Raw genomic sequence first — 70672 nt, 5'->3', positions numbered from 1 at the left:
GAATGTCAAAGGTACATCCAGTCTGCTCCAACCACAGCTGAGCGCCCTCGACGCTGCCAAAAGAAACTACCAAGACCCGCACTGACCGAGCCTCCAGCAGAGCCTGCGGGATGATACAATGTTAATTACTGATAAACACTGTTTACACATTTAAACAGTTTTAAACCAGTTTTGGATGCAAGATTAAGTGAAGACAGCCACTATGGAAAAACATCTTAGAATCTTTTGTAGACAGAATGAAGCCTCAAAGAGGTAAAAGGGGTATTTCAGCACAATGTTATGGGCTGTCTTGCTAAGAAAAAATAGAAGTTTGTGGCTTCATTGGGATCTCAGTGCTCACAGCAAAGATTTCATCCTTGTAAACTAAGTGCTTATAAAAAAGATGCAGTAATAAAAAGACGTAAAATATTATGAGCGAACTTGGGTCGTGGGTGTTTTTCCTTCCCACTGTCGCCATGTGCTTGCTCACAGGGCGGGGGCGGGGGTAATCAGAGTAATCCTCTGATTACTGGGGTTTTCTCTGTATTATTATTTTAGGGTCTCTACCTGACAATAAAAAAGACCTTGAGCTGACTGTTGTTTTTCTGTGATTTTTTAACCCCGATACACCTTAAACCCACTATTAACATCACAAACTGGCCTTCATGAATTTAAACCTTAATCTTGGCTTTCTCTGTTCTGATCCTAACAATTAATTTGTGGATTACTAAATGACTAAATTAGTAATTCAATTTCCAATTCTGTCTTCATAAAAAAGTAACAGTGTGTTTTTGTTTTTTGTGTGCCTGGGGTTTTTCAGTGTTGGAGTTCATTCAGTATGGCGATGGTTTTTTCTAGTGGAATAAGAATAAAGGTACGCTGACCTGATTGGCCTTCAGCTCGGTCACGTGGTCTCGTCACGGCAGTCATCCAAAATGTCTGAGGAGAACCAGCAGCAGGTTCTGACCCTGACCCAGGTACTGACTGAGAGTCACACTCCTTTAAATACAACACAAGACAATGAACAAACACATCTCTGGTTTTCATGGAACAAAAAACCCTACATGGTCTTCCCAGGTTGGTCAGTTAAAAAACAACACACATCACCTCAAACCAGCTGATGCTCTGAACTGGTTTTTGCTGGTGCACCACATTCAGGCCTGGTTTGCAAACTTACCTTCCACTTCTTCCATCGGTGAATAGAGTTTCTGGGCTCAGACTGTCGGCCGTCTTTCCTCCAGACAGCTGCACATCTGTTGTCTGCAGATCTTTGTCCACACTCTCCAGGAAAGAGTCCCACTCTTTCTGCAAGCACAAACACACGCAAAGAAATAGACAGTTTAAAGTGTTCAAAAGGAACTGGTCATGGGTTTAGTTTAAACTCATTTCAACCAGATAAGCTTAATTTTAAGTTTGTGTAGCTCAAAAATAAATAAATAAGGATAACATAACAATAAGAAGAAATTTGCAAGTTGCACTTGTACACACCTCCAGCTGCTGAAGCTCCTGCACCTGCTCTCTCACTGCTGCATGGCTGGAAAAACACACAAGTTTGGTGATAGAGCTTCAGTCAGCACCACTGTCGTTCATCCAAGATCTATCAGTCAGCATCATAACAGCACTGAGTGCAGCTGAGCTAATACTGCGTGTTTTATACATGATGCTCTAAGGAGTTACAATTCAGTGCAAAAGTCTTAAATCCCTCCTAATTTTTTCATATTTTGCTAGGAAAATGTCAAACGGGTGCATCAGTCTATTGAAATATAAGCAAATGTATGAGCAAAAACAGAGTTTTTACAATTTTAATTAGCTTGAAAGTCGATCTGTGATATGATCATCTTTTTTCTTCACACAGCCTGAATTCTCTTAGGCAGCGTTCTTGGAATTTCTTTAAGCTGTGTTATTTTGGGCATTTTTCAGATTCCTATAAAGATGTAACAAAGTGCCTAAAAACACTATTTATTTATTTATTTTACTAAGTTCTCTACTGTGTGTAGACACAACAATGGTTCATCTGTTATGTACCCTTTTATGATTGAAAGTTAAATTGCTTAAACATACTTCTGAAACTGGTCAGATGCAACAACTGGACTAAAAATGAGAGAAAATGAAGAAGAAAATGTCTAAAGAAAAAACATTACAGGAGAGTCTGGCTGCTTTAACCTCCTAAGACCTGAACTCTTCCACGGCATGCATTTTTAATTTCTCTTTGATATTTGGGCTGATTGGGGCCCGATGAATGTAAAAACAAAGAATTACCAGATTTTTTTTTTTACCTGACTTTTTGTTTCTAAGAAAAATGAGAGCCACATATGAGGACATTCGTTAAAAATTTCGATAGAACAGTAGCAATGTAATGTCCTTATAAGTGGATATCAGGCCCTTGTAGAGCAAAATTTTAGTCTAAATAACCCAAAATGTGATGTCCACATATGTGGACGCCAGGTCCTGGGACAAGGGTCCCAATCCAGTCCACGAGGGCTGGTGTCCCTGCAGGTTTTAGATCTCACCCTGGATCAACACACCTGAATCACATGATTAGTTCATTACCAGGCCTCTGGAGAACTTCAAGACATGTTGAGAAGGTAATTTATCCATTTAAATCAGCTGTGATGGATCAAGGACACATCTAAAGGGCGATCGTGGCTCAAGAGTTGGGAGTTCGTCTTGTAATCGGAAGGTTGCCGGTTCGAGCCCCGGCTTGGACAGTCTCGGTCGTTGTGTCCTTGGGCAAGACACTTCACCCGTAGCCTACTGGTGGTGGTCAGAGGGCCCGGTGGCGCCAGTGTCCGGCAGCCTCGCCTCTGTCAGTGCGCCCCAGGGTGGCTGTGGCCACAATGTGGCTTGCCATCACCAGTGTGTGAATGGGTGGATGACTGGATATGTAAAGCGCTTTGGGGTCCTTAGGGACTAGTAAAGCGCTATATAAATACAGGCCATTTTACCATTTACTAAAACCTGCAGGGACACCGGCCCTCGTGGACTGGGATTGGGGACCCCTGTCCTAGGAGGTTACAGCAGAATATAAACATGAGGGGTTGCTCAAGACTGTAGATTGCAGAATACAGCAGTTTCCCAAAGGGCCAGACTTTTCAGCATTAACAAAAATGAAGCAACATACACTTACTGACACGTCTTGGGTCTGCAGATGGATTTATCTTAAAGTAAATAAGAGCTATTCTTTTCTCCAGCTGTTTTTATTCGAGATCACTTGTAGGTGATTAATGTTACATGATGTAAATGTTGTAAACTAGTAAAGCAATAACTTCAGCTTGGTATGTGGCTAAATGCTGTTAAAGATTTATTTGGCAACCATAGCTGTGAAGAGCCTTTCGTCATTTGCGGTTTGTGAAGTAATAGCTGACTTAATAATAAAAAAGAGAAGTCTTAAAAATTTGGGGATGTTTTTGGCAAAGTTTTCAGTTACAAGTGGGACAAAAGAAGAGTTTCATCATCTGTGTTTTCTCTCAGTTGTTCCACAGTGTATTGGGATTATCACGGTCTCCCTCATACGTTTGCCTCAATAAACATCATTTCATTAAATGTATTTAATATGGCATAATGGTGTCATTGAATTCAAATGCTAGAAGGAATAAGGATAGAAAAATCCTATATCACCCACACAAAATATAAATGGCATTTTATTTCAGCTTGCTATTTAAACATACTTACTGATAAGACTTCTGCCAAACAGCCTCCGCTTCACATTTCTTTTTAACTTCAATGCTGCTCAACAGATTGAACGGTTATTATTTTTCTCATAAGGACACAGAGAAATGTGCTTCTTTAAGCGTCTACGGCCAAATCCTACCTGCTGTAGAATCTAGCTCCAGCTGTGATCAGGCCGAATAAAGTGGTGATTTTATGTGGGACAAAATTCTCCAAAGAGTCTGCATGAGAACAAAGGGCCACAGTTACAGGGTCAAGCTGTTTGTGCAATGTCATTGTGTTGGCAATAGGCATGACGGGGATTACATTACACCACCTTCATGCCAGCAGGCCCCTTTAATCCAGTAACAAGGCTCCAGAAGCCAAGTTATAAAATATTCAATAGGAAACCCAGACTTCATTCAAATTTCTTGCATTTTTATACTCTTAAGGTTAGGGACTGTTATAAAGCAGTTAGTCAACGAAGATAAAGCATCAGCTTATTATAAAAACATCTTTTCTCCAATTCGGGAGACAAACATAGACATAATTATTGTTCTGTTTTTGTTTTTTTGTGTGTGGTTTTACTTCTTTGTAAAACAGCCATAACACACACACAGGGTTATTACCCAGTAATAACGTTTCCATTAAAAAAAAAAGTTAAATGATAATTTGCATATTTTATATGCCGAATTACAAAAGAGGCAGAACAAAACTTTAACAAAGCATAAACATACATTTCTAGGAAGTTTTTAGATATTCTGGTAGCAACACACATTAAAGTGTGAAAAGTTTTCAACAGGGTTTGCAACTAGGATCAGCCCTACCTGCTGCCTCCTCCTTGGCGTTCTGCAGGAGAACTTTGCCCATGTTCACCAGCAGAGTGAGACCATCTGTTAAGATCTCCTCTGACACGGCCACATCCTCAGCCATGATCACCACATCAGCCCACGGCCACTCTGACAACTAATCTGTAGTCACCTGTAGTGCAGCGATGCTATGCAAACTACATCTTCCATGTGACAAAATCACGTGGTCTGACTCTGAAAACCTTTATGCAGCACCTAGTGGTGAGCAGGGAGACTTGCAAGAGAAAGTAATTTCTGAAAGAAGCTTTTCTACTCAGCTGTGCAACAAAACTAAACATTAACTGCAGATGAATTTGAGCTGCTCTTCAGTTCTATACACAAACATACTTAATCACTGGCTCATTTGTAGTTCTTACAAACATCTTCCTTCTTATCAGCCAGTCAATCAGCCACATTAAGCTCCAACAGTCAGTGGAGGTGTATTCAGTTGGGCACTTTCAGCATCAATTATGAATGCTGTCTGTGCTGGGCATACAGTAAAGAGTGTTTACTGTCAGACCTTTGAGGTTCTGATATTTGCAGCTGACAGTCGGTGATAGTGATGAAATCCTTAGATGACACTGGCTTAGTTAATAAGCAGCTTTTTAGGGGGCAACATGGCAAAGGGTAAACAGTAATCTTACTCGTTTAGATGGTTCAAATGTGACTGAAGGTAAACAGACATAATGGACCTAACATGCTCGATAGACTTGGCTTGTCGACCAGGATTGTGGACATGATCAGAGATTTTGACAATGATGAGGGTGTGAAATGACTCTTAATGCACAACACTGCAGGAGCCTCAGTGCAAAAACAGAGTTTTGCATTCATTAAATCTGAATGCAAATCTCTCAGGCTTGGTTTCCCAGACATGGATTTAGCCTTTTTTCCATTGGAGAACTTCCCTGAATGTTTCTTTTATCCTGCGTCTAGGCTTAATCCGTGTCTACGAAACTGAGCCTACAAAGCATGACCTGTCCACCCTATATGGAAGCCCACATACGCTACCAAAAACAAATTTAAGTGAATGAAATTGAACTGCAGTAAAGAAAATACTTCTTAGTCCAGATAATACAATAATGACATACTTTTCTCAAGGGAAAGTGGAGTGATTTCTACATTTTAACTGTATTTGTTTAAATAATTGTAATAACAGTAAACTTAAACCTAGCAGATCAGATATTTTACAGTCGTAATTCAAAATCAGCGAGAGAAAGAACGGAAGGTTAGGGTGATCAAAGAGAGAGATAGAAATGCGCTAACAAGTCAGAGTATGCTGAGAAGGTGGGAGAGTCCTGTGAAGAGCTGATAAATGTAGAAAATGAGCATGCGAACATAAGAGAAGGTGAAGAAGAGTATTTTCAAGGTAGAGTGGGTGGATGTCAGAGCTGATTTGTGAAGGATGGACAGCACCAAGAATTAAAACCATGACGGTAGGTATGATGTATTTGGAGACAGTGACGCTGACAAAAAGTCACAAAGTGGAGCCAGAGGAGGCCGAGATGCAGATGTTAAGATTTTCACTGGGAGTGCCCAGAATGCACAGGATTAGACAGGAGTACATCAGAGGGACGGCTCAGGTTGAGCAGTTTGAAGACAAAGTTGTGAGATGTGAATGTTCAATAGTTTGGACACGTGCAGAGGAGGGATGGTGAATATACTGGACAAAGGATTTTGTAGATGGAGCTGCCAGGCAGGAGGTAAAGAGGAAAACCAGATCTGCTGTGGTGACCACTAGAGCGATCAGCCAAAGGAAGACGCACACTTCTTTATTGACTTCACTTTCATTTGGTACATGTAATTTAAATATATATATACGTTGTAAGGACAGAACTGACGGTCTGCCACACCAAAACATGAATGCATTTTTCTTTCTTCTTGACTAAATTATTGTTTGTGAACTTCTTGTGAGGAAAACAAAAATCACCACAAACTGTTAAAACTGTCAAACACTTTTATTAACTGCTGAACATTCATTTCATAAAAAAGTCCCTCCTTCAAGTCTGAAGACATTAGATAAGTTGTGCACTCCTCACTCTAAAGCCCATTGCAGAAATAAATGACTGGGACACCCAGCACAGAAAAGAAAATAACAACCAGTTAGCATAACCATCGATAAGAAAAAACCCCAAAGGACCTGACGTTTTGGTGAAGTGAGAAAACCAATTAAACACTGGAGAGACTGCTTTGTTCTGGACATTCAAAAAACAGAACTACTGCAGTATTGATATGACTATTAATGGTGTGTCTTTAAGCATCAAAGGCCACAGAATATGATAGATTAGTCCAGGTGAGTCACACCTTCTCATTTTGTTCATCACTGTGCTTAGATTTTCTTTTCTAAAAGAATTTTATTTCCATAGGTTACTGCATGTTTACATTTTACCTAAGTGAAAATAAATCCTGCAGGATTCACCCAGATTTTCTGAAACAAACAAACCAACAAACAAAAAAAAGACCACACCATCAGTCTTATTATTTAAACTGAAGTACATTCCAATTCAGACCAGATTTTCTCCAGATATCAAAAACTCAAACAAGAACTTGTTACATATGTAATAAAAAAGGGGGTTAAAATAATCAAAGACAATATTTTAATCTTTAAGACATGTCCCTTATCTCCCAAAGATATTGCTCTCAGGTGTGATGAGGAAGCAAACTGAATCTATGAGCTAATATCCGATGTAAGAGAGGCAGCTGATGCAAGTTCGAGGGAAGACAGGAAGGAAATAAATGCGGTGTGCTTTTCTCCATCCATAATGAATCTTTAAAGGCACAACAGTCACAGATGTTAGAGGACGATCATCTGAAGTTCTGGTCAGGTAAGTCAGATTACATTCATAAACTTTAAAATTTAAATGTAGTGTTTAAGAGCTAATGATTTAAACTATAAAGAAGTGTCTTCTCATTAAGTCAGTCTGATTTCTTTGTGGTTTTAATTACGGTGAAATTGTTTTATGTTAGCCATTTAGAGCTACATGTGCTTAACATATTTATTCGATCACCAGAATGCAAAAGCTCTCTAATCAAGAGCTTAATCAATACCTTTAATGCAAAATAATATAAATAATTATCATTATCCATCAATTTGTAAATGTAGGTTTACAAAAACAAGCAATAAAATAGTAAAGCAATTATTTTTTGATTATAACGCCAAATTGCAATCATTTACCATTGTTGCTCCATGGAAGAAAAATGTTTTAGTGGTTGAATGTTATGCTTGATTGGGCCAGGTTAAACTTTGTGTATTTAATTTTTTGTTTTAAACAAGTTCTGGGGAGATTTCTAAGAGTTTTTTTGTTTTTAATGACAGATGGTCTAATACATTTGTAATGAAAAAAAATCCCCCAAAATGATTGAACTTATAAAAGATCAGAGAAAAAGTCAAGAAACTTTTTGACTTTTTGTAATTTTTGTAGATTCAAAACTGATAACGACAAGATACCTGCAGATTTGGTGAATGTTTGATATTTTACTCAAAAAGCACCAAATGGCTCTGAAAGCTCTCTAAAATCTCTGACTGCTGTTATTCATCATTAAAAAAATAAAAAAATAAAATAATTCATATTTGCTCAAGTGCTGACAAACAATAGCCCTGAAAAATTTGTTCCATATTTTTAAAACCCCCCAGACTCATTCTCTGCTGAAAGGTTGGATTCTGTGTGCGTACACAGCAGTGGTTTAACAGAAAATGTTTAAAGTGCCAATTACAATCTTTAATGTTAAATAAAACCAGAAAGTGCCATTTCACATTCTTGGTAACCTAAAGTAAGAGATTTCGGCATGACTCTGTAAAGAAAGCTTGTTCATACCGACCGATGGACAGATGGCGTTGGTTGTGCTTTGGGTGTCTGAGGCACGAGGCCTATAAAGCAGAGAAAGAGCAAAAGGTGGACAGAATCTCTTCTGCATCCCAAACAAACTGAAACATCCTGCTTTCACCATCCAGTATCGTTTCCACAAACACAGAGTGTTGATCTAAGGAATTAACATCGGCCAGTAATAACAAAAGCACCTAAATTTATCCTTAGAGTTCTGTGAGTTAAAGTTATGCTACAAGAAGTAGAAAAGAAAAATGTTGAATTGCCTGACAACAGAGGTTGAAGAACTTAAAACAGGTGGCACAGAGGTGACTTAGCACGTCAACCTAAGATTTCTGAAAACCCTTCAAACCATGTTTCTTAAGTAGAAGCTGATTTTTTACATGGATTTAAGGAGAAACAACAGGCAACAAAGATTTGGATAAAACAGTAAGATCAACGTTTGGTAAATTAAAACAGAGGTCACCTCTTTAAAGAGTAAAGCAATCCCATGAATTTGCATTAAAAGCCTTTCATTTCCTTCAAGGTTCAAAAAGAGCTCACACTACTACTTTGCCAAAACCCTTATTACATTTTAAATAATTAATTCCTAATTAATTGTGCCGAGATGTTTTTGCCGATCTCAGTCCAGTGTTGACTGGGATGTAGAAGATGACGGTCCCTTAGGCTCTACCCAGTGCAGGAGCTTTATTATTAAGACTTTCCTAAACAGACCTCTCTGTAGTGCACAAGTCGTGTTAAGACTTTTTTGGACAATGTGAAGATGAGTCTGTGTTGAGGACCTCAATCATTGTTCTGGTTGTCGGGAAGGACTCTGCTACAGATGGAAGACTCTGGTACCAACTTGGTAAACTAGAGAGGAAGAGAAAATGTCAGATAATGTGCCTCTGAAGCAGACAAATAACACACCAGAGAAATTATTACTCTTTGTACCTCTTGAGATTCATCCAGCTCTTTGCTGTTTTACTGAAGCTATCTGGACTGGGTGTGGTCATGGCTTCAAAATCTACCAGCTGAAAAGATATATATATATATATATTTAAATCAAGCAAAAACAAACAAACAACCCCCCCAAACTCCCACACAACCACAACCAGCTTAAAGGATAGGTACAGTAGTTGAAGCGAAGGCCACATTTCCATAAATAAAGACACGTGTAAATAAACCTGAGCACCATGCTTTCCAAGACACACTTGAAGTTAAACAAGCCACAGTTCCTGCTCTTTCTTTGCAGTGCAGATTTACAAAAAAAGAAAGCTTTTCTAAAAATTGACAGATAACTTTATAGAAGTTAAACGCTGTGTAGCAAAAATGAGAAGCCCGCTTTCTTTCCAATGTGGTCAGACTAAATCATGAAGGGTTTTGGAAAATTCCTTAAGAAGCAACAATATGAAGAAAAACACAGCAGGGCTGCCAACTGTTCATACCATCTGCGAGACACCTGCTTTCACTCTCGACTTGAACACGAACAAGGAACGCGAACAATCCTCTCTTACATGCAGTAAACGGCAGGAGACAGAGATCAGCGATACCAGGATGTATCATAGACGAAAGACCACATCTGATTTTAGACAAGGACTGACCCCTGGCCCACTTTCAATTCAGCGGATACATCCCAGCACTTGTAATCTCTAATTATTAAAGTAAGTACCAAAAAAGCACTGCAAAGTTGAAGAAAACTATGACCTGAAGTTTAATTAAACATGTTTATTAGTTAACATATGAGAAGCAGGTGAAGGCAGCAGACACTGATGTCATCACTAATCAGGCAAAAAGAACTAAACGGATTTAAACCGATTATCCTGGACTGTTATCAAATATGTCATCAAGGGAGGTTGGTGCAGAGCTAATGATTTTTCCTTCTTATGAGGAAAAAGTTTTCCAGTCTGATTATATGTTATTTTGAAGACTGAACTTTTGCTCTGCTGCCACTCTGGACCACTGAAACCATCTGGACTTTGGCTGAAGTGATGATGGTCCAAAATTGTACAGAAGATGAAGTGACTACAAATCACCAAAAAAATGTAATCTCTGAATGTTGCACCACTCCTGCAAGAGGAAATCGTGAAGTCTGCAGTCCTTCTGCACCAGGTAAATCAGCACCTACATGTACATAGTGCTCATTTAAACACGACTTGAGACCTAGAAACACATTCTAGACCGTATAAGCAATGTAATCTTACATAACATATGGTAGAGTAAGCACCAGTGTAAATGACAATGGACAGCTTTCAAATTTTTGTTACCCATTTTTAAAAAATTACATTTAAAATGTTTAATTATCTGCTAAAAAAAATTGCATTTGGTCCTATGCATTACTTCCATATATAACAAATGCCATAGAGATTAGTGTTAAGTCAATAAAAACTTGCTATATATTCTTCTACTGAAGTAAGATTCACATTAATTTACCTTTCCTTTCGGGATCCTACCAATGACCTCTTTCCCACTGGCCATCAGTGCCCCCATCACCACTGAGTAAGCCACCACACTGAGGAGAAAGTGATGCTTCATTAGCTGAATACTTCCTCTGACATGTTTCAAGAGTTTCAAGTTTCAAGACCACAGACTAAAATAACATTAATATTATTATCCTGCATTTATCTTTCAGTCTTACTAGGCCATTGTTTCTGGGAGTTTTTTCCAAACTAAGATGACAGCTACAAAGAAACTCTCTCTCCCATTTATCATTCAAATGTAGAAATGCTTCATATTGCACCTGTGGGCTGTTTTGACTTTGAAATTACCTGGATCCTCTGGAAAGAGGCATGAGGTTGCAGAAGTAATAAACCAAGGAGAGGATCAGGTTACACACTGCATCTGCATCCTGAAAGAACAAAGATCATCACAGAATCAGCTGTTCAGTTGTGAACAAAGGCTTAATGTAGTCGTGACCTCTGCTGCTCTGTGTGCTGTCTTCAGTTACGGTTTATCTTAACGGGGTGGAAGCAGAGAAGGCTGCAGACATAATAAAACAGAACAAAGAGCGAAAGCCAGGAGGGATGTTCACATTGTTCCAGGTCTCTGTTACAGAGGAGTGAGAACATCCTGTTTAGTTCTTGTTTGTTAGTTGTTTAGTCAGGACCACTGTTGTGCTGTCTGTATAAATTAGCAGACAAGTCACGGTAGGCTGCCGGCACAGATTTTTTAATCAAGACAAACTGCTTGAATGGTTTGTTCTGTTTATTCCAGCAGTTTGACAGAAAACCATCAACAGAAATGAATGGCAGCAAATAAACTCAGCTAAATCCAACAGTGACAGAGAATTAATCGGTTCTACTCATAGTTTGCTTGTCTAGACAAGTAAAATATGTGATTCCAGTAGAGAGGGCCAGAGTGGGAATAAGAGGGGAGAGGAAGACGCTGAGGAAAAAACAGACATGAGGCTTATGTTTTGTTTTGCTTTTGAACACTGCCTTGTCTTTTCTAAAGTGACTTTTATCTCTTATGTAAAGAGATTGTAAACAGCCTTGCTACTCTAATAAATAATAAATACGACTTAATGTGTTTTTATGTTTATATTGACAGCTCCATCTGTTCTCCTGCAGCTGTGACTCTGTTTCTAGCTCGATACAAAACCTTTTTGCTAGATACTGCTTGAACAGAATTCAACTTGTAAATATTTTCTATTTATTCTTCAGAAAATATATTAAAAAAATCTTTTCGCCAAATGTCCAAACCCCAGACACTAGAGACAATATCAGAGATATGAAACCGCAAGAAAAAAAACTAGAACCAAAGCTGGAACACAAAAACAACATTTTATTTGCAGGTATTGCTTTAGAGAAAGGAACATCCTTTGTTAACTTAAGATGTCATCTACTTAGAGCTGTCCAGAAATGGATATTTCACATTGCACCACCATCTGCTTTCTATTACCAGCAGGAATCTTACCCCGAGTTCGGTTGATAACATCAATGCCTTTCCTTTGGCAGTGAGGTCTTTGTAGATAGACTCTATCTCTGACTGGTACTGCTGCGTCCGCTCTTCAGTTGTCTGCGTTTCTACAGAGAATAACATGTTTCCCACCCTGAAATAAAACAAAATTAAACACTTCAGAGGGTAAAACTTGGAAATATCTGGTTATGTGTGTAGAAGTGTAAAGCATCTACCTAAAAACTGTGGAGCACATGTTAAAAAACAGGTGTTACTGGTTTTTGCAGTAATGAGTCTGCACATATTAAATGAAAACATTAAATTTCAACTGCCCTCCTTTTTTAAGTAGTCACTTTTTTCAGAGATACAAAATTCCCATTGTTTCTGCCATTTTTTAAATTTGATTTCAGTCAAAGTGAAAGGACAAAGTCACGGGGAGCTACAAAAGACGAATAGTACCAGTGGAAAGAGACAACTGTGCAGGTATGGCTAATAACAATAATAATAATAATTATTATTATTATTATAATGACCCGAATAATTCTAATTCAGTTCATTTCTGGCAAATGGTCTGGCTTGGACTCCTCAAGATATTACAACAGAACTTGGAACAAACTGATGCTGCACAGCATGATTAATGTGAAAGAAAAGTACAAGCATGCTGCACAAAAATCCAGCGCTCCCAATGCTGATTGTAAAACATGTGAAATTCTGACAGTTACTGCTCCTTATCTGTGCACAAGAAGAATATTCTTAGCACCTTTTGATTGACCTTTGTGTTGTACACATACCTACGTATGTAAATACTTTACTGTTCATGAAATATACCTTCTAGGAGATCCTTGTGATTATTATTCCCCTGTTCAAATATTTATATTTAATTTTTATATGAAATGTTAGTGTTGAAGAAAGTGTTGTTTTAGAATATTGAACACAGAGAACGGCAGACTGCACCTGTCTCCAGTGATGGTAATGGTGAAGCCATCGTACTCTTTCCCAGGGTCCTTCAGGCTCGGCACCTTCGAGTTGACTGTGAAGCCATCTCTGGTTTTACTGTTGAACTGCTTCAGGAAGAAACACACCAAACAAAAAAACAAAAAGAAAACACCCATCCAAAAAAACAAAACAAAACAGGATGTTGTGCTGCTTTAAAAGGTCTCTTATGGGCAAACATTCATCAATATCAAAATATATTTTAAACTACATGACAACCAAATATTGATTAAATTTAATATGGAAAAATGTAATACATGCGTTTAAACTTTTATGTTTTTTTCTAATTCAGTTTCTCTCAGTCATGTTTGATGTGAATTTTTGGTACAACAGCATATAGATCTAGGCTCCAGATCTAAGCTGTAGATATAAGTTCACACACAAAACTGGGAAGTAATGAACATCACTAGTGTTACTAGTAGACTAAAACTAATATCCACTTGAATCCTTGAGTGCAACCTGAACTAGATTCTCTCATATCCTTCTTACCTTCATTATAGGAAGCAAATCTTCTACTTTATTCACATTTTCTAGAGCTTGGCGGACTTCCAGGAGGCCTCTGGGGTTGTATGCCCTGAGACAGACAATAAGAACATGTTGGTTACAGAAACAGCAAGAACACTGCAAGAATAATTAAGTCATAGATGATGCTTCAAGGAATTCTGCAAAGTCACTGGAGTTGTGATTCAGGTTTTACCCGTGGTAGACCAGTATTCTGTCTTTGATGAAGTCAAGTATGTTGTCAAAGTAGGCAAGGTATCTGATGTTGATAATTTGCCCCCTGGACAAATAAAGAGGGAAAAAACAGACCTCAATATACTACTTTTCAAGGAGCTTCTCAGAATGAGGCTCTCACAGGGAACAGAATGATAGAGATACGTCATATTCCAAGAAATTGAAATAAATGTTTCTGCACTACAAGGTGAGGCCATATGGAAATTCAATCCTGTAACCCATGAGAGTGTTTGACGCCGTCTTCGAGGCCAAGTTGTTACCTGATGAGGTTGATGTGATTGTTGAAGCCTCGACTGAGACTCCTGGCAGGCATCTGGTCTAACCACAAAACTGGCTGGTCTGGATCGGCGATCCTACGAGTACAGGAAAGGCCCGTTTAGTGTTTCAACACTGCAATCTAATTAACCACACATCAAACACTCTAGTGGGAAAGTGACTTGTTGAATTTGGCCAGAATTGGTGAGAACAGGCTAGTTACCAGGATAAGTAAACCACAGTGAAATGTGAAAAACGACCTGACTGCTGAGTTCTTTCTAGTGCTCACGCGGTAAAAACTTAAGCCATGTGTCAGCTTCAGTCTAGACTTCATTTTGCAATGCAGGACAGTTGAAACATCATATGTCAGCATCTGTCTCCTTCCTATTCCTTCAGTTTTAGAGTCATTTCCTGGAGATAATTAGGATCCCATAGTTCCTCTTCACAACACCCAATTTCTTGTGGAATGAGAAAGAAACATTTTTCTAGGTGTTTTACTCATTAACGTCTGTCCAAGCTAAACATGCACTAAAAAAAGAGTGATGCCAAAATTAATTCCCTGCAGTCTCTGCATTATGCCACTCTTTTCCAATGGAAATACAGCAATGCAATCCTGTAGATGTCAAACATATAATGGTGCCTCCATAAATTTGACCTGAGTGATCTCATATAAATTTGGTACAAAGTCCTTTTTATTTTGTGAAACTTGCACCGTGTTTCTCACCTCCTCCATTTGACTGCTATGTCAAACATGTCTCTCCACTGCATTTGCCTGGTTTTGCCATTGACTCGCACTTTGGAGTTGCTCCATGTCCGATGCATGGCCTGCATTACCTCTAAGGTTGCTAATCCCATGGCTGAAGAAGCACAGACAGCTCTTTATTTTTAGGCTCTTGTTAACACTTGGTGATCTTTTCAAACTGTGGCATTGTCTCTGTGGTACCTCTGTGTATTCTTCTGTTGGGTAGAAAACCAGGAGTGTCGTACTGCATGAGTGCCCCCAGATGGTCGGCCGTGCAGATCAGCTTCTGAACTTCATTGCTGTAGCTGTCGAAGTTCTGTGGCAGCACGTCTCTGCCAACCAGAAAGACGTGGAGAATAAGGCTTTCATGAAACGCACATTTTTTTTTCCTAGACACTGGCTGTCAACCTTCTACAATATCACAAAACAGATGAAGTAGTTTGAGCCTGCTGACATGCATGCATAAAAACATCTATTTGATGAACACAGGAACTTTCGTGTCATATGGAAAAAATGGCAGGTGTTGGTTTTCAACCACAAAACGCTGCCTCGTGTTTTAGCTCATGAAAACTGCTACAAACTGAAGCTCAGGAAACCACAGTTATGATGGTCCTGATTTTCCTAGATTTTCTTATGATGACAGACTTAAGGGGAAGTGTAGGGCATCCTAAATTAAATTCAGATTGAAATGTGAAAATAAATGTAATTTGTCACAATAATTTCTGCTTTGGCCTCAGAAAAAGCTTGACATTTATATAAAGAATAGCTAGATTGATCACTTCATCATCGCAGCATCATTACAGTTGATCGTTATGGTCAGAGTTAACAGTCCCACAAACCCACTTGATATGTGGCTGCAGGCCAGGCTGTTCTTCATAGTCCTCTATTAAAAAAGGCAGGTTCTTGGCCCAGTGGTTCTTAAAGTTTCCCGGTAAGTCCTGGTCCACGTTGTACTCTGCTACTGGGATATCCAGGTGGGAGTGCAGGTAACGAGAGTACTCTGGAAGAAATCAAGTAAACAGGACCTTTATGTGACAAGTAAAAAGACCAGAGGTGGTGCATTATGAGGTGGTGGTTTAGGTCAAAGGACACTGAAGCTAAAAATAAAGAAAAAGCATGGTTAAGGTATACAGAAGAGTCTATCATGGCCAAATAATACAAAAAAAGGCACAAGCACAAATGAGACTGAATGAATGAATGCTTTCTTCTGATGAACCAGGAGGACATTCAGAAGCCTTAATTTCCTGTTTTTGTTTTGTTTGTTTTTTTAAAAAGCCCATCAAATTCTAACATTCCTGGGTTTTTTTAAACAATGCAATAGTTCTCCTGAAAATTAAATCAGAAGAAAATGCTATTCTTTAATGCAAAAGTAATACACTGGAAATACTCCTCTGTATGTCACATCTGGTGGCCTTGACCTCAGCTGTGCTGCATGTCACTCCCCCCTTGTTTCCTCAACTTTGTACTTTAACAATTGTTTTAATGAAAGCCTCCAATGCTCAAAGAAACTCTGAACATTTGAAAATATGAAAAATACATGAAAAAAAAAAACAAGCAATGTGACGTTTTGGAGAATCTAAAATATAACTGTCCGTTTCCTTTTTTGTTGAAACAATTAGTAATAATGCATTCAGTATAGACTCTGTAATAGACTGCACACCTATGCCTGAACAACTCTTGTGCTCTAGGTTCTTTGAAAACATGTCTTGAATGGACTCTATAGGAAGTCTCCAGGTGTCACGTGGTATCCTAAGCATGTTAGCGGCAGTCTTATAAGCTGACAGTTGTAGCTGCCATAAATCACCCCAGTCATTGGTTTCTGAGGTTTGTTCATCTGCCAGTTTATCCTGTAGGCAGAGCTCTGACTTGGAGAGCAGACTTTTTATTTACCCTGTAAAATAAGACTGATCTTGAATCAGCATTCTTCTCTTTATCTGCGATCAGTCATAATGTGTATGCATGTGTGTGTGTGTGTGTATATATATAAAGGCCCACCCACCTCTGAGGTATTTAACTTTGAGGTATTCAGAGCTGGCTTTTTGCCCCAGCAGAGGGTCGTTCAACATGACTTTAGTCTGAGCTTTGATGCCTTCGTAAAACTGCCCCATGGCCACGTGACTCAGCCCCTTCATGTACTGACACACCTCGTTGTAAGGCTCCAACTGAAGACACCTCTGAGGAAAACAAGAGAATTTGCATATGAATTGCATATGAATCCATTACCACTTCTTTCCTTGTGCTGCTAGCAAACCCTGTGTAAATTAAAAATTCCTAAAATTGCAGAGAGGGGTGTAAGGACAGCCTGTTTTACTTCGTTGGGGATAATTCTACCTTGAAGTTGCCTATGGCCTCCTGCAGAGAGCCATGGTGGTACAGCATCATGCCACGGAGCTGGAGAGACTGGATGTGGTTCTGATTCAGCATGAGGGCTTTCTGGAAGCTCTCCATGGCTGATTCAAAGTCACCCAGCTCTCTGGGAGAAGGAAGAGGAAAAGCAACTGTTGATATTTGGCTAAATACCCTATGTCAAAGTGACATCCTGCATTTATGCATGGAGTAAGAAAGCATGCTGCAGAGTGCCTGTACCTGTAGGCCTGTCCGAGGCTCTTATAGGCATCTATAAAGTCAGACTTCAGTTTCAGTGCTTCTTTAAAGGTCTCAATGGCTTCCTGATAAAGAAAAAAGCAACCTTTCACATACATTGACAACACAGTTGAGAGGAAATGCATTAAGGAACACAGCAGACCAGAAATTCTGAGTCAGCAGGTGGTTCAGAACTTTAACACATTCAGATTTTGTCTTATGTAACCCCAGTGTGGACATGGCTAAATGCTGGAGTTTAGCAGTAACTGTTTAACACTTAGTTTAACAGTTAAACTGTTTACTATAATTACAGTCCTAGCTTTACAAACAAAGGTGACAGTAATGCTGATAGTTTTAGGTGTTTAGCACAACGTTTTTACAAAATATTGTGGCAAGCCATCCAACTGACATATTTAAGAAATCAGTATCATAGTGATGCAACAGAGAGAATGAGACAGGGGATCATCAGACACCATCTGTGACTATTCACACCAAGTGCCATAGAAAGCCAACTAACTAACTGTTCAGATATTTCAGCCTGGTCCAGCCACTCTTTGCATAGTAAGGTTGGACAGTTGGATGAATTTATCAACCATCAACGATAGGTTGAGCCTTTCACTGGTCGTTTTATTTATTTATTTGCCCATGAGTAGGTTTGCTAATAATGTCAGTTGAAGCTAAAAGAAGCAGTCAATGGGGGAAAAAGAAAAAGAAAAAAAAAAAAAGGCTGTTTTAACGTCACCCTCTTCCAGCTGGGAGCAAATGCACCCTCCTCAGACTGCCCCCAAATGGAGCGATTTATTTACTCAAACTCATAACAGAAAGAAAGGCAGCAGCCTATGTTCACAAATAGAAAACAAAACATTTTATTTAAATATACATCTGCACAAGCGGTGGTTGTGGTTACATCCTCAGGTTTGGCTCTTTAATCCAGTTTAAAGTCAAAAGAAATCCGAAATTGCTGACTTTCAATTTTTTTGGACAACTAGTTCCTCCAAGTTTGGACGTCTTCTGTGTTCTAAACGTGCAAAACAGTCCGTGCATGATTACATTGCTCCGCCCATCAAAAAGTCGCCTGTGCAGATATATCGCCTATCGTCATATATGGGACTGATGAATGTCAGTTAGAAAAAATGTACATATCGCCCAACCTTAGTGCATAGCATGCAAATAAAAAGCAGATTCCACCAATGTGCACAACTCTCTCATCTAAAGTAAGCAATTATTTCTACAATCACATTCGCAACTATCATTAAAAGCGCTAATGTTGTTGTTTGCAGTTAACTGTCAGCTGCCTGCAGGAGCTGCAGCTGGGATTCCCCCAGGAAATCCTTTATGTTTAGCATCTACATGTCATGTAGATGAATACCTGCAGATTCAAGTGCTGCTCTGCACACATTAGTCAGTGTGTGGGAAATAAAAATGCACTTGGCTTGGGCAGACTTTAAAATAACATACTAATTAGAAGTTAAGCAACATCTTATCATTCATCTACCATTTTTACTTCCCTTGTGGTGCACAGCGGATTTTATCAAAGACGAAAGCAGCTACCCCAGCATTAAGAGACACTTTCAGCATGAACGTGCTAAACATCACCAAGCACAACAAACAGCTAGCAGAAAACTCTGGTATAACACAGCAACAATCTCATCCGTCAGAGAGGCCAGGAAGAAAATGAAAAAAAAAGTCAGCTTTAACAAAGTTGACTTTTGTTAAAGCTGATTGAATAAATTTACCAAAGCATGTGGTTCCATCTGCTTCACAGCTGCATATATGTAAATAAGTTAAATCTGCAGACAAGCTTAGAACACAATATGCATGAAACCCAATAAGCTTGAGCTTGTATTAAGCTATTCATCTCCTTCCCTTCATCTCCTGACACTGTAAGTCGCAAATATAATATTTAAACAACCCCCCCCAAAAAAACCAAACAAAAAACCCAAACAGTCAGCTGACATTTGAATGCATTTCTGTGACTGTGTTTCCAGCAGCGAGCTGAGAACGACCCTGTTAGTTTGCATTAAATTAAATCCTCTTTGATGTTGTTGACTCAAATAATATTTTGGTAATTAAAAGTGAAAAGATAAATATAGACAGGATACACAAATGAGGTGTAATCATGCACTAACAGGATGTTTGTGCAACAAAAACTCTGATATGACAAATTCTGATATATCTGATTGTAGAAAAAAACAAGAGCAAAACTCCAGACTGTCAAGTTTGAGAATGCTATAACATACAGTGGAATCCATACTCCTTATAACAAGAATTAGAGATACACTTTGCTAACAAAACCAGCTAATCAGTGCACTGTCATTATCTGTGGTCACATCTGGTTACAATAAAATGTGATGGTGGAGGCCACGAGTCTTCCAAACAGTAACTCATTAACCAGTGAGTGATATCACACTGTTTATTTATCTTTGATATGGACAAGGCCATACTGGGAATATGAGACGGTGAACAGCTCACCTTGAGCATGCCTCTGTGGAAAAAGGTGAGGCCTTTATACAGCATGGCAATAGGCTGATTCTTCTTAAGCTCTAAAGACTGCTGGAAGTCCTCCATAGCGGCCACATAGTCCTGAACAGAGAGCAAAGCACAGAGTCATCACATGGAAACACACAGGCATATATGTACGTTCATGCTGCATCTGACTGTCAAACCTCTGAAATGAAGAGCAGCGTTCCCCTGTGCCTGTAGAGACGAGCTGAGGGCTGTAGCTGGATGGCTTTTGTCAGGTCACTCAGAGCCTCACTGATGCGACCCAGAGGAGACAGGATCTAAACACACAAGCACCGAATTGCACGTTTCATCTTTTTAATTTTATTGTTGCAAAATACTGATGAACTGAATTATTTTCTTTGCTTTTACACTGGATCGAAAGAACATTTGGGGGGAATAAAGATAAGTTTGTTGTTTTTATTTCATGAAAAACAGGCATGATTCAGTCACTGCAGTGCTCAAAAGATTACATCATTTTCAGGACAGGCTTTGCATATTTCTGCAAGGTAATGTTAAACTGCACAGTACAGCTAATACAACAGCATGGCTTCATAGTAAAAAGAGTCCAGGTCCTGAACTGGCATGCAGCCCACACCTTTCACCAACTGAAAATATTTGACACATCTGGACTCGGGACTGCTTCAGTTCCCAGAGAATTACAGCCTCTTGTTAAAAGAAGGAGGAATGCTACACAACAATAAACATGACATTTTCCCAGCTTTTTTAGAGACATGGGATGTTGCTGCCATCAAACACAAAGTAAACTAATATTATTCTCAGTTTAAACATTTGATAGGTTTTCTATGCTCTACTGTTAATAAAAATATGGTTTATGGGTTTTGAGATTTGCAAAGCATTTAATTCTGTTTTTATTTACATTTTTCACTGTGTTGTGTTTAAATTCAAATGGTATAAAAGTCCCAAAGAGGAAATGGTAAATAAAACAGCAGAGTGAAACCTGCAGTGGGGGAATTCTTTTCTTTAATCTTGTGAGAGTTGCCAGAACTCTAACCATGTCTGGTGACTGTTTATATGCCCAACTGTTTTTGAATATTGCTGTTGCCTAATATTATTTGCTATACTGTAGCTTAAAACTTATTTGAATTCACTTTAAAATTTATATTTTGCCTCTTTCAAAATGACAATGCATTGTCGATTATTTGTAGTAAAAGGCAGCTGCTCCAAATATGACCGATGACATTCACTACTTCTATATGTGTTGTCCAAATATAAAGAGATCACCTTCATCAGTAACCATGATTATATGAAAAGTTGCTAACATTTATTGAGGATGTGTTTCAAGCCGTTTCTGAACATGTTAAGAGAATCAGACTCGTATAAAGACACCATTTCTCATATGTTGTGCACAACAGGATGTAGTCTGTGCCTGGCACGTTCTCACTTCTGAAAAAAACTCAGTGTGGTTTAGGTGCAGGCTGAGTAAAATGTCCAGGAGGCAAAGCAGCTCGCTAGCTGCGAATTCAACATCCTCTAGTCTTACATCAAAATAATCGGATATCACAGAGACTTTGCAGTAGGAAGCTGCCAGGCTAATTTGCATTATCAAGTATATCTTGCTGGGTAATGCCTAGAAAAGTTCCAGGATGCAGTGTGTGTGAAAGCAGATGAAATCTACAAAACCTGTTTGGGGGAGTTATTTGTGAATAATGCAAATGATGTTTTATGATTAAAAAAACTCTGTGCTTTCCAAACTGATCCAACTTCAACAGTCAAGATAAATCATTTGGGAGAAAATCAAAGCAGGAGGAGCTCATCAGACTTGGAGAGAGGTGACTGATTGCTTGGAGCACATTTGTAGCTCATTCACATTTTATGTCTGGCTGATGACTCACTGACTGCAGATCTTTTTCATTTGGCTGTGATGTATTTTCTAGTCTAAAAAACCAAAACAACACAGCTCGATGCATTTTAAAAGTCACCAACTCCACTTGAAAACTGAACCTAAAAAGTTCATGGAACACGAATTCGCTTTAGTACAACTTCTGACTGCTTGATTAGATTAGTCTTGATTAGACATTAAAGCTCAAAATTAATCCGAAACTTGACAATTAGAAGCAGAAAAATTAGCTACAAAACAGGAGGAAGGCAACTACATGTAATCAGTTTAATTATACTGTTACCAACAGTTGTTGTCTTAGCTTGTTGCAGTACTTGAAAGCCATAAAATATATTCAGTGCTGAGGAACACTAATAATAGATCACATTTGCCACAGAGTCACCTCTCACCTCTGCTCTCTGCTCGTAGACCTCTGGCCAGCTGGGCTCGAGGGTGATGACTCTGTTGAGCTCGTACAATGCCAAATCAGCATTCTTTATATCCTGGCATGGACACACAAGAGGAGAGAGGCACTTACATTTTGTTGACATAAACTTTAACATATTGCGCACAAAACTTGGAACAAAGCCACAAACAACACCAAACACAAAAACTACTCTAAGCAGTTTTCTTCTCCCCCCTATTCTGGAGGGCAGACTACCATAACCGCAGCATCCTGGCAGATTGAATTGGCATTCACTGAATGTCACACTGAATCACTCTGCATTTACCTGAAACTGCTGTTGTCAACAAAATACAGGATTCTTTTTATTTGAGGACAAATAACCAAAACAAAACCCACAAACCTCCCCAAAGGCATCCAACAAAACACATCCACACAGCAACTCTCTGTGCAGCCCGAACTCAGCGGAGGTCAGAATTGTTTTAAATCTGATTTTGAGAACAATTTGGCAGAACATAAAACGAGAATATGAATAAATATATTTCAACATCTGACAAATGCAAATAAAGGCTGTCCATTAAACAAAGTGTGTGTGCACAGTCTGAAGTATGAGTCATTGGGCTTGAAGTTTAAGCTCAAGTCCTTCACAGCACAGTAGTGAATAGTGTTTCTGACACATTGATAAAATACCAGCAACATTCTCTCCCAAGTAAATATCATAAGTGGATTGTATTTATAAAGTCTACATTCACACAGGACTTATTCTACATATGCAGAGAGCTACTGACCTTCCTATTAGTAGAGGACTCATTCTACCTCCTAAGCCACAGCTTTTGATGATCTCTTACGACAGTTCATAAATATATTATGACTAAAATGATATGCAGATGGATAACTGCTTCAGTAATGAAAACACTATATTATTGGTTTATGTCCCTTCTTGCAACATTAAATTATGCTTCAATCACAGATTAGCTTCCATTAAAAACCATTTTGCATAACACTGAAAGCAGAATATTAGTAGTGTTTGTTTTGTTTTAGATTCACCTATTTAGTCATTGCAGAGGGTTGTTTCCCAAAAATTATAGTGAAAGGATTTAAAAAGAATCTGCTCTGGTTACAGGCTTTGGGTTTTACTTTGTTGCTGGAGCTCTTTAAACATTTCAGAGGCTGGGAGTTATGACGGGCATCCAAGTAAACTAGGTGTAAAACATTATTTACTTATATTTTAATTCAATATCTTTCATGCATAATCATTTACATATTTCCTGGCAACCTCTAGGGAAATTATGCCTTCCTCATGTAAGTTCTCCTGTCCAGATGGTTGCCAACAGGTCTCTAGGCCTGTGTGACTATTGCCTAAGGGACTCTGGGAATTTTTTGAGGATAAAAGGAAGATCTCACATCGAGTGTAAAACAGTCCTCCCTCTTTCTGAAAGCAGTATTCCTCAGATGCGTTCACAGACTCCCCATCTCTTTGTGGAAATAACAAGAGCGGTTACATCTGAAACCTCTGCTACTGAGACTTGTATCCCACAATACAAGAAAAGTTGCTTTTTAAGCTCATTTTGTGGCATTGTTTCTTTTAGTGGAAAGCGACAGTGAAGATGCACATGCACACAAAGAGAGATTTACCTGTGAGTTTAACGTGCTCTCTGCTTTCACCACTTGGATATCAGGTCGCCAGTAAGGTTGCTTATAACCAGTGGCCCACTTTAAATGCATTTTAATGGCTAGTAAATAAATAAGTAAATTGTATTATTACAGCACCTTTCAAAGTGCAACAAAATAATACATAAAAATGTGAGATGGTATAAAAGGAAAATTAAATCCTGGGAAAGAAACATTTGCTTTGTAGTTTTTTGGGTTGTTGCAGGAAAGACACACTTCAACCAGTTAGCCACATGCTAATTTGCATCATTTGTTCTTGGGCAGGTAGAAATCCAGACAACAAAAACATCATATAAAAAGGTTCAATATGTAGAAGATCCATTCAATCGCTTAATTTATAGACAACAGGCTTGCTTAAAACCAGCAACATGTTTGACTCATATTTGTGGGTGATAAAGTCTTACACTGGTGCTGAATTCTACAGCTGCCACTTACCTGCAGACTTTTCTTCCCATAAGCTATCCCTCTCCCGTAGATGGCACTGACCAGCTCTGGGTCACCCTGTATCAAACAGAACAAATGTTCAGAATACGCAAAGAAAGGTGTTTTGTTTGGCCTCAAAAGAATTTCTACATCTCTCAAAGGTTAACTGAAAGGTAATTTTTGCAGAGCCGTATTGGGTAACATGTATGCACACACATACCTGCAGTAAGAGTGAAAAGTGTTTAATGGCTTCATCATAAAGTCCATTGCCTATGAGAACATAACCTATAGCTGCAATGACAGAAAAAGTGACAATGAAAAGCTGCATTTTAGCTGCATCAATCAGGTGTTTGAACAGCATTTGAACAACATGCTGACTTACCAAGCTCTTCATTTGTGTTTTGGTTATCTACAGGAAAAGGTATTTTTTTCTGTTCTATAAACAACTTGGCCTGATTCTGTAAGAGATGGTGACAAGAAGGGAAAAAAAGACAAGAAGGACAAATTAGAAATGTCAAGAGAGGCACAAAATAATCATTTCCTTCCTGTGTGAAGGCAACTCGATTGAGTGAAAAAAAACCCATAAAAGACAACACTTAAATGCTGTCGACACCTGTGTTTTCAGTTCATTGGAGAGCTTTAGAACGTGTTGACAACTTGCGTAAAATGACATTTTCAATATAACTGTTAACAGTTATATTAAAGATACTTTTACGAGCAATTTTAAGTGCCCTGCTGAATATCTCAGGGTTACTCTGAGGCATAAAGATTTCAAGGTAGACCTGTAACTGGAAATTTAGCACATACAGGAATTTCAACCACAGACTCGATGTGCAAAATAAACTACTGCATTAACAACAATGCTTCTTTTTTTTCCATCTTGTATTTGCTATGTTAACCCAAACGGCAGCACTGCAGTGGAATTACTGTATCCAAATTGGACAGCATGGAAATGTTGCTGCGGCAGCATTTTACAAGGCAACTGACAAGGCATGCACTTGCCCCATTCCTTTTATTGGGGATCCTTATCAAATCTCACCTAACATAAAACTGTGGGACTGCACTACTCCCACCCCACGCCCTAAAAAAGAAATCTTGATCCTAAACATCTTGCAGCCTTCATCACAGATCCCTTAGATCAGGTTTTGTCTTCAGTTGCTTCTGCACCTAGCATGCCACCTGCAATTTTGTGTGTGTGTGTCACAACGTCTTTAGCACAGACGTTGCGTCTATCAACTCACTAACCACTTTCACCAACCCCAAAAAGCTATCTATCTTGCAGCTTGTGGTGAAGAGCACCAACCATGAGCTGTGCCGTACTCTTCTGTGTTTTTTTTTTTCATGCATAGGAACTGCATTTTTTTTTTTGGGGGGGGGGGGGGGGGGGGGAGTACATAGATCCAATATGATCACTACAATCAGTGAGTGTCATTCTATTACAAAATTCACCAGGTCATTAAATTTGGGCCTTTTTAAATGGTAAGCTGAAGCCCTGCAGTGTACATTTATTTTCACACACTGGAGCAGTGATATAGAGGTGAATTATAGGGTGTCAGTATCACACTCCAACAGCACCTTAGGGTGTGGTTACATGTGTAAGCACCAAAAGCAACCACACCCATCACTGTGAGCTTAAGTATCTGATCACCACTGAAACTTAAGATTTTTTATTTCTCGCTGAAGAGAAAATGTGTGTAAAACTAAAACATAACCAGAATGTCTTGCTTTGGAAAAAACATAAAAAAAAACATTAGAACACAGATTTCAAAAGGTTTATAAACTGCTTACACACACCTGTGTTTTGTGGTTTAACCTTGACTATATATACTTTTTTTTTTTTTTTTAACTCTAAAGGAAACCGTTACAGGCCATGGCTGCTCTAGATCTAGACTAGTGTTTGAAATCTCACCAAGATCTTCTCTGCATTAAGTGAGAACACAGACTCGCAGGGCGGGTTGCTTCCCTCCTCACAGTCTGGGTCTTCCAACTGTAAAATTGAAGACTCTGAAAAGACAAAGATTCAAAGTATTTATCACTGGAAACAAAACGGTTCATAATGGCAGGGTATTTCAGACCATTAAGCTACTATGTCTTTTAAATTGTATTAAACATTGTAAAGTTTCAAAGAAAGAAAAATATCTGAGAAGTTAAGCAGGCTTGACCTGACACACACTGAAATCCAAACTCATGAAGCCTGTTACAAAGTGCTCTCAAGGACATTTTCGGAGCCCCTCAGACCAAAAGGCAAAAGCTTTAAATCATAAGACGATGATCGATGATGTGCATGTGACAGTCTTTAAGTGCTGCAAATGTACAAAATGAATACTAACCACAACCATTTTTGTCCATCATATAAAAAGAACATGCAGCATGGTTCCTTATAAACTTAGGTGTGTAAAGCCACTGTGTTATTTTACTTTGTTTTGTACATTTTAGGTGTAATTTTCACAGTAACAGCAACCACCATATTGAGCCCTTCGGTGAGAAGAACTGAATCTTCTGATTGAATCAGAAGCAAGCAAAACACTGTGAAAAGTTAAGAAACAATGTCGTGGTTTGTATTTCACAAATCATTAAGAATCTGTTTATTTTAACTTGTACAACTATATTATCTCTCATTATTTCTGTCCTAAATGCAGTGACACAGGGAAAACAAGAGGTGTCCGTAATAATTCCAACAAACTAAACGTGGGCAAAGAGTATGTTTGTTTGGTACACGTTACAAATACAAAAAGGCATTCTGACATTTTAGTGAATCTAACTTAAGAAACACACACACAAACTATGCAGGTAAAGAGTTTAGCATTTAAAGTTGTTTTTTAATGGTCTGTGTATAGGCTTTTTCTTGGATGTATGAAAACGTATGCAAGCATTGTTCAGCATATCAGTCTCCATTACCTTAATTTTCAGTTAAATATGGACACTAGATGAAGAAAAACAATATTTTTATGCTTGAGAAAACAAGACACATTTTTTAAAAGCACTAAACAATATTTTTGCTACAATTCCGCTAAATTTCCTTCAGCAGTATAGCAGAGCTTCTTTGGTTTGGTTTGTAGGCAAGAAAATCCCCATCTCTACACGCCTGTATTCAGCTGTTGCGACTCTTAACTGGTATCAAACATAACATTTTCCCCCAGCAGCCAGGAGATCAGGCTCTTAGTGGTCCCTTGTATATTTTTAATGGGCCTTATGTTCCATGTTAAGCACATTGAGTTCACATGTAATGTAACGTGCTACATTTTTCTATTATCAATTTTCACATGTTATCAGTAGATATAATTTTTTATTATCCTATATATAAAAATAATGAGTAACTGAAGCTTAGTGGAGTACATGCTGGGCTCATGTTTAGGACTCGCCCCTGCATATTGCAGGTGTTGCTGCTAGAGAGAGATGAGGTGGCTACTGCGAGCCTGCAGCAACATTTACAGGAAACCTGCCAAATTTAAAGGCTGCGTTAAAGTAAACAAGCATTTCATCTACATACAGACAGATTTTATCTTAGCTTCTTCTAAAGTCAGACGTGCCATCATGCAAAACAAACCAGTCAGGTGACGCACTGCTTTTCCTTACATTTAACTATCTAAACAGGCAATGAGATGAAAGGCTGAAACTAAAGACTGTAGGAAACAAAAAACAAAAAACAACTAAGAGTCGATTGAACACAAAACACTTTAATGACAAATCTAAGTAAATTTACGTCAGTTCCTTTTTATTTTGTTTTTAAGCAAGTGAAAGTAACACATTTACAGTTGGTTGTCTTTTTGTTCAGAATTCTAATTTTAATTAATATTTCAATGAACTAAAATGTCTTTTTCGCACGTTGTATAGGTTTTTAGCTCAGTTATAGTTACTGCAACAAGCTTTGGTCAGTCTAACTATAGAAGTGGGTGAGTTACTGACATGCCGAATGCAGCGAAAGGACATTGTAATTATAAAAAACTTTTCAGTTTTCGTCTTTAAATAGTTATTTTACTGCTGCAGAAGACGACATTAAATTGCGCGTTCTTTGGCTGGAGTATGGTTTACTTCTCTTTGTTTAAGGTAAAACATACAGTTTGCTGACTGAAGTGAGCTTATCGATAAGCACTTTTAAGTTTCTTTACAGTTATTTACACTTGAACTCCACTTCCTGTGTTTGAAATCTGTTTTCTTTCATATTTGGCGGAAAAAAGACTATTTTTGAGGCAGGAAAGGCTACTCTTAATGATCCCTTTGAGCTGTCACCGCTTGCTGTTATTGGCGTATTAACGTTAGCCTTTAAACGGTTGGGCTAGCCGGGTCCAAGTGACAGTTGTATCAGAGAGGACGTGGCAAAGTAACAGCGAAAAGGCAGACTTTACCGCAGTCAGCAGCGTAGTCCTCCCATTCAGACAGCGAGCTGCATCCCTGTTTGTGGAGGTCGTTGTTGAATAAAGTGAGAGTGGAGAAGAACTCGGTGGAGAAAATCGCCCGGCACAGGTACAAGAGTGAGAGAGCTACCACAACAACAGCCCGGCTGGCAGGGGCCATGTTGTGCTACATGTGTGACGCCACAGGGCGGAAGCTGCCGCAGTTTGACCCAAACGGGCACGCCCCCCTCACGCGCGAATCTGCGGGACGCGAACAAGAAGCCCGCAAAACGGAGGGAGCTATTAAACCACATTTCCCAACACCCTCCGCGGCTGTCAAACCGGTTCCGCGAGCGTCAAGCCAGAAATCACGGTTTTCCGTTATGAGATTCAATATAAAAGTATAGGCAATTTTCTAGGATAATTTGTTTATCAAAAGGAGATGTTTTGTTATAACTTATAAATGTTTAAGGTTAGACAACGCGAATTATTTTTTTTTTACATTTTTCTAAATTTGGTTTTTAAATTTTTAAATTATGTATGTACTCCACTTCTTGACCAGTTGACCTGCATGCCATGCCTTTGTAAAGGGTGGAATCCTGTCTTCCCAATCCAGTTTAGAGCTTGTATGAGGAATTTACACCCCATCAGACTCCCTTGTGGTCTAGTGTCACGTATATAGCTCTCAACTTCTACTATTTCAGACAGCAATGTCGCATGAAATGAAGACGTCAGTCTTTTCACATGATCCACAGCTTTATGCAATAACTGGTAATCGTATGACATTGTGATGGGCTGAATCTGTGGTTTGAGGTTAGTCGCAACTCGCAACAGTATGAGTATGCAGTCTGTCTTCATAAACCAATTCTGACATCGTAGGCAATAGTATAATGTTCTCTTCTGTCTCAAAGTGCAATGAAACAAATCAGAATAAAAGCTATTCATAGGGCAGCTGCACAGTAGTAGTGCATTTAACTACTTAAATAGGGGTAGAGGGTTGGTAGAGCTAATTTTACATTTGGTCAGTTATGTTGAGAAAACAGCTTTTTCTTCTCCTGTCTAGTCCAAGCTGTGCCTTGCCTCTCTAAATCTTTCTCCAAACTGCTTAGTCTGAGCTGTCCAGCTGATGTATTAATTTTTAGTCCTGTCCACATCCACATAAAATGCTTAATCAACATAAAATATTGAGAAAAGAGCTTAAATTCTTTGTATATTCTTTTAAAAGTATCTGCAGTGAATATACCCATATACATTCAACCTCTGGACAGAGTAAAATCATATTCTGTAAAACTATCATTACATAAAAACAAAAGAAAACACAAAAACAAACAAAAATTGCATGCGTGAAAACAGGTTCACTCCAACACACACTGTCAGCTGCACTTTAACTTGGAAAAGCAGTGTCGTATATATAGGTTGGGGCACCAAATGAGTTGGATGCAAAGTGTTGAAGACAGCTGGAGTTCAGTTGATGCAATACTAACTTTTCATGTTTATCCAGCATTACTAAACAGGGGGAAATGTAATTATTTTTAAATCTAGAAAATTTGTTTGAATCATAAACAATGGTCTTATTTTAAGTTTGACAATGTTTGAAGGTTTTGAGCCTTTCCACTGTGATTTCAAACTGCAATGCTCATGTAAAGACAGCATACGGAGTAAATGTGAAAAAACATACATTGTTAAAACCACACTTATTTATCTCGAGACATCTTAGTCAAATATATTTTACCAATCTACCAAATAATATTAATAGGTTTGTGTCTACTGATGCTTGTTTATTTTCAGGTTTACTTGTTCACAATTCCTATTTTTCTTTCCTGTTTTTGCCGCAAAGTCATTTAGCAGTATTTCAGTGGCGTTTGACACTCCTTCAGACCTGGAAAAGACATACTTTTATTTTGAAGGAGATCCACTGAAATGTTGAGAAACATTATTATTACCGGTTTACTTCCGGGTACTAGCATGCTACTCGTAGCTGTGTAGAGATGAAAGATGGGAAAAGATGATTTTAGATGTATTGAATGTAACGAAAAAGCAGCGGAACTCCACAGGGATTACAGCAACGGGATCCTGAAGATAACAATATGTGTGCGTTGAAAATTCACACCGTTTGTGCGATGAGGATGCTACCTACCAGATATCATACAGCTTCCTACCTTTTCCTGTTGCAACTAGACACATTTGTAGTGAAATAACTTGTCTGTTAAATGGTTTATGAGTGAAACGGTGACTGCTTTTTTCTTTTTGAGGTCTTGCTCTCAGGTGCACTGATCTCTGGCCTTTTTTACTGAATAGCAAGTAAACAAGCAAACTTTGGACTTCATGTCTTAGATCTTAATTACAGTGGTCACCATCACGCCTTAGTTGGAGCCAGCTTCTAAACATGGACTGCGTGCTTCTTAAAGTAGATCTGGGAGGTGATATAAAGAGAGACATTATAGCAGGATTTTGACATAAACTCTGCTTTTGTTTTTCTCCAGGAGTCCTGCCAGAAGCCAGTGGACAAGTACATTGAATATGACCCAGTCATCATCCTCATCGATGCCATTTTGTGCAAGACACAGGCTTTCAGGCACATTTTGTTCAACACAAGACTAAATGTAAGCAAATTATGGGTCATTCCATCGCAAAACAATATGGACATTCTGCTTGACCATCTTTGATCTGCATATCAACTTTATGAGTTTGGGAAACTTTAGCTTCATATATAAAATATTATTCAGTGGCCTCTCTCACCACTCTTACCACAAACAAACAGATTACAGACACATTAAAATGTCTCAATGTTGGTTAATAATTGAAAAAAATCAAGCATTTTCATTTTACAGGTAAAAAAAAAACCCTTCACATTGCAAAAAACAAGTAGTGACAATTTCTTTATGGTATATAATTTAATTTCACAATACCTCAGATTTTTCATTGTCAAGACCTGCTATGTCTACCATTTCAAGACTTAGAAGAGTCTAATAAATTATCACTTGCTGTCTTTTGTAGTTTGAAGTTTTTTATTAGTGTTTGTTCAAATGTGGAACGTTAATGGAAGGCTTTCGTTTTATTTATTTTTTGTTTGTTTTCACATTTTAACTAGTTAATAGTCTGGCTTTTTAGGTATTTGTCCTAAATTACAGATCCTGATTCATTTTGATGGTAAGAGAGACCAGTGACTTGTATCTTTAATAGTCTAATGGATATACATGTTCAAGTATTGCCTTAGATTACAAGGTGGGCGAAAAGGCTTAAAAGTAGGTGAACGGGCCTGTAAAAAAGGAACTGCACACACACACACACACACACACACACACACACACACACACACACACACACACACACACACACACACATTTAAAAACAATTCTAGGCAAATCAGAAATGGTTGAGCAAAAAAAAAAAATTCTTAAAATGTGATAGTTTCAGATGAAATGACACCTTTATCTTTATTGCACGAGTGATAACTTTAAAGATTTGTGCTTTGTGTGTCCTGGCTTGCACGTATTCGTTTGTGCAGGTGCTATCATGACTTCTGACCAGCATGCACGTGTTTCTACATGTTAATCTTTACCTCTGCAGATCCACTGGAAGCTGTGTGTGTTTTCCCTGCTGTGTGAAGCCTACCTCAGGTGGTCCATGCTCCATGGCTCCGAGCAGAGCAGTGACCCTGCTGATATAATCAGATACACAAAGGAATGGGAATTCTACGGCATGTTTGGATTGGCTGCTCTTGGTAAGATGATAAGACACAGTTTCTATCAGTGTGTTATCACAGAGCAAAGGAAACATCAATGACCAGGAGCACGTGAGGGTTAACGGTGTCTGGAAGTTGAGTAAATTATTAAATTATTACTTAAATTGGATTTGTATTGTCTTAGAAAGGATATTTTTGAGCAACTGCATATATAGGAGTACTTGTGAATCTATTCTGGGTCAGCTTGCAACTAAGATTATTCTAATATCAGTTAAAATGCTCTTTAAATCATTTATTTAGTCAGGAAATAATGAATAATAGTCGTCATAATGTCACAGAGCCCGATATGACATCTTTAGATTGCCTATTATTTTCCAAAACTGCAAAGAGAATTATTCTTTGACTTTTATAAGCTTATAAGCACTTCCTAATGTTATATGGAAAACATCCAGACATGAGGATACACATCTATGATTACAACCAAAAGCTGTGTGAAATTCATCACTGAGACCAACTTAGTGTCATCTGCATTAATTCATATAAAATTATATTATTTACTGGAAAATATTTTTGTGTCACATGGGTAACCTACTTGTCCCAATTGATTGTGGCTGACCTGAGTACCCAGGTTCCATCTTCTCATACTGACTCCTGTTTCATGTATCTTCAGTATATAAGCTACATGATCTGGCTTATATATGTGTCTGTTGGACCTTCAGAGCTGTCAGCGTTCTGTGGCGGAGTGCTGTGTTTCCTTTGGGTGGTGGTCTGCTGCCTGCAGGGTGAGACCATGGAGCTCTGCCTGCTCCTCAGAGCCCTGCTGTTGTCGTGCTACGGCAAAGTCCTCCTCATCCCCGCTGTCATCTGGGAGCACGATTACTCCCCGCTCTGCCTGGGCCTCATCAAACTATTTGTGCTCACCTCAAATTCACAGGCGATCAGAGGTAGGAGATCCACTGCTGATCAAATAGCTTTGCTTCTGCCCTCTTTGCTTCTGCATCAGCAGTTGGCAGCTTACTCCCTGCTGCTGTGATCCTGACCTCAGAGGACCCAGCACTTGAAGATAAACGTATTATATAACACAAAGGTTTAGGTCCATGTTTCTGGTTTTCATGTCATTATTTCTTCAGCATCTGTGGAAACAAAAATCTGCGTGTTTGGCGGCGAGCCTCTGAGCAGTGAACAAAGTATCGAATTCACCTTTCTTACTGCTTAATTTCGCGTCACGTCCAGCTTGTGTGGCCGTTTTTCCTTTCTTTACATAACAGGTGCCTTCTCAGCTTCTCACCATTTACGTTCACACTATTTTGGTTTGCACATTCTCTGTGTTACTCCAGATTACTCCAATAACACAGCAAACGTAAAAAGGGTGTGCATTAATAATTTGATCTCCTCTCCAGTGATCCTGAACAGCAGGAGACGTCTGTCGCTGATGGCCGTTTGTGTAGGCCTGCTGTCGGAGACCTGCGTGGCTCAGGCTTGTAAGAAGCTTTCGTGGAGCATCCAGGACATGTTGACATTTTAATGAGATGGAAGTGTCACCTGTCTCAGGGAGGAATGAGTGACCAACATCATGGACTTTCTACACATGGGATTTAAGAGGGGAAATATTCAAAGCTGAATTCTTCAAGTTCCTTTCAACTGTTTTGCTTTTGCTGGCTAGTAATGCCAGCCATGTGTTTTGTGTTTATTTAAAGGTATGAAACACATCTCCTCCTGTGTGCTAGAAACCTGACTGACACTGCATGTCAAAAAAAGGCCAGATCCGTGTTGAGTTTATGTGATACAACATGACAGACTGAGAATTTGTGCTCTATGTAGAGGCAAAGAGACATTTTCATACAGGAGAAATGTTTTCATTTGGTTTTAATATGGATAACCTGGGCTACGTTGTGCAAAAAAAGTCACAGAGGGAGACGAATGTCACTCAGACATCTCCTGATCCAAGCTCCTGTTAAACATGCTCCAGTTCCTGAGCCACTCTTGAGGAATGACACAAACACAGACCCCGAGGTTGTAATTTGACAACAGCTACTTCTCAGTTTGGGCACGCAGCAGTCCTCACATTCCTGAGCTAATTGGTGAACTGTTTGCCAAAATTAACCTAAACACACATATGGGAGTGTACAGGAACAGGGTGACTTTGCAGGTATTTATTGCAGCGTTACTGATGAGAGAACTGCTCATGTAGTTCCAACTAAGATCCAGTATTTTGTTTTGATGACATTATTGGGATTTTTGTCATAATTGACTAGTATAGCAAAGATTTTTAATGGTGTTTTTTAAATAACAATATTGAAAATGTCTTTCATGTGTTCAGAGCCTACTATGATGTAAGTGATCTGATCAACACTCCAATGTCCCCAAGTAAGCGAATCTTACACTTTTGTGAGGACAGAGCCGGTGAAATTGCATTTTAAAATATGTGTCATTAAATTTAAATGCGCAATGTTTGAATCATGTGGCTTCAACGCACAGAATGTGAAATCCTCAGAGACCAAGCTGCAGGAGATCGCTGCTATCACATGTGTGATGTGAAATGATGATAAAAACATGTTGACCAGCTGCAGTTGGAACGCTCCACAAAACCTCCGCCTACTGTCGCTGGAATGTGTCTGGAAATAAACACAGACACATTCCAGACACATTGTGTGTTCTGTTGTTAAATCAATAAAACAAACTCTGAACTGAGTGGACTTTATTCACCACACTTGCCTACAGTGCGCAAACATGGATCTGAACCTGGGAAAAGCCCTCTGCAATCAGGCATTCTTTAGAGATACATCTGTAAGTGTGAGATGAATGATGCCACCTTATCAAAGTCATAGATAATGTGACAGATATTCAATGATGTAAGGTCTAAAGATACAATTACCACAAACAAATAGAATCAGTTTAGTAGCTGCAAAATAGCTTTTCTCTCCTTTTTGTTTTAGTGCTGTTTGTGTTACTTTACTGAAAGCAGAAGAGGAGACACAGAGTCTGAACTCTTAGCTGTATCAAAGACTAGATAGAAGATGGATATATTGGACTGTGCATTTTAAAGCTTTAACATTTTGGGTACTAGTAAAAAAATTAGAGTTGCATTCACAGTGGATGGGATGTTTGCCACAGCAAGCCATAAAACTTATTCTTCCACTTAAAAAATTCAGCAGCTTTTTGTAACTTGAACTTTTATTGTTTGTCAGTATTAAGGCACAAACCCCTGTGCTGATCTCACAAGCGGAATTGTTTCTTCTTTTTGTCTTAAAATTCAGTGCAGCGCCTATAAATTAATAATTGTTCATTTCCAGCTATTTCAAAGTACTGAGGACGTATTTTCTCTCTTTGCCTCTCAAACAGTTATTTAGTTCTTGCGCAAAATTCACATGATGAATGCAGAGATTTAAAATGCGTAATTATTCTGGGTTTAAATGCACTGGCCAGGTGGAGTCGTTCTGTGGGCGGTTTGATGTTCTTTCACCGTCTGCGTGGGTACCCTGGCTTTCCCTCACAGTCCACAGACATGCAGTTAGTGGGGTTAGGTTAACTGATGACTCTAAATTAGGTGTGAATGGTGGTCTGTCACTGTGACACAGTGGCGACCCTTCCATGGCTTATCCAACCTTTCGCCAAATGCGACAATCTCCAGCTCAACCGCAACATTAAACCCTTTAACATTTGTCAGGCACACAGAGTATGCTTCTGTAATAAATCATGTAGAATAAACTTGCAGAGCGAGTTTGCCAAACTGTGCATAGGAAACATCATGCAGATACTTTGTTTTTGTACTACATGTTCTCTGGAGTGTTTGTCATATTGGGGTATAAAAAGACAAAATATGCTGTATTTCACCCAGAGCTTAATGAGATATTTTCACTGTTTGTATACGTGTTGCTTCTGCACGCGGGCGCTTGTTGTTACAAGCCTCTGAATAGTTGGAAAGACAGCACACTGATGTGGAATGTTTTAAGTGTCCTCACCAAGGGTGGATCTGTGTTTTATGAATGCTGCACCCTATGCACTACGTCTGCTATGTAAGACATTCACAATGTGTCACCTGTGTGCAAACCGGATGAACTTAAACACCCTGTAGTCTATACGTTATTTGCATAAAAACAGAAGCTCGGGCCTGCTTCTGCTTTTACCTCATGACCAAGTTTTGATCTCAAATTCTAATCCTTAAAGTCACAAAAGACACAACACTGTTCATGTTGTTAAAATGCCACATCCACCTGTTCTGTCTTTAGATTTAAGTTCAATAAGAAGACAAAATCCTAAATAAACACAAACACACCTTTGTCACTGACTTTTGGACAAAATCTTTGTGAACAAACCACTGACTGTGTGATGGTGGAAAGTGCTGGTCTCTTACTGTGGTGTGCAGTGGTTTAATCTGAGTCTTACTAATCAGATTACTGTAACAGTAGTAAGCCTGAAGTCATTTTACCTGCCAGGTACAATATGGAGAAGTAAAACTAATTCTGCACTGAAAGGTATAAACTGAGGCTAAAGTGGATTCCTCCATCCATAAATGAAAAAGGTGGCACATTTAATATCTAAGCTGATCAATTGAAACCTCCTTATGTTAGATTATTGTTTTAGGAGGGCTTTGTGCTTCTTTAAATGTGATTTTTGTTGGTTTTTTTGCACAAATGAAACAAAATAGAAGTGAAAGAAAATGCCGTTCAAGGAGTTAGTCAATCTCCATCGATTTCCATGTTAATATGCCTGAAATCACGTTTAGAGCCTGGTACAAAATAAAATTTATAAGAAATGAATGGTGCATGATTTTTTTCACATCAATTTCTAGTCTACATCAAAATATTAAATATTATATAATATAATATAGGCAAATAATATATGCAATCCTCCAGACTAAAGAGTAGAGGGACCATCTGGTTTATTATTAACACTCTGCCTCTGTCTTTGATGCTATAGTGGTGCATCAGTGCCTATGGAATTACTAGCTTGCACATCTGGAAAAGCACCATCAACCCTGACATGTGTATATCAAGTTTTAGAGTACAATATATTACAATTGTGATGATGTTTTTTTTTAAGGGAATGCTATGCATAAGTAGCAAGACAATGCTAATCCACATACTACACGTATTACAACAGCATGGCTGTAGAAGAGTCTGTGTGCTGAATTTTAGCCTAGATCTTTCACCAACTGATAACATTTGGCATATCAGAAAATGAAAAATAAGACCAAGAGGAGTGCTGAGCAGTGAGAATCCTCCATCAGACTAGTCCTAAGAATAGGACAATATTCATCTCCTAAAAAATCCAACAGCTGGTCTTCTCAGTTCCCAAATGTTTACAGACTTTTCAAAAGAAGGGGCTACACAGTGGTAAGCATGGCCCCCGGCCCAACTTTTTGCAGACACGTTGCTAACATCATATTCAAAATGAACTATTGTTCTTAAAATGATACATTTTCTCAGTTTAAACATTTGATATGTTTTCTATGGGATTTATAAATCCTTACGTTCTGTTTATTTACATTACTCACAGGCTCCTGACTTTTATTGAATTGAGGTTGTGTGTCGTTTGTGTTAGCTGCTATAGTGCCTGTCACCATTGCTATTTTAGCTAACTGTGTTAGCATATTTGTTACATTGTTAGTACTCAACACAAAGAGCTGAGACAGATATTTGTGTCATTAGTTTGTGTGTATTTCTCCATGAGACAGAGTTTGGGGCTGAAAGACACTGAAGCTCTCTTCCAGAGGAAAATATGCCAAATTCCATAGCAATCTGTCAAATCACTGCAGATCACAAAGTTAGCCTCACAGTGGAAATCACCAAAGCCAGGATAGGATCTAGCTTGAACGTTTGCATGAAATTATAATTCAGATTCAGTGCATGCAAGAGACAAGAGCTGAAACTCAGGAGAAATCCTGATGTCAGTGGGGAGCAGAACAGTTGGATGAGGTCCACTATGCATATTCAAATGAGGAAATACAACATTACCAGGAAATAGGCTGTGTATTAAACCTGCAGTCATTTACTTTTTATTGAAAAAGACAGAGCAAGGCCAGAAACACAAACAAGTGTGGTATGCACTGGCCTCACTGGGATCAGTGGACTGAAAAGAGCAACACAAAGGAAAGGAGGAGTGCACAGGAGCACAGTATAACAAAAACAAACTCTGTGGGCGTCAGTTACGCAAAGAAGAACACATATTACAACACAGAATTACAGAATTAGAAGCAAAAAATACCAACTGGCAACTTTAACTCAAAAACATCACCACTAGTTTTGCAATATTCACTATAAACACAGCTTTCACGATGTTTGTTGGCCTTGTGTCGATCCCACTGATGTGGCAATCTGCCTCATCCCTCCCTGTAGAGAGAGTGATGCGCACCTTGGATTTGCTCTCTCAGTCAGGATTATGTTAATCTGCTGTAATCTCCTAACAGACGCTCACACAGCCTGCACAAGACCAGAGCACAGAGAGACAACATGAGCTTCGAACGATACAGACTGAGGCTGGTGTATGCAGAGCATGCTCATACAGAGAAAATACACCAGAAAAACAGGACATCAAATAGCACTGTAAAAATAATGAAATGACTCACTAAACTTTCATCATTACTTAATTAACACAAGTGTGCAACTACACCATTTACCTGTGGGAGCTGCTACAATGACAACAAAATATGATCATGCAATGGTGGAAGTAAACTGTTTTTTCCCCCTTAAATTCATTACTAAAGTAAATGTGGCAGTCCTCAAATACACAGAGAAACATACAAAAATGTTTGATTTCCGTTGTAAAAGTCAATTTGAGTAACATTAAAACCACCTGCCTGGCATTATATGAGCTGGCCCTCACGATACACACAATAGCTCCCACCTATCACAGTTGACAGACAGGACCTTTTGAGGTGTCTGACAAGAGGAGGCTGGCAACAGATTCAAGGGGATATGGCATGGATCTGGATCATGTCTGTTCCAGCACAGTCTGCTATTCAGGTCACCTGCATGCAATTGTATTGTTTTGGCCCATTGGTTTATATGGATCGATGTATTTAAAGTCCAAAATGTTACAGTTGTTGTTTTTTTTACCTTTACATTGGGTGGTTAAATAAATAAATAATATCAGAAATGCTGTTCTGTTAGAACTGTGGTCATATTCATGTGTTATGTCTATTTTTTCAATAAATGGAATTGTTGAGCTTTTCCGCCTTTTATTGGAATCTGTATAAAGGAAATTTATACCATGTAGGAATTTCCAGCAATTGTAGTCAAAGATATGCACACGAAGGCCATGGACACGAAAGGATAAGTGCCAAACAATCTAAAGCTCTCACAAAGATTTGCTAAATGACAAATGCTTTGTAGACTGAGATTAGATCTGGCAAAATTAATTATAAGACACTTTAAACACAGCATAGTACAAGAAAGAGACAATAAAATGTACTTTTAATAAAATCAAGAAATTCAAAGGTTAAACCATCACCAGCATGTATCAGTAATAAACTGCACTTTCAGTTTGGATAGAATGAATAATACTGTAACTCACTGTATGAAATAACTTGTACTAATGTTAAAATATGATTTCTATTGTACGGGATTATCATTCTTTAATGCACTCAGATGTAAATCATTTTGCTTGTAATGCTGGGTGACTGAGTAAAATGTACTTCACTGCTTAGTTTAGGACAGTGTTGAGAAAAGTAAAGTATTTCTTTTTGTAGAATAAAAATGGAAAACATCGAGGCAAATACAAGAGTCCTCAAACGATCACTTGTTGGTCAAATGCACTGTTTAATTCGTTTATCACTTATTAGTAGCTCCTTTAAATTTCCCCAAGAACATACAAGAACGATCTGGGGGGAAAAAATCCTTTTAATATAGCAGATGCTGACAAATATCTATTACATAAATTATGAAAAGATTTGGCTCCAGTACAGACACCTGGGGGACACCTGGCAAATTTAAAGAAAATGTGCAAAGTACAAAAGTGGTTTGACAGCACAAAAAAAAAAAGTAAAGTAAGTAAAAGTAAAATTCTGATATTTGTGAATTGTAAAAGGAATACACCATTCTTGATTCATAAAACATGGGATGGACACTGAAGAGTTCGTGAAAATAAGTTTCTTGATGTGATAACAGTGTCAGAAATCTCAGATAGAACATATACATAGTGAGGTTTTGAGAAGCGTTTCAAAACTGCATAAAATAAAACACAGAAATCACTACTCTACTACAATCTCTACTGCTCACTGGTTACACCATATTCAGAGGACTGTTTAGAGGTTTGGAGCAATATTTATAAATACTACTAGCATAATTATTTATATTGCAAAAAAGGACCAGAAGGATAATCCATAATAATGGTTACAAAATATCATGGATTATCTATAACACTACTCTTAAAATCCAAAACAATAAAATTCACCAGTGTGGTTCATTTTCACACTGTACAAATTCTGTATAAAACAATAAACTATACTTCCTACTTACTTAGTTCCTCACAATATCCAAAACATTTTTTACAGGGATGGTGGATAATATTTGAGGGGGGAGTTATATTTAAACCATCTCTGTGTTCGTATGTAATAGAAAGTTTTTGATCTCTCTATGTGGAGTGAAGCTGCGAAACAGACTGAGTGATGAATGGAAGCATGACAATTTTTTGAAGTAATGGGGGGAAAAGGCTTTGACCTGTTACTTTTTATTTTTGATAGGTGTGTACATCTGCATATATCTGTAAATACATATATCTGGGTTTATAAAATCAAATAAATGCAGGATACAAACAGGAAGTAAAGTGATTACAGAGTGCAGAATACGGGTAGGATTAAATAAGCATATGCTTGTTTTTACTCCTTTGTGAACACATCAAGTAATTCACTTTGATCATTATTTTCTTTGTGCTTTAACTGTATTATTCTAACATGTTTGAAATAATGTCTTAAAATCTAGAGTCCACTCTTTAAAAAGTAGCCATCAGATTTGTCAGATCATGTAATTTTTAGATAAACACCACACTGGGCAAATACACAGCAACTGTGATAACAGGCAACAGGAAAAAAATGGTGCACATGCTGTATGAAACCGAGATATTGTTGCATGACCCATTTCTTAAGTCTCTCAGGGAGGTTGGTGAGAATTTACATAGAGACTCTGAGTATGAAAATATAAACAGTGTTATCATCATCAGTAATTCATCCCAACCTCCCAGCAGGAGAAGCTGCTACATCAAAGCCACCACATCCTGCTGCAGTAATGATCAATTACACTGGAACTGCACAGGCATGGCAGCTACTCTAGACCAAAATGCAGATTGGCGCATTTAAATGCAGGTCAGAGTGAGATGCATTGAGAACAAGAAATAAGTAGGGCAGCAGGGAGATGGCAAGGAAGCGCAGTTTGGTGTGAAAGAGCTGTTTCTCCTAGAGTATTAGTTGGATTTTTTTTTTAAGATTTTGGGTGTAAATAGTGCAAATGTAAATGTTTTATTTTTTTAGCCTGTTTGTGGCATACCTACATGATTAGTGGTTAGTTTGCCAGGTTGCCAGTAACAGTGATCGAAAGTGAAACGTCTCAACAACTTCAAAACAGATTGAGATAATAATTAAAGACCAAGCAACTTACTTATCCAGTCGTGCCACAAGTGGATTAAAGTTTTTAGGTTAGAGCAGTATTTGGAACACATGTTCGAGGGTACCACAGGATGTTTCCTAGCCTAGGATGATGGTAGTACAAGACCACCAAGCTTGAAATGAATTGCTATCCAGAAAATCTCCTGGTGCAGGCTGTATCTGTGCACACATAAGCACATTAAATGTTTCACCAGCACAATTTAGGTTTTGAAGCAAAAACAAATATATAAAAATAACAAAAGTATCACTACAAAATCAAATACATACTCTAAATTTTATTGTAAATACAACCTCAACAACTTTACCTGTACTGTGTGCTTAGGGCTTTATGCTGAGTGATAGTGTATTAAAATACTATGCTGGATAAGAGAGATTTAGCATTGCTGTTGTCAGCATGCTGACATTTGCATTTTACTCAAAGCATCTGCAGCCCCACAGAGCTGCTGGCTACTCTGCTCAAACCAGAATGATCACATTACAGGTGTCTGCCAGCCAGTCTGTCCAAAGGAAATGTATAATGTGAAGGTTGGCGCTACCAATTCAGTGAACTATACCAATTATGAAATATGGTCACAATCCTCCTTCTGTTCCTGAGTTATGTGTTTGACCAACGGTCAAAAATCTCATTAGAACATTAAATTTTACATACATAGATTAAGAAGGTGAAATATTCGAACCTTTACTTCCAAAATCATTTGTTCCAAATGTACTGAAATTCTCTCTAGTTGCACTCGGGAGTGAGGTCATAGTAAAATTTGATGACCAAAATCTAATCAGTTCAGCCCCAAGTCCAAATTAACTTTTGGGCTGGATGTTAAAAAAATATACATAAATCCCTCTAGGTGGGCCTGGGAAATAACTTAAAAATGAGAGAGATTTGACCTTTGATGAACCTGACCTGTTGATTTTTGCGTCCAAGTGAACGTTTATTCCAGATGTAATGAAATGCTCTCCAGATGTTTTTCAGTTATAACATGAAAAATAGAGATCGATAGAAAACACAACCAAGAGCATAATATCTACAGCCACTTGTGTCATGGAACTAAGGACGTGGTTCCTATAAGCTCACTTTCACAATCCTTATGAATGCTTTGTCTCAGAAACACCTGGAGAGGATGTCATTGGATCTGGTACAATCATTAATATACCCATAGATCCCATATCTCCCCAAAGTATCAAATTAAATTCTACTAAAACATAACTGTGCTTTAATTGTTGATCTGCTATTCATATCAGTTTAATTTAGAAGTCTGAAGGCACGATCAATATTTCCCTCATAAAAAAAACATCACTCCAAAAACCTGAAAAGTACAGAACCGCTTTATTAAATTCATAACAGTATAACTATGAGAGAGTACTGTCCAAACAAACAGCAGTGTGGTCATTCATGGATAAGAGAACAGGAGGAATGATAGATGGCGGCAACACAGCCTTCACGTGTTCTCCGAATGTTACTTATTCAAAAAAAACAATACATAAAATCCTTCTTTTCACTAAAGCAAGTTAATGAACGATTACGATAAGAGATATAAAGAACAAACACGAATGAAATTGCATTTACTTCTCTGATTTCCTCAATAGGTTACATCTGCATACTCAGGCCTACTGATAAACATGTCACTTGTAAAATAATGAAGTCTTGGCTCAATCACGTTTTCAAACCCAGGTTTGGACACAGGTCAGATTTGGTCAGCTGCAGAAAAGGCGCACACACATTACACACCTTCAGCTATTTTTTTTCCTCATTGGAAGTAATGTTCAAGTTATTCTCCATTCAAGTGCCACAACCCTCACTAGGTTTTCCGAAACGCTTTTCACAACCACTACAGCATGGGTGTGAACGCTCAGGCGTGACCGTGATTGCAGCAGCAATCCGCACTTAAGTCAAACTATGTCAAGCTTTTGTGGTTGTTTTGCACTTGGCGTCTTCGCCTCCTGATTGTTCAAAGTTGGTGCAAAGTTTGCCCTTTGATTATGAGACTTGCACCAAACCATTGAATCATAATTATGACTCACTGTAAGTGGGTGTGACATAGCATTGTTCACCTTTAGTTCGAGAGCCATTGTTTAAGGGAAGTATGCTATTTTGTCAGGAGTCAAAACCACCCAAAAAAAACAACAAATTTTTTTTAAGTTTACCCTGAGATGAAATCTCCATGTTACACATCCAATAATCATGTGAAAAAGGGGCATATTTTAGTGTACAGAACAGGCAACACACGTGGCAACGGTACAATATTAAGTACAATTTGCTGGTGTTTAATTTAAAGCTTCTTCTTAGCTCTCTTGTGCTGGGTTAAGCTACAATAGTGTAAGCGTACAAAGAGCACCATGCACCTGTGTAGTAGTGACAAACTCAAAGAGGGTCAGGTAGTCGTACTTTTGGGGATTTAACACAGCAACAGGCACAAACAAGTGCAAAAAACAGACTTGAAGAACAAGTGAGGAGTGCACCACCTAGCTCGGTTTGCAAATGCTTCAGCTGACTTTAAGGCTGATACAAGTTCTTGAAGGTAAAACTGCTACGTGTACTTAAAGTTGTATTCTGAAGAAATAACCGCCATACATTAGGGTCCTTTTATTTTGAGGTGTACAATTTCTTCAAAGCATCAACCAAAACAGGAAGAGAGATGTCTCACTTTTGCTAGAGCAACTCAAATTTCAGTGGGTGTCAGCAGTACACCGTTCCCAACAGCTGCATCCCTGCCAATAAAATTCCAAACAATCTTTTGACAGAGAAGAGTATAATTAACAACAGATCCAAATTAGGGACTCGTTGGAGTTGGAGGAGAGCGACATGTCAGCATGACATTCATTTATTTCTGGCACAGCTTCAGAATGAGTTTTGTGAGATTGCTAAAGTCATTATGTTTCAAATTCCACATGTAGCATCTTTAAAAACCAAAGTACAGGCCAATCAGTTCATATGACTTATGGTATATGTTCATTCCCATCTTGAACATCTTATAAAAAGGCACTAATTGGGTAGACATCCAATAGAAAACCTGGGATCAAGATGTGACTCGTGTCCTAAACGTCAGTGGTTTAAAACCGTTTAATCAAACGTGCTTTCGGCTTCAGATTAGCAGTAGACTGCAGTAGTAAAACAGGTGCTTTACCTGACCCTAAATGTGTAATCCGCCTAGAAATGTTGGCAGCAGTCGCATACAGGTGTACTTCACAGACAAAGTTAAGTTTCACTAAATGTGGATCATAAAAAGCAACAGAGAGAAACAGAGAACAATCATTTCAACTTATCAGAACACTGGAACCAAAGTCAATGGATTCTGTTAAATAATAAGACTAGTCAGAAAGTTGCAAATGCATTATGGAAAGGTTCAGAATAAAAGTGAGTAGTTACATATGCAAGAGGCAAAAAAAAATGTTTGTCCAAGCTTAGATCAGGAAAAAAATAAAAATGATAAACCTCAAGGAGAACTTGCATCCTTTTATGGTGACAACAGAGTTTAGCTTTCCCTCCACCCCAAACTTCATCCTGCTCAAAAAACAATCAACCATTGTTCACTTTGTGTCCCCATGTGATGGTAATGTTTAAAATTACTTCACACACCAGGTCCAGGTTATATGGATAACAAAACTATGTCAAAGTGGCAACTTTAAAAGTGCTTGCCAGTGGATTTTGTTACTCTCCAACACGGATTAAACCTCCTCCCAGACTAAATCCTAGGAAGACCTCCAAGGGAAAAAGTTTATGGTCTATCTCAGCTTAATCCATGTCTGGGAAATGGAGGCAGTAAGACATAGTAATGCTAGCTACTTCCCCATCTGGTGATTGTGCTGGTTTGACCTTACATTTAACAGATGAAGTATGTAACTGAAACATTTTCCCAAAATGTCAGACTACTCCGGTTAAATCAGAAACTCTTGATGTCGACAGATTTTAGAGAGAAGTTAGAAGATCAAGGGTTACTGTGCTTGCGGAAACATGGTTTCATATCCACATGTTATTGCGACACATCTGACTCTTCACATACTTGTCATAAATCAATCCTCTAGACTTTCACTGGTCGGTGACATTTTAATTCAGTCAACTGAAAACGCTGGTCTTTGAGTGGGGAAGAAGGCGGCCAACCAAATGTCCTTCATTCATCGGCTCCAAAAAACTCCTAACGACATTCGTCAAGACACCAGATGTTAAGTTTTAAGTTCAACATAGCCAGATCCCGCCTACATCAGCAACGTCAACCAAATACAATGCTGAGTGGCGTACTCTCTTTGGTTTGTGTTCAAATAGCGGACTGACGTACAGACAGGTGACGAAATATGAGCGCATTTGTGCAAAGATGAACCCTCGATATCTTCTCAAAGCGATGGTGAGTTCAGAAACTCAATTTATGATTGACAGCACAGCTGCTGTACTGTGTCTGTAGCTGTGTTGTATGCTACAGGCTGAGCTGAGACCTTTGCTGCAGAGTTTAGATACTTAGGAAGCCTGAGTAGACCATTCATGTGTTTACTAAGAGGATTTTCACATCCAAAAGTCTTAAACAGTCAAGATTTTAGATTTCGTTTAGATTTTAGATTGAAGGAATTTTAACTTAGTTGTTTTTTTTATTATAGATGAGGCAATGAAGGCAAGTTCTTCTGATTAAAAAAAACCAACCAAAGAAAAAACAAAAGCACTTTTTTTTGTTACAATCTAATTAATGACCACCGTCATATTGTAATGGAAGCAGAGATCGTTAAAGAGCCCCTATAACGTATGCAAAGATGACCAAATGCTGATATAATCAGATTTATATTCCTCAAGGATGACTTAAAAATGAGCTTAATCCTGCACGGGCATCTGTCACACTTAACAGAGCACATGACGCTAAAATGATCTCGATGCATAAGAGTATAAAGCACCGGGTTTTCATTTGATAGTTGCTACTAGGTTTAGAGCTACAGATGTTTATTTACACTGTGGGTGATATTTGAAGGCCACTGGGACCAGAAAAAGTTAAAAGGGACCTATTATGCAAAAATGTTTCTAAAAGGAACAAAATCAATCAATAAAAAAAAAAGGAGGTCAGTAAGAAATCTCCATGAAGGGCAAGGGGTTTTTTTGTTTGTTTTTTTAAACTCAAAGAAAGATTACTGTAAACTGTGAATCATGCAAAGCCAGCATGGAAGTGATATCAGCACAATAGGTCCCATTTAAAAAAAAGTGTCTAAAAACAAACTGCACCATGAAAAAGTGATAAAATGTGTAGATTTTTTTATTTGTTTCCATAATGAAAAATGTTCCAGCTACCAGATCACAGCTCAGCTCTTGGCCATATTTGTATGTGGCTTCATAATTTCTTCTAATGCTCATTATCATCCATAATAGAATAATTCTATTATTTTGAAGAAGTCTTTGCATTTCTATTCATGTTAATACTGACCTCAAGAAACTAATATCTGAATGTTCAGTGTTTGAACCAGCCAACCCTTGATTGGGGCGGACCCCCACTTAAATTGATAAATACAATGAAACCAAGATCCAGAAATAAACTGAGTTCTGTTTTAATCTTTAAGTAAATGTATCTTAAAGATAGATAATATTAAAGCAGAAAGTTAAATTCAGGCAGATGTGTCCTGAACACTACAAAGTCTGAGAACAGAGACATGTCTGATATGCCTGTAAAGTGCTGAAGCACTATATCTGCAACACAGCACGCTGGGCTTGGGGTTTTTCACCTCTGCAAACAGTTAAAACAGTTTCCAGCATTCTGAAGATTTCACATTTCCTGAGCAGATATCTGCTCCACCTAAAGGCAGGACGGTGAAGACCTCATACCTGCACACAAACTCACTGGATATGAGGACCTCATCTCTTTCTCCGTACTACTACTTCTGGTTGGACCCCAAGGGGTTGATGTAAATTAATGGTTTCACCACTTAGAAGAAACACACACACACTGTCTCCATTAATATGTCCACAGAGTCAGTCATCTTTTTGCACCAATGCTGACTGCAAAGCTCTGGATTTCTGGGATTCTTTCCAACCTGTAAATGCTGAGGAGCGGTGCAGTAGAAAATGTCAATAGAGTAACAGGAAAGCAAATATTTTGTTATTTATATTATATAATAAATAATAAAACTTTGTTCATATATTTTTGTATATGTAAATTAAAAAAAAAAAAAAAAAGTTCAGCCAAAAAGAAAGTGACTGTCTAACAAAACAAACGGACATAGAAGCAGCAATAAAGCTGTTTACAAAAAGAAGTGTGTGTATATATATATATTGCCGAATTTTGACTATATCGAGTCGCTGGATACAATTGATCCCAACCCCTGAGTGTTTCAGAGGTTGTTAAGAGAGTAACTTCTCAAAATATCTGATCGCTCAGATCTGCAGTTTGATGAAGCTCCTGGTCACGCTGCAGAAACAACGTTCTGCAACACAAGCAGGCGGATGTTTGACCTGAGGAGGTGTTTAAGGTAGCTGGATTTTTACAGTTCCACGAGACGCCATAGTCTGTTGTCTCTCACCAGCCACTCACTCCCTGGAGGCCAAAAAGGTTTCTCCTCCAGCCTAATCCAGTCTGTCAACCCAAAAATATGCATCCACACTAAGAAAAATGCTGACAACGAGGCCTCAGATGTTAACGCGAAAGGAGTCCCAGCTGTCCCCTTTGCCACTGCCGCTCCCATTCTTGGCTGCCCCCATTGTTGCCATCCCATCTCCAATGTCTCCATCCGGCTGTTCCCCGGTGGGAGTGGAACCAGGCTCCGGGTAATACTCGTCATCCTCGTCAAAGTAGCCATTCTCCATCATGCTGAGGCTGGAGGCTGCGCTAAGGTCCTGGCAGCTCCCCTTGTACTCCTGGATGGACTCGTGGAGCGACCACAGCTGGCACAGCAGGGACATGTCCTGCTGACGCAACCCCACCTGCAGGGGGCAGTATAGGGATTAGCATTTAAAAAAAAAAAAAAAACCCGGGGAAGTACAGCTGCAGCTAACTCATTAGCTTATTAGATCATTTTTCAGCAGCTTGTTGCCTTTTTAAATGTTCACAGTTTAATAATTAAGAAACCCAGAGATAATGTTCTACAAATTTTTAAACGTGTCATTTTGTCTAATAACCTGGGATTATAATCGCTTGACATGAACACAAACAGCTACAGGAACCACGAACAAGCGGCTCTGCTTTCATTTTCTAAATTACTTCACGGACATATGCATAGCAGGTGCCCTTATAGTGTAGTGCCACAACAAACTGGGTGTAAGGACACAAACATGGAGCCTAGCAAGTTTTCCTTTAAATGATGAAATTTACACCAGTTGCACCACTTAAACTCTCCAACCATCCTTCAGTGGCCAATATTGCCTACAAATAAAAGCTCAGTCTTTCTACAGGAAGTAAATCTTCCAGGGTTCCCACAGGCCCATTTTATTATTAAATGGGCCTGTGGGGCTTTTACCGGCAATTTTATAGCCAATTTATTTTTTAAATATAGATGAATGAATTCATTGTTTTAGCTCCAAAAACATCTGTCTGGCAAATCACCTTAATAACTTGGCATTAGTGAAAATCTGATTTATTTCTCAACCGTTTAGCACATAAACAGAAAGATAAGCAACAAAAGAGTGACTGTAAAGGAATTATTCAAGTAAAATACCCAAACAGTCACTGAATTTAACCTCTAACAAAGAAACAAAAAGAGAAGAAAGTAATAAAAATAATCCTCGCCTGTGGCCTCAGCTGACTCTGTGACATCGGTGTGTCAAGGCCACGATGATGGTGTGTAAAGGGCATTTTTGCTGCTGACCTCACGGCTGAGCTGACAGTGCAGTTTGAACTTAGAGTCACGGCACACTCAGTGGTCAAGCATATCACAGGCAGCTAAAACGTACACCAAACACTGTGCTCTTTAAAACTGCACAGGGACAAGCTTATAGTCTTTAAAAATATAGGACACTGACAACTTATTAACTACAACAACCCCACAGTAATACATTAACAGCAGCAAAGCAATAAGGCTAACACCTGCTCTGCCAAGGCTAAAGGACATAAAGAGTCAGTGGGATTTAGGAAAGAAAGCTTTAGGAAAAAAAATAAATAAATCCAAATGCCTAGAGTTTCAGCAGCAGTTTAACCTCTTTCAGCTACGTGACTTCACATAAGAAAACAAGCTATTGTTAAGCATTAACCAAGATTGCTGGGAATCTACCTCAATAATGAAATCTGGTCTGGTCATGGTATGAAAATCCTTGCTGCTGGCAAGGGAGTGTAAAACAGTGTGCAGTAAGAGTTTCACTCTGATTACATCTCTGCAAATGTGATAGCAGGTATTAGTTCACTGAAGGATTTTGTGTTGGTTTCTGTATGTCACAATAGAAACTTTTATACTGAAGCTAAAAGGTATTAAAATGAGCTTAGAATCCAAATCAGCACAAGCCTAATGGCTTAATTTGTCTCATCCAATGCAAAGCTGTTCCTGATCCCCTTTTTTCCTTCTTCTTATATAGGCTGTTATTAACACCAGAGTCCATTTTAAAAAAAAAATCTCGTTTTTATCCTCAAGTGCTTCTAGGTGGTTGGGTGGCATGTTAAGTTAATTAACTAGCGAGTCTTTAATAAACAGAGCAAGGAGAAAACACACTTAACAGAAGTGATAACAAAGGACAGTGATCATAATTTGTATGTTCACTGAACAAAAATCCCAAACAGACAGGACATACTATAGCAAAAATCGAAATCAATATTTTTAACTTCATAATTTATTTATATAATGCAGAACGGGTTAATTTTGTATGCCGAATCAATCAAAAGACTATTGTTTTCAAAAAGTCTTAATTTCTCAGCTAAAATGCGCACAAGTTTGTCCAAAAGCCGAAAAAAGAAAACTTCTGCAGTTTCTTTAGGGATTTTGGTTGAATGGTTGTGAATTAATCGTGCTAGGATTAAACCAGCAGTGGTAAACGGACCACTTTCCTGTCGACAAATAAAGGAAAACACTCTGAAAATGTTACCATCTCTTTTCGCAGCAGAGCCAGTGCTGCATCGAGGTTGGCCGGCTTGTTGGCCAGCAGGTTATCGGCATTGTTCCTGCCTCTGCTCAGGTCGTCCTGGATCATGGTTTTCTTCACGTACATCCTCTCCATTTCTCTCCAGGAGCCGCCGCTTGAGTTCAGCAACCCGCTCAGGCTCTTCGGCAGCGGCGGTAGACCCTCGATGCAGGCCATTCCCCCCAGCGTGCCGTTCGTTGACTTACCATTCATCGTCTTATGTGTTACGAAGCGGGGAGAGCTAGTGTCTATAAAGTCCTGTTTTTTTCAGTTCAAAGACGCCACAAACACTGTTATCACACAGCAGTCTCCCACACTGAACAAACCGAGCAACAGCCGTGCTTTTCTCACCCCAGGGCAGCCAACGACGCCACGTTCAGTTATCCCGAGTGAAGCCGCTGGAATTCCGGTATGATCGTCAAAATAAAAGCACATCAGCTTAAAAAAAGTGTGATGAACGTGGGAAGAGAGAAAAACAAAAATAACAGAAACAATAATTGCTAAAGCATACTGGCTTTTTTCTGCCCGTAATATTATAAGGAGAAGCGTGAAAACTCTGCCTTGTAATATCCATCCATCTTCTTGCTCACTTATCCAATTCAGGGTTGCAGAAGGGCTGGAACCCATACCAGCTGTCACTGGGTGCAACACGTTCTCATCCCAGATCGCCAGTCCATTGTAGGGTTTAACCTTTAGATGCTGATAGATCTAGAAACATCATTTAACATGAAAAGCATGTTTTGATGCTTTGGGAGGAGACCACTTGGATAATACAAGCTAGGCACAAGGAGAGCATGCAAACTCGCAGCTGGCTTTAAGAGTCAACCACATATCTGAAATGTGCTATCCACTGCACCACCATGCTATCCTGCTTCGAACCAGGATTAATAGAAGCCTTTCTTTTCCTAGAAATTATATTTGTACTACCTTTTTTCTGTTGCAGAATTCTCCCACAGGTGGATGCTTTGCATCTCACAACTCTTTTTTTTATTACGATGTATCCCTTATGTTATAAATTAGGATCATAATTATAACATCTTATACCATTCTCAAGAAAATAAATCACTCCTGCAAGTATTTCTTTTACAAACATACAACTCAACAGAACACATGCACTGAAAAAAATAAAAACATGGAACAATAATCAAAATTTAAATGCTGTTCTTAGAGATCCTATTACAATCATATGGGTATTTTCTCCATTTCTCCATTGCACTACTTTCAAGCACTTTGCAACCATGTCCTCTAATGTGTGCCTCTCTATTTTATGCCTTCCAGTTTTGTATATATTCATCTTGTTTGTATATACTCCTCTGGTCTGCTATTTATTCTTGCTGTCATACAATTGATATTTTTAATCCTTGAACAGTTGGTGTGGCGTTACCAGAATTTCGTTGTACATGTCCGATGACAGTGGAAGGAGATTCCATTCTTCTATTCTATTAAACTTCTATACGACGTCCCCCGGCTTTTACTTTGAAAAGAACTTCTGGTTATGTTTTGGTGATTCTTGTAAAGTGTCCAAACTCGGATCGTGGCCGAAGAGTAAAATCCGCTTCCTGTCCTTTAACACAGTGGCTGCTGGGCGTTTCCCTGCCAACACATATATGCATAAAACATGCAGACTTTTATTTAAAACACATATATTTATAGGAAATCGTGTATCTTATTGAACAGATCTTTGAACAGATACAAAGAATACAATTTAAACAGACAAGAGATGAGATGGCATTTAAATGTACACTTGTACACAATCTACTCTAATACAACAAATTGCGCGATTATATTAAAAATACTGAACAACTGCTTACCCCTGAATTTGAAAAAAAAATCTTAGAAATTTCACATATGTAAAAAATTGCTTCTACACTTAAAAAGAAATCACACATTGTGTGTAAATATGTCTACTCCAAATTTTCTTTTAGCATTAAACTTTAATGTTTGCTCGTTGGTTTATTTGAAGAGTGTGTCCAGGTGACCTATTGTAGGCAGAGGGGTTGAAGGTCGTGATAGTAATGTGTGTGAAAGACAATAGTGCGAATAAAGGACAGATGGTGGGCCTTACTTCCACCCCCCAGCCTGCAGCCCGATCACAACAATAACACAACAATAACCATGAAATCAGCACAAAAGCATCACACACGCTCCTCGGAAAGAAAGAAAGAAGCATGTGCTGTGCCACACACACACACACACACACACACACACACACACACACACACACACACACACACACACACACACACACACACACACACACACAGGCAGATGGATGAAGCCTGAAGCCCTGTATTCCTATTCGCTGTACTGAAATTAATGAAATCTTAAGATTCTTTTCTCTACTTCTGCTAATGTGCTTCTTATAATAACCATTAAAAGTGTTAAATGCCCTTATGAGACTCAGTAAGGGTCTTAATTGTGCATGAACTTACTTGCTTGCAAGTGCCCCCCCGAAAATGCTGATTTTATGATAACTTGTGCTTCTCTTGGCACGTTGTATAGCACAGAAATTGAATATATATGAGGTTCTAACGTTCTGCTACACATTTACTTTCAAAACTATTCAAAGTATGCTAAATTTGAAAGTATTTTGATAGACCCGACAGTTACTTTAGATTAAACATTTTTTAGAAATATTTTCTGCTTCAAGTTTTGTGACAATGACTGATATCAGCCTTATGTTAGTTTATAACATATAACATTTAGTAGCCGAGGTAAGATGAAAGACCTATATGAATTCGCTACTCCCGGTATATTAAGCCCTGCATGGAGGACATCATTAAAAATAACCAGGAGAATGGGAACAAATAAGTAAACAAACACAATTTTTAGATCCTTCTAATATTCATACATCCTTGTTAAAATGTGACAGATTAAAGCTGACTAAATAAAGCATCATAATGTGTGAGAAAAGCAATTTAAGTAACTTTGGATGTGGAATGGTTATTGGTGTCAGACAGGCTGGTCTGGGTTTTTCAGAAACTGCCTGTTTACTGGTATTTTCCCTCACAACCATCTCCGAAAAAGAAAAATGTCCAGTGAGCTGCAGTTCTCTGAGTGAAACTGTCTTATTGATGTCAAAGTCTGAGGAGCATAGATAAGCTGAACGGAGCTCATAGAAAGACAGCAACTCAAACTCCATTAATTACTTCTTACAATCAAAGTATGCAGAAGAGCATCTCTGAATGTACAATATGTCAAATTTTTGAAGCAGGTGAGCTACAGTAGCAGAAGACCACACCAAGTGCCACTACTGTCAGCTAAGAACAGGAAACTGAGGCTATAAGAAAGCTAAGAGCCATTAAATCAGGCTTCATATTTGTATATTCATATTTAATAACTTTGAGACAACACAGGATGTCTTTGTGAAAACCTTGTCCTCATTGTTCTCCTCCCCGAAACCCTGCTCTTACAACAATTAGCCATCAGCTGATCGTTCACAGCTGTACAGTTTAGCCTTTTAGACCAATCAAGGACAATCTGTTTTGTCCAGGGTCCAGACAGGTCCCTCTATAAGCTCCCACCACCAGCAGCAGCACCATCATCATCATCACTACCTCTTGAGATCAAAGGATTAGGCATATGATTGCAACCCCCTAGGGAGGCATGTAACCCTAGCAGGGTGGTGTTAATCTGCCTTTCGAAAAGCACAATGAGTTTGCGTCATTTACTGGATCCAGCTAATAATGGTCTAAAGATATCAGCTTATGTTGAGCTCACTGCTGGCAGTACAAAAGCTACCAAAGGAGCTTTATTCTGTTTCTTTTTTCCCTCAAAATTTTCAGTTGTATTTTTCTTTGTAGATTTTAAGCATTTTGTATATCGGTCTGTGTCTATACGAGATATTATGCAATAAATCGCTAAAACAACTGTTATTGAGGAAATTAGTTAAGCTTAACGAACACATACATTTCATGCACACACACACACACACACACACACACACACACACACACACACACACACACACACACACACACAGAGAGAGAGGTATATGGCAGTCTATTCCTCAAGCTTGAGGGTCCTGCACAGTATCTTAGTCATTCCCAGGACTGCACTCTTCTGGACAGAGATCTGTGATGTTGTTCCCGGGATCTGCTGGAGCCACTCGCAAGGCTTGGGAGTCACTGCACCTAGTGCTCCGATTACCACTGGGACCACAGTTACCTTCACCCTCCACATCTTTTCTGACCCCTTGGTATTTCTCAAGTTTCTTGTGTTCCTTCTACCTGATGTTGCTGTCATTCTGTATCACTACATCGATTACTACGGCCGTCTTCCTCCGCTTCTCTGTCACCACTATAGCCATTACCATTTTGTCTTTCTATATCTGGAAGTCCTACAGGATCTTAGCTCGGTCATTCTCCACCACCCTAGGGGGTGTCGCCCACTTTGACCTCGGGACTTCCAGGCCACACTCGGCACACTATGCCAAGGGTATGCCGGCCACTTGGTAATGGTGTTCCATGTATGCCCTGGCTGCTATCATTTTGCATCCTTCTGTTATGTGCTGAATTGTCTCAGGGGCATCTTTACACTGCTTGCACCTGGGGTCTTGCCTGGTGTGATAGACCCCAGAACCCTATGGATCTTGTACTTAGAGTACACAGCTTGGTCAGCCTAGTCTTGCAGTCTTAGCTGACTGCTCGGTCTACCTGGTGTTTTGCTGGTGTTTTGCGCCTGCTAGACCGAGCAGTCAGTATAGGTATACAATACAATATATATATTATATATTAATGTATGCGATATATATGAAAACATTAAGAAATTAACTTATTAAGATACTCATGTGTCCCTACACTAGAAAGATTTAGCATCATGAAGAATAGAAATATATTAAAAGAGTGTATTTAACTCGGAAACAGGTACATTTCAGAACATTGGAGAAGCTGTCACTGCTGAGATTATGAAATATTTTTAACCACAGAAGTTCTAAGTGACAGTTGATGAAATGGCAAAAGCTGTTAAAACAGCAGTTCAAGAGTAAGTTTAAACAGATTTGATTTCTGCAGAGGGATTACTTGCACCTCTACATGAAACAATAGCTCTTAAACAAACAGCAGCCAACAGGGTGACATTGCACTGAACTTGGAGCTTGTCTGGAATGCATCACTGTCAGGGAGAAAATGCAGACCTGAAAGGAAATAGTGTGCGTGTGTGTGGGGGTGTGTTTGCAGGAATTCAGCTCCCTATAGCGTGTCAATGTACAGAAGTTCAGGAAAGAGGGCTGGCCTGGACTAACAACTGCTGTCATGGATTTTTCCTCTGCTCAGAGGCCCTCTGCGGTGGACGGGGGTGACTGTTTCCTCCCTGTGACAAACGGGAATGGAATCAGACCGAATTACAGTAACTGCAGTGGCAATATTCTACACAGTGGTATTATAAATTAAACACACACACACAACACACACAATTATAAAAAGTTTGGAAGCCACATTAGCAATAAATAGCAATAAAAAACTCAAAGGCTGGTCGGATAATACCACAGCTGAGCTTTGTTTACACTTCATCGTCCTGTTCTGGAGCTGCTAGAGTGATTAAACAGCCTCTTTCTGTTCTAACGAAGACAGGAAACAGTGAATCTAATATGACTTCTTAGTGCTGCTTTCAGATCTTCCATAACCCCTACACTGCAGTTGGCAAATCCACTTTTAAGGATAAAATAAAACAAACTTAAAAATCAGACCAAATTCCAAAAGTGTCTTTAAACCAGCAGTATATACAAGCAGCTAAAACTGTTGTATAGTTTCGTGTATTTATGGGTTGTAACATTTGCACGCTTCTGTTTTTTTTGAGTTCAATGTAAAAGATCCTGATATTTGTATATATCAGTAGATTTTCATTATATATAAACACTCAAAGAATCATATTTAAGAAGGATTTAAGAAGAAAACAAGACAGTGCTGAAAGGACTGTAAGCAAGTATTAGATCACCTTAACCTTATTGGGTACACCTTGCTAGTTCTGGGTCGGACCCTCTTTTGTCTTTAGAACTGCTTTGATTCTTCGTGGCACAGATTCAACAAGGTGCCCGAAACGTTCCTCTGAGATTTTGGTCCATATTGACACGATAGTGTCAGAGTTGCTCCGGGTTTGTCAGGTGTACGTCCATGCTGCAGATCTCCCATTCTGCCACATCAGATTCCAGGCCATTTGATGTTATCCTGCTGGAAATAGGCGTCATGCGCCCAGAATTTGCCCACGCCTTTACATTACCAGAAGCAGTCTGAAAGTAGGATTGAGCCACGATTTCATGTTGTTTATGCCAAATTCTGACCTTACCATCTGAATCTTACAGCAGAAACCAAGTCTCATCAGAACCGGCAATGTTTTTCCTGTCCTCTGTTGGTGAACTTGTGCCACTTATGTCACCTAAGACTCATGTCTTAGCTGACGTGAGTGGTGCACAGTGTGGTTTTTTGTTACTGTCACCACTCAAAGTTGGATGTCTTGCATGTTCACAGATGCTTTTCTGCATATCTTGGTTGAAACAACATATTTGAGATAATCTTGCCTTCACATCAGCTTGAATCATGTTCCTTTTATGTCTGTTATCAACAAAGCATTTCTGCCACTGCAACTTTTCTCTTTTTCTAGCCATTCTCTATAAACTCTTGAGATGGTTGTGTGGGAAAATCCCAGTAAATAAACAGTTTCTGAATTACTCAGACCAGACCATCTGGCACCACATCCAAAGTTGCTTAAATTGCCTTTCTTCTTGATTCTGGTTGGCTGGTCTGGTTTGAACTACTGTATATTTTCTTTATCATTTTTACATAGCTAAAAGCATAGAGTTGCATCTTCAGTGGTGTTTTTAGTGTCAGCTGTAATTTGGCAATAACAAACGTCACCCCAATGAATAGAGTTTACCGTATTTTTCAGTAGAAGCTGTTGTGCATTCAAGTACAAGATTTTAGATATTTAAGCGTAGTAGTTTTTTGAGAATCAAATATAAAAATCCACCCTTGCCTTTTTCCCAACAGTATTTCCTCTGTGCCTGTGGAGCCAGATGGCAATTAAAGCTGCAGCAGCAGACTGAGGTAATTGACATGCTGCTGCCGACATGCTTTGTTGACGCCCCTGGCATTGCTCCAGTCTTTCCTGCAGGAACAGGAGGGCGTAGTCATGATCAGCAGCTGGCCTCACGCTGCCTGACCTCTGCCCTCATCCTCTTCTCCGTCTTTCTGCTTACCCACCAGCTCTGCTACACCCACTTGTCTGTCTCCCGTTCTCTCTCTTGAGTATGACTAAAGCGTTTGTGCTATTTAAAAAAAACCCAAACTATCCAGAGTACTTTTGATCAGATGGTTAAAGTGATCTGAAGTAAACTGCATTTAAGTAAATAATGTTAGTCTTACAAAACTAAAACATTTTTGCTGGCGATCTTAATATAATAATGGTCAAAAGGACATTTGTCTGATGTAGGCTGAGGAAACCACTATCAGGTTAAATCTATAATGGATTGGATTTATATAGCGCTTTTCAAGGCACCCAAAGCGCTTTACAATACCACTAGCCATTCACTCTCACATTCATACACTGGTGGAGGCAGCTACAGTTGTAGCCACAGCTGCCCTGGGGCAGACTGACAGAAGCGAGGCTGCCATATCGCGCCATCGGCCCCTCTGGCCAACACCGGTAGGCAAGTAGGGTAAAGTGTCTTGCCCAGGGACACAACGACCAGGACAGAGAGCCCAGGGATCGAATCGGCGACCTTCTGGTTACAGATGCGATTCCCAACCCCCTGAGCCACGGTCGCCCAAATCTATGATTTACTCTAAGACATGCTTGATTAAATATTGACTTGTGGACACATAAATTGGTCTTCAGTGGTTTCTGTGGGGAAGCCTGTAAGGTTTGGTTTATGTTTCTGCTACCTTAACATGATTAAACTTTTCTTTTCTTGTTTTCACTGAAAAATCTTGAAAATTCATAAAGAAATTGACTGCATTTTATAGTCAATGTCCAAATACAGGGTTAAGTCTAGACACTAATCTAGTCTTCTCATCACTTGATCATCAAGCAAATAATACATCACACCTCATCTGTATTGTTTACTGCTAATCAGTATATGTTAGCACAGTGCTAAAAGCACAGCAAATACCTGATAAGCATTTAGCTCAAAGGGTACCAAGTTTAGATTTTTACCACTTTCTTCTGGATATTTAATCATTACACAAGACAACCGTTGAATACTGGCATTGAATTCACTCCACACTGAAATATTCAGTCAAACAGACCAATAAAAATATTTTATTTGGCAATTAAAACCCAAATATGAATAAAATATTCAGGTAGAAATCTGTAATGTTTTAGTCATCCAAGTATTTCTTGTACTGAGGATATCACTGGTGAAGTGTTTTACTGAGTAAATTCAAATGTCCTTGCACCACCTGACCCCGCAGGCTGGGTGCAGTGCAAATGTGATGACCTGCAGAAATAAATAGCTAGTAAGTGCGAAACCTGACTCCTACAGATCAGATCAGCAGAGATCAGATGGCGTCTCCTGTTGTCTGAAGGGCAGCAGATGCAGACCTGAGGTTTGGGGGGTGGGGGTACATCCCACTGCAGGAACCACAAATCAATAATATCCACTTCCAGAGGAGACAAAAATAGGTTTTGCAGGCTAAGACAAAACGGTTTCTGAATTCAAACCATAACCGGTAATATCACACTGACGTTCTTCCGCAAAACACTGCTGTCATAGTTTTCTAATGCAGTCCAGTTCAGTGAGGAATTTTGTTACAGCAGACATAAAGACATGCAGTGAAATCGCAGAAGTAATCATAGTGTGATAGAAAGTAGGAGAATGTCATTCTTTAAATAGTCAAAATCATTAAAATCACTATGCCACGTCTTACTGAACAAACAAGGATAAAATTTTATTGAACATCCAAAGTTAAGAAGTTTTAGTGCAACATCAAACTTATTCTGACTTTCTAAAAGTTATCACCTCCTTATTCAAGAGAGGCAGGAATCAAGATGCTCATTGATCTTTGACTCCTGGATCTTTGCTTGGCACACTGGACAACAGACCATCACTGCAAAGGACGAGGAGGATGAAGAAGAGGAGGCAACACTGTGCAGTCCTGCTGAGGACTGCAGAGAAGCAGAAGAGGAGGGTGTGGTGGTGGCACTGGTAGTTCTCTGCAGCACTGCTGGTGATTTTGCCTTAATTGATTCCTTCGATGTTGCTGAATCGCTGCCTAAGGTCTTCTGGAAGAAGTCAAAGATGCTGGCAGAGCTGCTGCGGTCATCCCACGCCCTCTTTCTTGGCGTCTGATTCCTACCCACAGCCGCTGATGTGCTGTCACTGTCAGAATTAGTAAAATACTTGGACTGTACAGGTCTTGAAGTGCTACCCTGGGATCCGGTTGTAACTACAGATGAGACCTTGGAATGGTTTGTTATGTCAGGGCTGGGACTGGGCGTGCTGGGAGAGGAAGTCAAATGATTATTTTGTTGTTTTTGAAATATAGAGGAGGCAGAAGCAGCATTTGTGGAAGACTTTGGTGATGTCAGTGAGTCTCTTTTGGTCTCTGACTTCCTGAGGCTTGTGCTATTAAAAAGGTCGTCAATGGAACTCTGTTTGATCTTATCTCCTCCTTGGCTGCTACTACTGCTCTGGGATTTTGGCATTTTCACTGGTGAACCGTTTATGCTGACAAAGTGGCTCGCGTTGCCGACAGACCTCTTTACAGGTGGCTTTTTCCCCATGGAAGTGGATGGTCTGACTGAGGTAAAAGTGTTGGAAATCCCATTGGTCTTGTTAGAGTGAACAGGAGAGGAGACACTTTTAGTCGGGGACGATGGCGTGAAGAACTTCTTTGGGGAGGGGACAGGGTTGGACAATGGTGTTTTCACAACAGGAAGTGGTGGCCTGGGAGATGGCAAGGAAGACGTTGAGTCCTGAGACTTCCCCCCAAGGATGAAGCCTTTCCCACTAAATGGGATGATGTTCCTTATGTCCTGTGATCCAGAACCTGGGACAGGAAATGATACAATTTAGAGTCAGCCATGCAATGTATTTAAATCCAGTAACTTAGTTCAAGTGGACGTGGTTTGCTTTTTCTTTAATTTCAGTTCTTATATTATATCTTTTTATATACAAGACCAGAGTTTCTGACAATAAAGTCAGTTCATTTAGATGCTCTAAATCAGGGGTGTCATACTCCTTTTACACTATGGACCACATACAGTCCACTTTGATCTTAAGTGGGCCTAACCAGTGAAACTCCTTTTTCTGAAAGTGTAAAGAAGTTAATAATATTATTATTATTACTATTATTATTATTATTATTATTATTATCAATTGTGTAGTAATTACAGACTTAATGTTTCCAAAGCTGTCCAGTGGGTAAGCCTAGAGTCTCTGAGGGGCCAATTCAGTAAATACCATTCTTTATATTTCTTGCATGTTCTGTAGCAGGGGGTCATTTGATTTAAATTGATTTTACATGCTCAAGTTACTCAGTGGAAACAATCTATTCACGGTTAAAAGCGGTCAGGCATCAAAGCATGACATGACTGTTGTTTTGAGGCTGTCACAGAAAATTAAGAACATTTTTCATTGAGGTTTAAAATGTTTGAAATATGAACAAGATTTTCTTGTTTGTTGGTACAATGTTTTAAAGCTTAATACACAGGCGTGTACGGGCATGTTACCTGTAGTCGTACTTGAAGGCTTGCCACTTCCTGTGGCCTTCTTCTCTGAGGTCTTGCTGGTTTTTTTGCATTTTTTGCCATATCCTTCAGGCTCCTTGATTTTGGTGTACGTGCCACCACATGTTCTCTGGTGATCCTCCCACCAAGGGTCCAGAGAAGAAGGAGCTCTATTCATGGCCCTCTTCACGTAGCCAAAGTAGGGTTTACGCTTCTGGCAGGGCCCATCACACCGCCACCAGTGCTGCCGGTACACATCAACCTCATCGTGGAAGCTGTGGTAGATCTGATGAAAGAAAGGAAAGATGGGAAGACATAAGTTTATGAAAATGGGCATGGATGCCAAACATGACCAATCAAGCCCAATAGACTGGTAAATTGACTGATTCTTACAGCTTTTCTACTCTCCCGGAGTACTCAAAGTGCTCTATACAACATGCCACATTCACCCCCATTCTCACAAGCACCATCTCTATACTGAGATTCCGATGGGAGCAACTTGGGGTAAGTGTCTTGCCCAAGGATACTTGACATGCAGACTGGAGGAGGCAGGGATCGAACCACCAACCTTCCAATCAGCAGTGACCTGCTCTACCTCCTGAGCTACAGCCACCCCAATGAATGGGTTTACAAAAAATTGCTGTAGAAGCATTAACAATTGAAGGTTTTCTAAAATAAAAATCCAGCATGAAAATTAATGAAGACATGAATGCCATGTAATTTTGAGCTTTTACTGATTTCTGTTGTCTCTTCAGGATAGAATAATGGTACAGCATTCAAAAACAAGAAGTGGATGTCAAAGTTTGAATTTATTTTGGATTTCCTCTAATCCACAGTGTCAGGCTGAAATATATAAATGCATTCACTTAAATATTTTAATAATTGCTGGTGGAGGTTCTACAATGTCTTTTAACTTTTAATAAATGTACTAACTTCTTGTTAGTGATCACGATTCGCTCCAAATGGTAATTTTTCTTTGCCAGGACTCGCTGGACTGACCAATACTCAGAGCAATACGAAAGGCCAAGACACTTAGATAATTCTCCATCTTAGATTTTCACAACTTTGGATGTGTCACTGCTTTGGCAGGGTCTGGAAAAAGACCCAAACTATCATCCTGAGATGAGAGGAAGTGAGTTTTAAATGCCAACAGGAGTGATCAAATATCCAGCCAGAATTACACCAGAAGCTTGTTAATGGCTACCAAAAACATCTGTTCAGGGTGCAAATTGCTAAGGAACATTTAACCAAATACGAGTGGGATTGTATGTTTAGATTTGGGCCTATATGCAGTTAGTTTTGATCCAGTGTGGATTAGAGAAAATCCTAAATGAATTCAAATGTTTCTTGATTACTTTGCTGTTCAATCATTGCACCCTGAACAGCAGTTCAAACAAATCATTAAAAGCCCCAAATTCCCATGACATTCAAGCCCATGATGACTATATGTAAACTTCTGAATACAACTGTAAATTTGAAGGTTTGTATGTATACGTGGTCCACAAAACAGAATAAGTTTGAAAATGTCTCTTATGGGACTACCAGTTCAATGCTCAAGAACATAAACTTACAGTGATCTTGGTCCCACTGGCTTTGTTGATCCGGTTCATGTGTTTGCAGAACTCAGGTCCGTGGCCATCTCTGTCCCGGTTATTTTGTGTCACAAACAGGAGCGCGTGAATCATTTCATGGAGAAGGGTCTGTGGCAACCAGGGAAAAATAAACTGATTAAGAACATGAAAATTGTCCTCTTTTACAAGGATTACAAGCTCTAATCTATCACACTGTCACACATTCACTGCTGGGGTTAGGAAGGTAAAATGATAGTTGTATAAATTTCATCCCCTACAACAAGCCCTTTCCCAGTGTTTCTGATGTGAATGGTGTTCAGGTCGACCTCACCTCTACCAGGTCTTTTCTGGGTCTAAGCTTCAGCAGAGGCTCACTCAGCCTGATTGAACACAGTCCACCTCGACCCTCATAAGAACAAACTCCAGCACACCTAAGAGGGAAAAAAACAAGAGGAGCAGGACACATTACAGACATGCAAAACCAAATCCCGCACAAAAATCAAAGGTGTTATTGTGTAGACAACTTTGTGGGAGTTAACAAGAACAAAAACATGCATGACTTACAACGTCATTCTCGAGCTCCACTTCACCTCCACACCGCTAAGTTTACCCCAGAAGAACATGTCATTGAACTCCAGAAACATAGCCCTGACGTCGGGGTTAGGGTCAAGCATCTCCCAGGACTCGTCCACAATGGACATTGGCCTCTCAAGCTGGGGATTCGGTTTCCAGTAGGGAACAACATCGCTACCACCTCCAGCTACCTCCACTCTCCGTTTCTTACTGCTCTGCCCGAAAGTATCATCTACAGTACCACTTGATGAAGATAATAAAGCCTGGTATTCCTGATCAAACTGCTCCTGCAGCCGAATAGCGAGCAGGAAATCCTCATCCATGACAAGAGAGAAAAGTTTTGTGGTTGTTTTGATGATATTTGTTGTTATGTTATTTGTTTTTAGTTAGCTTGTCAGCGCCAACTAGCTAATGCAGTTTGTACAGGTCTCAAACAGGCGGTAGCATTACGTCGTCCCAAAATGTAGTCTGACAGATTACCAATACGTCCAAATACTTTCTGTCATGTAACTTCTGTCATGAAATTTTCAGTGACATTTTCATATTACTAACCGTCAGACCAAAGCTAGTGCGAAGATCCGTGTGTCAAGTCTGTCACAATAGGACAAAATAAATTCCGGTACGGGTTTCAAAGTAAAACAACTAAGTAGTTTTAAACGACTAAGTAAGTTTTAAGTAAAAGCCTGTGTTCAATATGGCTATTTTCTTTTTTGTTTTGATGTATAAGTTTAAAATATCAAACTATCTGCATATGCGTTCTGTAGCATCTACTAATATTTTTTTTCAAAAATGGAACATTCTTTCAATCATAAAATGCTATATCCGGTTTAGTTTTGCCTAACTACCATAAACTCGATTATGTAGTCAGGAAACGTCTTTGCAATGGATTATGGGAACTGTAGTGTTGTTCATTTCAAGTAGTTTCCGCCAGTTAAATAAATAAAAGCAACACGGCTTTCTAATATAAATCATTAACATATGTTAAATTATATTAAAAAATAAATATAAGACCCATTATGAACGACCAATCATCATTTAGATTTTTTTTTATTGTTTTATTATTTTTTTGTATCCCGTGACGTTCCAGGGTGTCAACTTCCTGTTTAGGCTACAAGCGGATATGAACGAAGGAGCCTCGATGAACTGTTTCTCTGTCCAGTTTTTTCTACATTTTCTCAACAATTTATCTCAATAAGTAAACAGTTACACGGCAAAAGATGTCGGAAACGGGGAACCGACTACGGAAGCAGCTCGAATCGCCCAATTTCGACCCGCAAAATTATGTCAAGCAGCTGTCACAGCAGTCCGATGGCGACAGGGATTTGCAGGAGCACCGACAAAAAATCCAAAACCTTGCCGACGAAACGGCTCAAAATCTGAAGAAAAATGTTTACAAGAACTACAGACAGTTCATCGAAACAGCCAAAGAGATTTCCTATCTGGAGAGCGAAATGTACCAGCTGAGCCACATCCTGACTGAACAGAAGAGCATCATGGAGAGTATCACTCAGGCCCTGCTGTCCACAGATAAGGATGAGACGTCTAAAGAGATGCAGGCAGCTTTTCCCAAAGAGACTGAGGAGGTGAAGCAGAGGACCCTCACCTCACTGCTGGAGAAAGTGGAAGGGGTTAAAAACATCATGGACACCCCAGGCAGGCACCTTATCTACAATGGGGACCTTGCAGAGTTTGATGTTGACAACATGTCCCCCATTCAGAAGGTGCACGCTTTCCTGATGAATGACTGTCTGCTGATTGCCACCTGGCTGCCTAACCGCCGTGGCACGGTTAAGTATAAATACAACGCTCTGTATGACCTGGAGAGCTTTGCTGTGGTTAATGTAAAAGACAACCCTCCAATGAAGGACATGTTCAAGATCCTGATGTTTCCAGACAGCCGCATCTTCCAGGCAGAGAACAGCAAAGTTAAGAAAGAGTGGTTGGAGATCCTAGATGAAACCAAGAAAAACAAAGTCTCCAAAGACAGACATAAGAAGGAGGAGGAGGTCCCCACTTCTCCCGTTAGAGCTGAGGTATCCACCAATCCTTTTGATATGGATGATGATGAAGACACGGTTGATGGTGAGGAGAGCGTGAATCTTAGCCTTGAGTGGATCCAGGAGCTGCCAGAGGATCTGGATGTGTGCATTGCCCAGAGAGACTTCGAGGGTGCTGTTGACCTGCTGGACAAGCTCAACGAGTATCTCAGAGATCAGCCTGTCACCCCGAAGGTTAAAGAGCTTAGGGGGAAGGTGGATGAACGTGTGCGGCAGCTGACAGAGGTCCTGGTGTTTGAGTTGTCTCCAGATCGGTCACTTCGTGGCGGTCCTAAAGCAACCCGGCGGGCTGTTTCCCAGCTCATCAGACTAGGTCCTTTTTTTTTTTAAATCAAAAATAACAAGCTTGCACACATCACCAAAACAAATAACACCTGTCTGCTATGATCTCACTTTATATTCAGTGTATTCACAGTAAGGATGTGCTCAGCCCTCTCACAGGGTTTCCACAATTCACTGTTCATTATTCGGGGAGTTTAGCTCATTCTCTTCCATCATTTGCATGGACTTGACTTTTAAATTGCATGTTGTCCGAGTTCAACCTTGGATGCAGTTAAAGTGTAATTTTCAGACAAATAAGCTGTGCTTGCGGTGATCTGTATGTATTCACTGTTTTTCCCTTCATCTTCAGTCAAGGTGAATATTCTCAAACTACTTAATTAAGAAAATAACTTTGCTATTCAGAGCACTAAGAGAACTAACCTCATGATAGTTTATATATAGTTTACTATTTATTTTTTGTCAGAACTGTTCTTGAATGATCGAATGTTATAAAACCTTAGAAATTTGTATTTTGCTTTGGTGCAGAACAGCTTCGAGTGGATCCATTTTTAATTATGCCCGAGTTTTGCAAACAGACTCCCACACACTGACTGATTTGCAAAAACATGTTTATTTGCAATTTTTCAGTACTTGACCTTTTTCGGGCAAAACATTATCCTTTAGCAGGAGTATGTAGGGTATAAACCTATTTTAAAACTCAATCAAAAGGAAAGAGAGAGAACATTTTGTCTCCTGTCACTACACTCCCAGGTATTCTTTATGTATTCAAGGAGAGTTTGCCATCCAGTTTACTTTTTTTCCCCATTAAGCTTAATAGGTTTCAAGACATATACTAAAAACGTACCAGAATCAGCTGAGAAATAGCTACACATGTTGTACATTTGCAGTCATAAATATAAAGGCCCTCAGATTCCCATAATGCATCACAGTTTGCATGTATTTGCAAAAATACAATGTAATTGCCATGAACATCTGTACTGTCTCATCACACAGTCATCTGTGTTTCAGGCCAGTCCACCAAAGCCTGTGAGCTCTTTCTGAAGAACCGCGCTGCTGCAGTGCAGACTGCTATACGGCAGCTTCGCATCGAAGGAGCCACGCTGCTCTACATCCACAAACTCTGCAACATTTTCTTCACCAGCCTGCTGGAGACGGCCAAGGAATTTCAGATGGACTTTGCCGGGAACACAGGCTGCTATTCTGCCTTCGTGGTCTGGTCCAGATCAGCCATGAGGATGTTTGTGGACGCCTTCAGCAAGCAGGTAATTAGAATGTCAGATGGTAAAACCCTAAAATGAGTAATAGGTACGTCCCCTATGATTAGAAGATATGTAACATCTATCATTTGTATATTCTGTATTGTTTATAGCTAAAAACATACTAAGCTACTGAGACATGATGCAATATTTGTGTGTTCCGGTGGTGTTCTTAGGTATTAATGGTTTAAAATATGCAAATAACCAACAATGTTGGTTGGTCTTAATAAAGTACATTTTTTTATTTGCTCGTTGCTAGGTGTTCGACAGTAAGGAGAGCCTGTCGACAGCAGCAGAGTGCGTCAAAGTGGCTAAAGAACACTGTCAGCAGCTCACCGAGATCGGCCTGGACCTGACCTTCACCCTGCAGTCCCTGCTGGTCAAAGACATCAAGGCAGCGCTCCAGAGCTACAAAGATATTATCATCGAGGCCACGAAACACAGAAACTCTGAGGAGATGTGGAGGAGGATGAACCTCATGACTCCTGAGGCTTTGGCTAAACTTAAGGTGGATCTGAATTATTTCTGTTTTGTCTCTTGGTTCTTATGGTTTCTCACTCAGTGTTTTGTTTTCTTCAATTGTTGATTAGTTTTTAACCAAGAACCTCCTAAATTGAGTAACAGAAAGCAAACCTTTGATAATCTGGTATTAATCTGCTTAAATGATTCAACTGTTGAAATTTTTCCACTGTGAACCTTTAAAGCTCCTTTTTATATAATTTTATATTTTGGGGGTTTTGCATGCTTAATTATGTTGTAATTTCTGGAGGCAGGGATTTTGGCTTGTGTGCTTAGAGCTTCTGTTACAACAAATGCTGAGGATTTCATATGAAAGCTGCCACAAATCACTGTTTTCCTTTACCTGCTGCAACATTAACATATTTATCTTTCTGCAGGATGAGATGCGCAGTTGTGGCATTAACTTTGAGCAGTACACAGGTGATGACTGCTGGGTGAACCTGAGCTATACCATCGTGGCCTTCACCAAGCAGATGATGAGCTTCTTAGAGGAAGGCCTGAAGCTCTACTTCCCTGAGCTGCACATGGTGCTGCTGGAGAGCCTGAGGGAGATCATCCTGGTGGCCGTACAGCACGTAGACTACAGCCTCCGCTGTGAGCAGGACCCTGAGAAGAAAACCTTTGTCATGCAGAATGCCTCCTTCCTCCACGACACCGTGCTGCCGGTGGTTGAGCGGAGGTTTGAGGAGAGCGTGGGGAAGCCGGCCAAGCAGCTGCAGGACCTCAGGAAGAGCACGAAGCCGGTACGAATCAACCCCGAGAGCACCACATCCGTGGTCTGAGACCGACAGGAACTTCTGTGGCTTGAATTGAGGCGCAAGAATGGTGGCCATGAAACACCTACACACTCTCTAAATGACTGTTCTTGCAATTTCAACTCCCAATTTAGAAATAAACATAGCACCTTTGGTTGTTTTTATGCTGCAGGACAGGAAATCACTGGATACATCACGGAAAAGAGTCACAATAGCACTGGAATAAGACAGCTTAAAGTGCCCATATTATAATCATTTATAGGTTTTTAGCTTTAGTGGTTCATCAGAATTTTTTTCTCAATATTTTTTTCTCAATATTTTTCTCATACTGGCTCCAAATAAAGTCCAGCCTGCTTTGATTTATCAGCCTGTCCAGTCAAAATGAGAAATAGTTTGCTTGCCATAACCTTACAAATAGAGACACAACACTCAGTAAGAAACCCACACACATTTCAACCAGAACTGGAAACAAGGCAGCTGTTTGTTCTTTTTAAGGGCAGGTCAGACTAGCCAATAGCTAAGGTGTTGCACTAATCTGATACAGATAAATCACAGATGAAAACCTGGATCACAAATGATGTGCTCCAGGCAGTGGGAGAAAATAACCTGCATTACCCTAAACTTTTGTAACTTTGCAAATGTTTTACATGCATAAAAAAAATAACCAACAGCTAAACTCAAAATGCATAATGTATTAACAGTGATTATTGACACGTGATAACTAAGGAGACTAAGCTCTTCTGAAAGAGGTGCAATGATTGTGTGAGGCTGATGAATCTATTGATCAGACAAACGCACTATAATTACCATGATGGCTAAAGATCATTTTATTTGAAAGTTTAATTTTGAGGCTACTTATTCGACCGTTATTAGACACTAAACAAGCACACAAGGACTTGATTAAAAGGGATGACTGAAGTGAAATGCACTGCTAAATGTTTTCTGTTATTCAAAAATAACACACGGAAATGAATAAAGATCATTATGCACAGAGTCCTCATTTTATCAATGATGATGTTTAATTCAATTCAGTTTTATTTATATATCATTAATTCACAACAACAGTTGGCCCAAGGCCGTTTCTGTTTCAAGTTAAAGACCCTACAATATTAGAAAGAAACCCCAACAATCCCACAACCTCCTGTGAGCAAGCACTTGGCAACAGTGGGAAGAAAAATCTCCCATTCAACAGGAAGAAACCTCTGGCGCCATCTGCTGCCACTGGTCGGGGGTGATGGGGAAAGAAAGAGCAGAGAGACCGGACAAAAGGCAGACTAGGAGAGAGAGCTAGAGATGAATAATAAGTAATGATTAAATCCAGTAGTGGTGTATAAGGACACAGAGAGTGAAAGGAGACATGTGAAGAAGAAACGCTCAGTGCATCATGGGAAGCCCCCCCCACCCAGCGTCCAACCGACCGTAACCCTAAAGGAAAAGTTTAAGCCCAAGCATTAAAGTAGAGAGGGTGTCTGTCTCACAGATGCAAAACTGAGTGCTGGTTTCATGGTAGAGATTCACAACACAGAAGCATTTTACTTCTGCTATGAAGGAATACAATTTATCTGCATAATATTTTCATTGTAACAATAAAGTAAAGCATCTAAAAGAAGCAGATGGTGTGTCACTGGGGGGGAAAAGTATCTTAACATGAATTGTAAAACAGTAAAAATGCCCGAGGGCATTTTTAAATGAAATGAAATGAAAGAAGTGTTGTTCTTGCTGTACTAAGTGAAACTGAGTGCAACACGGTATGGTGTATTTTCTCATCTTCTAATTTTGGCTGGCATGTTTGCTCAATAACTCAGCAGTGTTTCATCTTTTCCTTTTTTGTCCATGGTGCATAAAAGAAACGCTCCCTATCAGCAACCTTTCCTTACAGCAAACGGTTTTACTTTTCATGTAAAACTGTAAAACTGTTTGCTGGGAGTCTTGTGAAAAACACAAGTTTAGGTAATAATAATGGTACCCATTAGCATATAGTAATGTAAAGCAGATTAATGTAACAAATATTTAACATTAGTTGGTGTGAGCCTGCTTCAATAGAAAAGGCTCACAGT

General features: G+C 39.2%; 6 protein-coding genes across 7 annotated transcripts in view; 2 read left to right on the top strand and 4 right to left on the bottom strand.

The window, feature by feature from the left end:
• selenol (selenoprotein L) overlaps nt 1-4784 on the bottom strand; it is a 7166-nt gene extending 2382 nt beyond the window's left edge. Inside the window, exons 1-7 of the mRNA XM_040018060.1 lie at nt 4455-4784; nt 3791-3869; nt 3652-3705; nt 1468-1513; nt 1157-1284; nt 864-978; nt 1-103 (exon numbers count right to left, since the gene is read on the bottom strand). The exon at nt 1-103 is cut by the window's left edge and continues 20 nt beyond it. Coding sequence (XP_039873994.1) covers nt 1-103; nt 864-978; nt 1157-1284; nt 1468-1513; nt 3652-3705; nt 3791-3869; nt 4455-4560 — 631 coding nt within the window. The 5' untranslated portion in view covers nt 4561-4784. The remainder of the gene's footprint in view (nt 104-863; nt 979-1156; nt 1285-1467; nt 1514-3651; nt 3706-3790; nt 3870-4454) is intronic.
• Nucleotides 4785-6411: 1627 nt separating this feature from the next.
• ttc13 (tetratricopeptide repeat domain 13) lies at nt 6412-28878 on the bottom strand. Of its 2 annotated transcripts, none has more exons than XM_040018047.1 (23): nt 28666-28878; nt 26229-26323; nt 24702-24777; nt 24540-24610; nt 24332-24397; nt 22233-22325; nt 20147-20263; nt 19953-20063; nt 17484-17566; nt 17229-17370; nt 16897-17071; nt 15741-15897; nt 15099-15229; nt 14880-15012; nt 14161-14253; nt 13863-13946; nt 13655-13739; nt 13127-13236; nt 12191-12326; nt 11044-11123; nt 10709-10787; nt 9230-9309; nt 6412-9148 (listed from the first exon to the last, which is right to left on the bottom strand). In XM_040018047.1, the coding sequence occupies exons 1-23, from the start codon at nt 28832-28834 to the stop codon at nt 9034-9036; spliced, it is 2481 nt and encodes an 826-aa protein (XP_039873981.1). In that variant the 5' UTR covers nt 28835-28878; the 3' UTR covers nt 6412-9033. The 2 variants fall into 2 exon arrangements, with proteins under 2 accessions (XP_039873981.1, XP_039873982.1); XM_040018048.1 differs by having other exon boundaries at nt 13127-13233.
• A 1694-nt stretch (nt 28879-30572) lies between these two features.
• On the top strand, nt 30573-35029 carry arv1 (ARV1 homolog, fatty acid homeostasis modulator). Its single transcript, XM_040018066.1, has 5 exons — nt 30573-30744; nt 31137-31256; nt 32224-32377; nt 33058-33282; nt 33739-35029. The coding sequence occupies exons 1-5, from the start codon at nt 30649-30651 to the stop codon at nt 33861-33863; spliced, it is 720 nt and encodes a 239-aa protein (XP_039874000.1). The 5' UTR covers nt 30573-30648; the 3' UTR covers nt 33864-35029.
• An 8208-nt stretch (nt 35030-43237) lies between these two features.
• fam89a (family with sequence similarity 89 member A) lies at nt 43238-51326 on the bottom strand. The gene is made up of 2 exons (XM_040018067.1): nt 50905-51326; nt 43238-48819 (listed from the first exon to the last, which is right to left on the bottom strand). The coding sequence occupies exons 1-2, from the start codon at nt 51151-51153 to the stop codon at nt 48526-48528; spliced, it is 543 nt and encodes a 180-aa protein (XP_039874001.1). The 5' UTR covers nt 51154-51326; the 3' UTR covers nt 43238-48525.
• Nucleotides 51327-59177: 7851 nt separating this feature from the next.
• Nucleotides 59178-64520, bottom strand: sprtn (SprT-like N-terminal domain). Its single transcript, XM_040018056.1, has 5 exons — nt 63738-64520; nt 63505-63604; nt 63174-63302; nt 61606-61888; nt 59178-60923 (listed from the first exon to the last, which is right to left on the bottom strand). Exons 1-5 carry the CDS (start codon nt 64067-64069, stop codon nt 59902-59904), a joined length of 1866 nt encoding a protein of 621 aa, XP_039873990.1. The 5' UTR covers nt 64070-64520; the 3' UTR covers nt 59178-59901.
• A 316-nt stretch (nt 64521-64836) lies between these two features.
• Nucleotides 64837-70046, top strand: exoc8 (exocyst complex component 8). Its single transcript, XM_040018052.1, has 4 exons — nt 64837-66116; nt 67094-67347; nt 67601-67849; nt 68238-70046. The coding sequence occupies exons 1-4, from the start codon at nt 64964-64966 to the stop codon at nt 68640-68642; spliced, it is 2061 nt and encodes a 686-aa protein (XP_039873986.1). The 5' UTR covers nt 64837-64963; the 3' UTR covers nt 68643-70046.
• The last annotated feature ends 626 nt before the right edge of the window (nt 70047-70672 follow it).

This window comes from Simochromis diagramma, unplaced genomic scaffold (assembly GCF_900408965.1).
Source record: "Simochromis diagramma unplaced genomic scaffold, fSimDia1.1 OVJJ01000802.1, whole genome shotgun sequence".
Lineage (NCBI taxonomy): Eukaryota > Metazoa > Chordata > Actinopteri > Cichliformes > Cichlidae > Simochromis > Simochromis diagramma.
This window is presented reverse-complemented; position numbering and strand designations above follow the sequence as displayed.

Excerpts from the sequence above, each read along its gene's own strand:
- exoc8 (XM_040018052.1), top strand. The coding sequence starts at position 64,964 with ATGTCGGAAACGGGGAACCGACTACGGAAGCAGCTCGAATCGCCCAAT. Across the intron at positions 66,117-67,093 it reads TTCCCAGCTCATCAGACTAG|GCCAGTCCACCAAAGCCTGT; the intron begins GTCCTTTTTTTT and ends TCTGTGTTTCAG. Across the intron at positions 67,850-68,237 it reads AGGCTTTGGCTAAACTTAAG|GATGAGATGCGCAGTTGTGG; the intron begins GTGGATCTGAAT and ends ATCTTTCTGCAG.
- ttc13 (XM_040018047.1), bottom strand. The coding sequence starts at position 28,834 with ATGGCCCCTGCCAGCCGGGCTGTTGTTGTGGTAGCTCTCTCACTCTTG. Across the intron at positions 24,398-24,539 it reads ACTTTTCACTCTTACTGCAG|GGTGACCCAGAGCTGGTCAG; the intron begins GTATGTGTGTGC and ends TGTTTGATACAG. Across the intron at positions 17,072-17,228 it reads AGGCCATAGGCAACTTCAAG|AGGTGTCTTCAGTTGGAGCC; the intron begins GTAGAATTATCC and ends TGTTTTCCTCAG.
- arv1 (XM_040018066.1), top strand. The coding sequence starts at position 30,649 with ATGGGAAAAGATGATTTTAGATGTATTGAATGTAACGAAAAAGCAGCG. Across the intron at positions 31,257-32,223 it reads TGTTCAACACAAGACTAAAT|ATCCACTGGAAGCTGTGTGT; the intron begins GTAAGCAAATTA and ends TTACCTCTGCAG. Across the intron at positions 33,283-33,738 it reads AAATTCACAGGCGATCAGAG|TGATCCTGAACAGCAGGAGA; the intron begins GTAGGAGATCCA and ends TCTCCTCTCCAG.
- fam89a (XM_040018067.1), bottom strand. The coding sequence starts at position 51,153 with ATGAATGGTAAGTCAACGAACGGCACGCTGGGGGGAATGGCCTGCATC. Across the intron at positions 48,820-50,904 it reads CTCTGCTGCGAAAAGAGATG|GTGGGGTTGCGTCAGCAGGA; the intron begins GTAACATTTTCA and ends TGCCCCCTGCAG.
- sprtn (XM_040018056.1), bottom strand. The coding sequence starts at position 64,069 with ATGGATGAGGATTTCCTGCTCGCTATTCGGCTGCAGGAGCAGTTTGAT. Across the intron at positions 63,605-63,737 it reads TGGAGCTCGAGAATGACGTT|GTGTGCTGGAGTTTGTTCTT; the intron begins GTAAGTCATGCA and ends TTTCCCTCTTAG. Across the intron at positions 60,924-61,605 it reads GCCTTCAAGTACGACTACAG|GTTCTGGATCACAGGACATA; the intron begins GTAACATGCCCG and ends TTCCTGTCCCAG.